This window comes from Mya arenaria, chromosome 14 (assembly GCF_026914265.1).
Source record: "Mya arenaria isolate MELC-2E11 chromosome 14, ASM2691426v1".
Classification (NCBI taxonomy): Eukaryota; Metazoa; Mollusca; class Bivalvia; order Myida; family Myidae; genus Mya; species Mya arenaria.
The window spans coordinates 33,727,763-33,799,851 of NC_069135.1; the positions used below are offsets into that span (position 1 = coordinate 33,727,763).

A 72,089-nucleotide genomic window follows, 5' to 3' on the forward strand; every position below is an offset into this window, starting at 1 on the left:
TTTATATGGTATATGTCTCAGTGTTTGATTATGTTCTATAATTTGTGATTCTTATATTTGGTATTGTGTGTACAACGCCATTGAATATTTATATAGAAATAGGCGTTTAATGAAATAAATCAGTTTCAGTTTCAGTTTCAGTTTCATTGGTCTCCTGTGACTGTTACCAGTATATAATACTGTGAATATTGTCAGTATCTCGCAACAGTGAGTATTGCCAATATCTCCCTTCTGCAACTACTGCCAGATTCTCCCTTCTGCAACTACTGCCAGATTCTCGCTTCTGCAACTACTGCCAGATTCTCCCTTCTGCAACTATTCCCAGATTCTCCCTTCTGCAACTACTGCCAGATTCTCGCTTCTGCAACTACTGCCAGATTCTCGCTTCTGCAACTATTCCCAGATTCTCCCTTCTGCAACTACTGCCAGATTCTTGCTTCTGTAAATATTGCCAGATTCTCGCTTCTATAACTATTGCCAGATTCTCGCTTCTGTACCTACTGCCAGATTCACGCTTCTGTAAATATTGCCAGATTCAGGTTTATGTTACTATTGCCAGATTCTCGCTTCTGTAACTCCTGCCAGATTCTCGCTTCTGTAACAATTGAAAGATTCTCGCTACATCAACTATTGCCAGTATCTGGCTTCTGTAACTATTGCCAGTATCTCGAATCTGTTACTATTGCCAGTAGCTCGCTTCTGTTACGGTTGTCAGTATCTCGATTCTGTAACTATTGCCAGTATCTCTCTTCTGTTTATTTTGCCAGTATATCGCTTCTGTAAATATCGCCAGTATATCTGTAACTTTTGCCAGTTCTAGCTTCTGTAGCTATTGTCAGTAGCTCGCTTCTGTTACTTTTGCCAGTAGCTCGTTTCTGTAACGTTTGCCAGTATATCGCTTCTGTAAATATCGCCAGTATATCTGTTACTTTTGCCAGTTTTAGCTTCTGTAGCTATTGTCAGTAGCTCGCTTCTGTTACTTTTGCCAGTAGCTCGTTTCTGTAACGTTTGCCAGTATTTCGCTTCTGTAACGATTGCCAGTATCTCGATTATGTAACTATTGCCAGTATCTCTCTTCTGTATATTTTGCCAGTATATCGCTTATGTAAATATCGCCAGTATATCTGTAACTTTTGCCAGTTCTAGCTTCTGTAGCTTTTGCCAGTTGCTCGCTTCTGTAACTTTTGCCAGTAGCTCGTTTCTGTAACTTTTGCTAGTAGCTCGCATCTGTAACTATTGCCAGTATCTCGATTATATGACCATTGCCAGTTTACAACTACTGTGTCTATTGCCAGTATTTCGCTACTTTTAATATTGCCGGTGTGTATTTTCTTTGAATAAGCCAGTGTACAACTATTCCGACTATTGCCAGTATCTCCCTTCTGCAATTTTATGACAACAAATAATAACATACCGTGAAATTTACAAATAATTTCTATTACAATTTCTTTTTTTGAGACAATAATAGACGATCACTCAGTGAGTCTTTAATGTAACCGTCTTTTGCAGACACTGACTTCCACCTGCCATGTCTCTGTAACGATCTCTCAGGAATTTTATTATTGATAATTAGCGCATCTGTTCTGTCTCGCGAATCTGTTCAAACTCATAATTATCTTCTCAAATGCCCGTATTAACTATAAGCGCTCATGAATTAACAATGATTAACGAATGTTCACACCTTATGAAATTTCTTTTCAACTGTCATCCCATTTTTTACAACTTGCAAATATTTTAACACCTAGCATTTGTTTGTTTATTTTGGAACACGCGTTCCGGAAAACGTGAGAAATTATTACCTCGAGGGAGCCATAAGGTTTTGTGCATGGTTTGTGTATTTGGGACCAGCTATTGTGCTAGACTCCTCGACTTATGTCGGTTTCGATGCAGCGTCAGTATATTTTATATGAAAATAGAAGGAAAAATGTTTGGGATTAAATCCCGACCACGAGGGACCGCCGGTTCTCGAACGACCGCCTATTCGAACGACAGCAGTTTTACTGTATGATGAATGATTTAATTGAAAGCGATGGTAACCACTAGTAATATCAAACTCGAACATGTAACCATTCGGAATTATAATATAAATATTCCTTCACAACTTTGAAATCCTCAAACTTAAGCTTGTCTTTCTTAACAAATGTGTTTAAAACACTCAAGTCTAGTATCAGTCGCTGTTTCCCTAACAAACTATTTGTCGCTCCTGTACCCACGGATCAGGATGTCTATGACAGTTGCTTGGGGAATCTTGGCGAAATGGTCCACTTCTCTTATTTTGATAAAAAAACATTAATAACATAATTTCCACAATGATGTTTATCTTTTAGGATAATAAGTCTATTATGTGTAACATCATAAGATTAAGTGTGGCAACTTCATTAAATCAATAAACAAAATTATTCTTTATCGGCATAAAACCTGTAAACATGTCCCTTTAAAAATCAAACAAATGAAAATAACCAGGCCCTTTGGTGTACTGAATCAAAACATTGGGTGGGAATTCTCAAGATAGCTATAAACATCATAACATATACTATTAGAAGTAGCATTTTCTGTTGATTTATTTTTTTGGTCTTTTTCAATTTAGATTTTGCGCTGTCCTCTGCTCGACGAATCTTTTTATCGTCGTCACTGTCGCTGGCGACATCATTATTCTCATACTCGAGTATAGTGGCGCAACCAGCCGACGAGGAATCCGCTATTCTGATCAGCTTATTTCTATGTGTTAATATCTTTTGAGCTTCATCAATGAAACTTAATGATTTTGGAGCATTTCGTGACTCAATTTCTATTTTACAATCATCTAAATTATAAATAACTTCAGTGTTGAATTGAAATAGTTTTTTGGTAGCAGGGCTTCTAAGCGACACGAATTATTCTGCAAGTACCTTTTATCTAACAGTTTCTGTTGTCCACTCCGAGTCCTCCTGAATGTCCCTTTTCCGACTCTCAAACTTCTCATTAAACAAGTCTTTTCGCTCTAATACGACTTTTGACTTCAAATTAATTTACGCCATTTACATTCCTACTCCTTGATGAATTTTCAATAGAAAATATTTGGAAATTTCACAGCATTTTATTATTTGTTGTCATAAGTCAGAAACAAACAGTCTCAAAAAACCGTCTCTTGCTGCCAAAGATAAAGCCTCGAATGGCACAAACACGCTGCGGACACCTTATATACTACCCCTGCACGAGAACCCCGTACCTTCCCTCCAATATTCATACGCCGATCGACAATTAACTCAGAAGCAGACGACAATTCGCCAATTTTGAAACGGAAATAATTATATTCTATTTGACTTCCATGATAGTAAGGTCGTATGTGATCCGCCGTTTGGATGCAGAAATCTTGTCGAAACGAAATACAAGCCTTAGAGATCAACAGCAGCGAGTTATGGCATACATAATATTGGTTATGTTAGAAAGATAACATTAACATGGATTAATTGATAAGCATAATCCATAAATTGCCAAGCAGTTTATATGAAATATGTCACTATGTTGCATGGTCGTTCTAGCCTAGATAAAACAGCACATTATAAAGCTTGGATTTTATTAAGGAATAGTTAGTAAAAGTATTTGTTTAAGCAGCGTGTAATAAATTTAAAACATAATTTCTAAAATTCGACGTGTTGATCTATTGCCAGTAATGGCTCGATTGGAGTCCCTAGAACTTTTAAACACCAAGTACAGCTGTCCAGAGAAGAATGAGTGTCACAAAAGTCGTGGTTGATTGATTTGTAAAGTTTGCTTTTTTGAGTAGTGTAGTTTTACATTCACATAGAACATGTGTCAGTTCTTCCTGGTCTCAAGCACAGCTGATCTACACCATAATTTTGCTATGAATCTAAGAGTCTCCCTGAAAACACTTTTTCTTGAAACCGACTATATTATAGAAGGCAAGACTACAGGATGGATGATTCATAACAATATAAAGTCACAGTATTAATTTGACTGAGTTATTAACAATCCTTTTCCATGTCGATTTGAGTGGTAATTGAAATGATGCGGTAAGGTACTCATTAAGTATAAATTTAAAAAAAAATGGTTCTTTGTGAGTATTCTGCATATGTCCGGGATAATACCAAGTTTAACAGAGTTATTGTCTTTCAAATACAATAAATATTTTCTGATGAAAATCTTTTTCGTTATACAATGTTGAGACAAACATAAAATTGTATACAATAACATCAGTTTGCGTTTATCGATCTGGCTACAGAGGTGGTTAGGTCAAGTCCGGGCGAAGATTCAGACATATCAGATCAGACTTGCGAGGAAAAACCTTGCACTTTCTTTGCCACAAAGTGTTGAAATCGATCGACTGGTTTTGTGTCATTTACCGTCATGTTATTCCATAATTCAGAGCCGTAAAGTGTTATCGGGACTATTATATATTGGTATAAGCTGCCGGAAACGAGAGGACCTACTCCATCAGGATGCACACCCTGCCCGACCATTGTCAAGAGGGCATTTCTTGCTTTTTGCTTTTTGAATGCGCTGTGTTATGCGTCCGTGAAGTTTTAAGTTTGAATCCTGTAGTATACCTAGATGAGTAGTGGATATGACTTGTTGGATGATACGCTCACCGTACATGGTAAGGATTTAGGGGACGCTGTGGCGTGGTGAAAATACTATAACATCAGATTTTTTTACATGCATTTCTATGTTCCAACGTTGGCAATACGAGTAGACTATATCGACCATACACTGGAGGTCGTAAGGACAAAAAGCGACTTGTGATATATCGTCTGCAAATTCGGGACTTCCTGACTTCACAGACAGAAGTTGTGCCCGATAACGGCAACTGGAGAGATGTCATAATAAGGCGTCTATAGATACCACGTAGTAGAAAGTGGAAAGTACCCCACCCTGTCTGATGCCACGTACGAAGTCGAAGGCGTCTGACGTTAAGCCTTGACCCACGCGGATAATACATCTGAGGGATTTATACGAGGATTGCAGGGTTTTACCTTTCATACCAAATCTACCTAGTTTAAGTAACAGTGCTTGGTGTCGGACAGTATCGAAGGCAGCCTTTTGATCTAGGCATGCCACGTACGCGTGACTACCATTGTCAAAAGCATGATAAATCATTTCCTGGAGTTAAATGCGTTTGTCAAGCAGCTGAGACCCTTTTGAAACCCGTTTTGTTGGGGACTCAGAAATTGTGACTTGTGAAGTAAAGAATTGGCGTATATTCTGTTCAAAACGTTTTCAAAGATTTTACCAAAAAACAAGGTATAAGAGATATTGGCCTATAGCTTGATGGGTCTCGCTTATCTTTACCTTTGCCGTTGTAAATTGGGACAAATACGCTTGATTTCCATGCGTTTGAAGCTGACTCGTGCTTAATGACAGCAATGAATAAGAATGTGAGCGCTCTAATTGTTGCTGGCCCACCTAGTAATACATGCTCGTTCAGTATACCATCGTGACCAGGACTTTTGTGTTTGGCGAGTGCTTGTGTGGCCTTTTTTTTTCTTCCGGTGTGAAGAGAAGTGTGATAAAATGGAAGAGGTCTCGTTTTTCGCTATTAAGCTTGCGTTACTAATTATTTGTAGTCGGCTGAGTGACCTATATCTAACTGCAGGGATGTAATACTATTTATAGCCAAGAACTCTGTTAGCAGTTTAGACTTGATGGAAGGCTTTTGACCTTGGGCATAGTAACTTGAGAGTTGTGCGTTAAAATCTCCTGCTAGGATGACTGATCCCATCTTTGAATACAGTGCAATTAGGGACTTGGCGTCGCTAAGGACGTCTCTATAATCGTTAATATCGCTATCTGACAGCATGTAAACACAAAATAGATATGTCGGAATGTCTGTGTCTGTCCTAAGTTCGATGCCAGTAACTCTATCGTTTTTGATATTATTGATTTTGTCAACATAGTAAGTTAAATCGCTTCTATACATAATGGCAGTGCCGCCTCTACCGCATTTTAAAATTCCAAAGTGATCTATAGATTCGTCTATCATGTAGAATGCCGAAAAATTGGCATTTATGGAGTTTAAAAATGTACATTGTGTGGCAATAACTTAAGTTCGGTGATAAATGCGATGTCAATATTCTTTTATTTCAAGAAAAGAAGACAGTTAATAGGCCGAGGACATGATACCTCGAACATCCCAAGCAAGTATATTTGGTGTCATTATGACTAAGGTATGTTGTAGGTTCTTCATTTTGTTATAATATTTTCATACTACTAGTACAAATCAATTTAACACACTAGTCCCTAATTGGGTCCCATTTGTCAACTACATCGTAGTCCTCCTTGTTGTAGTGCCACATGCAGTCTCTCGAGGTATCCCTATCTGTTCGCTGTTATTGTCGTCGTCATGGAATCGGAACCGGTAACGTTTACCTGCTGGGCGTCTATAGTGGTCCCAACGTTTGTGGCGTGATTGCCGTTTTTCCTGTTCCCATTCATACTTCCCGAGCCATTTCCGCCAGGTGATAAATGTCTTGCTTAACGACAGTAGAGTCTATGTTGCCAATAAAGTAAGATGATGTCTGTCTGCGCCGAACTGCTATAAAGCGGTTTTGGCTTGATTCGTTTTCGGTTGGTAACGCCAGCGCGTTCACGCTGGAGTTATCGGTATTCCGATATGCGGTCGCCTGTGGCTGAGATGCCTGCTCGTGAGTAGGTGTTGCCCGTTGTTCTGGCCTTTTTGTGACGATTCATGCTCTCGTAGGTCCGGTTCCTGGGTTCTTTTCAATTGGTTAGAATTTTAGGCCGATTTGGTAAGCGTACGCCTACTTTTGACGATACTAATGTACGTCCCGACGCGGCTTTAGGTGATGTCATATAATTTTCCTGTGGTTCTCATGGCTCCGTAGCAAAGATTTGCGCTTTCGCGGGTGACGTCAAGGCATCAAAGTATGTGTTAGATGTTGGCTCTTCCAGAGCGGCATCCGGGAACGTCCTTGGGACTTAAGAATCTACGAGGCGCTTATTCAATATGCTAACCGCAGACTTAAGCTTCGTGACGTCATCTTGCAATATATTTAGACGTCGATAGAGACGCTAATACACTATTTAATGTCTTTAAAATATCCGAAAAGCTGTTGTCATGTTAGCAATATCAGTTTGCATTACCTTACACAGTGGGGAGTCGGTATACTGTTGCCTGGATATATCAGCGATATCGGCTTGAATGTTGCTTTGTATGGCGTAAATATCCGGTTTGTTAAAGTTATCGTCGGCGTCACAGTCAATTATAACTGCTTCCTGTTTGGAGGATATTGCTGATGTGAAAACGTCATTGATTTCTTTCGATCGTTCTTCATTAAGGAAAGCCTGTAGCACATAGCAGTCGCCTGCACACTTTTGTTATTTTGTTAAGTCGATTTACAAGTCTTGTCTCGGGACATCCCGTGACTTCCCTAGCGCGTTCAGCTAGCCTCTCCCGGTACGCATTTATCCTGGTGATGTCGCTTCTGCAATAGCTTAAAATAATGTGTACGAATGAGTTCCGGGTGAGATTCGATAAAAGTTCATCGAGATCTTGGAAGAATCTCTGCGGTAATGGTTGCTGTGAGGATTCTACTACATCATCATAGTCGTGTTCGTCGTCATCAATCTATATATACCGTTTTTGCTCGTCTTGTTCCTTATTCATTTGAATCAAACTATTGTTAACAAATCGCTTTGGATCCGTTTCATCAGGGTCGGAAACACTTCCCATCTTATAAGTTTCTACCTCAAGGGATTACCTCCCTTCGACAGTACGAAAAACGGTAAGCATTGACTGGCTACAATGTAAATATATTACAATTATCGTAAAAAGAGTTTACTACGGAGATGTATTCCTTTGTTGTTCCTTTGTTTTCTAGTTTTTATGTATAACTTTTAATTAGTCTGAATTTAAACTTTCAATTTAATACCACTTGATAGAACTGAGATTTACGTTCATCCACAGAAAATGTACGTCTGCACTGCTCAATAACAAGCTTTTCAAGTTTATCTGAACACTGTCAATAGTCACAGTAACTAGGTACTGGCAATATTTAGATTATCTAGGTACCGGAAATTGTCAAAATACCTAAATACTGGCAATACTCACTGTACCTAAATACTGGCAATATTCACTGTACCTAATTACTGGCAATACTCACTGTACCTAAATACTGGCAGTGGTCACATAACGTAGATAGTGCCAATAAACACAGTACCTTTATATCAGAAATAGTCACAGCACCTCAATATTGGCAATATTTACATAACCTAAATACTGGCAATATTCACTGTACCTAAATACTGGCAATAGTGAACGTACCTAAATACTGGCAATAGTGAACGTACCTACATACAAGTAATGGTGATAGTATGAAAATAGTCACTCTGGCAATAGTCACAGTAGTTATGTTAGACGTACAAAACATAAGTTTCTTTCATTTTGCCATTTTAATTTTGTACGTTAAGCAAATCATGTATGGTTGTTAGTTTATCAACTAAGTTGTCATTATTTATCAAAAACAGACAACAAACCCCTCAAAATTACCCGAATAACGTTTTATTATTAAACCAACATCGAATTTCAAATTTAAAGCTATGACAAATATATTCATTGCAGAGTCTTTTTTACAAAACAACATCCAGGCAACATGCCATGAGTAAACATGCATTGTTGACAGACACATTTCAAAATATAGCCATGGTACAATATAAATTGCATAAGCCAATCGTACAACCGAATAATCTTATATCTTATATATATATATATATATATATATATATATATATATATATATATCATAGCGTTTGTTTTTAATGTAATACTTGATTAATATTTCCCTTAATCTAATGCTTTATACACAAACACAACAAGAGTTCTAATAGCATCCATATTTTCTGATTACAGTAATGCAATAAATTGAAATATATTTGGCTTGTACAATATTACTTCTTCAAAAATGGTTTTCTCAAATCGCCATGCAATTGACAATTAAAAGTAAAATGAAATTCATCTTCTTGTAAATAACATGAAACACAGTGCTCTATAACAATGCGGTATTGCAACTGGCTTGTGCCTTCTACCGGCTTCTACATCTTATCTATGTGCAGATTCTCTTAACAAACATATTTCAAATAAGAGTGAAATTTAAAGCCTGCAAATAAAATCTAAAGATTTGCTTTGTTAGATGAAATAAAAATCCGTTAAAAGTTTTGTATAAAAAAATCCGTAATCGCTGTTTAACTAGAAACATAAAAAAAATAATTAAACATTTCAACTATCTTGATACAACCACCGATGAATAAATCATAAGAATTGAAGTGAGTGTTTCACTTATAAACCCATGATTTCAAATTTGGATTATCGTCTTAATCAAAGCACATCCATCTTTGTCTATGTAATAAAGGAATGATGTTATGTTGCTATTTTTAATAAACAATTTAAACATAACTTAAAGTCTTCATTCTTCATCAAACATCTAATAACGCTTGTAGAACATTTAAATAACAATGTAGGACTATTAAATGCAACACGAAGTTTAATTATGAACAATAGTTAAATTTAAACGAAATGGTAATAGCAAAATATATCCTTGCACATTGGCCTCTATTATAAATCGAGTTGACAATTTAAAGACATTATTTCGTCGGATGCGAGATCTTGAATATTTACGACTCTTCTACCACTGACACAATTGTTATTAGTTCCATTAAAAGCTTCCCGTTCTTTTTTTCGATGCTTGATGAAACAAGCGATGGTCACAGACAATATCACAACTAACACACATGCTATCGGAACAGCTATCACCACCGCAGATACTTGAATAGGTTTGACTGAAATATATCAATTGAACGAGCATTAAAGAAAGGCAAGTGTTAATTATATTATTGTATGATAAATTAGCGCGTTAGGATAGCATCCTGCAACACGTCAATTTCCTTGCAAACACGTATCAGTTTCGTACGCGTAGCATGCTAATACACCGAACGAGACTTTATACAGGCCTTCAGAAAAACGTGCCTTTTTAAAAAGTATAAAATTACCTTCCTTCTTTTTAATTTTATTATAAAGAATGTAGGTTTGTATATTAAGCGAAGAGACTGCTTTGAGCTTGAACACGACATTATCTGAAATTTACATTCCGGAATTGACGTCATGTATCACTCGCATTTACGTGACTACACAACGAGACTTAATACAGGTCGTCAAAAAAACCTGCTTTCTTAAAATAATATAAAATACCTCCCTACATTTTAATATTATTAAGAAAAATGTAGATTTGTATTTTAAGCGAAGAAATTGCTTTGAGCTTGAACACGACATTACCTGGAATTTACATTCCGAAAATGATGTCATATATAACTCGCATTTACGTGACTACACAACTCGTGAAATATAGTTTTTGGTTGACACTCTCTGAACTACATTGCGAACTTACACTACAACAAACTATAATCCTTTGGGTAATAGCTTAACTAATAACTTGAAGATTATCGAAACTCAACATCCGACTATATTACACCATTCTGACCCGTTGTATTTTAAGTATTCGACACACAAATAAGCTATTTTTATCTTACGAGCTATTAATGTTATACTTTGATGTCAACGTAATTTTATTTGGTTTAGCAACGTACGCTTCTGAAGGTAGGGATAGTTATTGTAATTAATCAAAAATACCCCTAGCAAGTTTCAAAACGTTTTTATTCAAACAATCGAAGAAGATATTATAGATTGTAGATTACTTAAATTCATAAATTGTACATACAACATTCGCATTAAGAGGTGAGTATTAGCCCCGCCCCGCGTCTGATTGTTTCTGTTTTAATATATACGCTAATAATCTTCTTGTTGGATAATTGAAATGTAGCATTATGGACAGGTTCACAACCTAACCTTATGTAAAGATTAAATATTTCGGAAAGGTTTTGTTCCTTCCAAGAGGTTCATTGCATTTCATATGAAGAACTTTGGAGATATTTGGTTTATAGCATCCGTTAGAGGTAAAATTTAATGTATACAATCATCCAGTAAGCTTAATAGTGGTACCTACACAAGGTATATAGTTACAAATGATTGTATACATATACTTATCGCAAAATAACCGCTTAGTACCCCCCTATAACTACATAAGAGTTTCTATGATAATTTCACATTGGTTTGACATCGTACTTTGCAGACAGCAGAGATATATGGCATCAATTTGTCAGATGTTGTGACCAAGTGTTTTAGTAAGTCATATCAATTTGCAGGTAAGCTTACAATGAATGACAAACACAAGTATATATTGCGTTTATTGGTGTTTGTAAACTTAATAATTATTACTTTATTAACAACTTATAGTGATTACCTCATCAATGTATGGACATTTTTATGGTTCGATGTTTTTTCTAGATCTTGTACTATTATGTTAATCTTTGTCATACAACTAATTTCAATTGACAATTGTAACAGTCTCTTGTTGAGAAAAAATGTGCAGCTGCCTTAGAGCCCTTTCTTCAACCATTGTCCGGGTTCATGGATACCATGTTGGCTCTGCTGGAAGAGGTCACCATGTCCAAGTCGAATGTCTTGAATATGGTTGATTAGTGACTGCCAATTGGCCGCAACCATGGAGCCGTCCTCTCCCTGGCAGTATGCAGCCTACCAATACTGGTAATTTGTTATGTTTTATCCACTTTCAGACTGTGTTGCACTATTTTTCTTTGGACAGCGCAATGAGTTTCTTTTTCACAGCTGTAAAACAATTAAAGTAAAATATGTAATATAAAAGTGCCTTGGAAAAATGCCAAAAAGTGCCATAAGCTAAATCTTTGTTTTTCATTTTCGATTTCAATACAGTTTTGAATTGATCACATGAATAATAAACTTGTCTTCATATTTTGAAACACTTCTTGCAGTAAGATCATGTGGTACCTAATTGTAAACGTTCATGTCAATTTTGATTTAACTAAGCCAAGCTCTGTCTAAAAATGAACAATAATAATTGCTCATCTTCAGCACTTTTTTCTTACATAATATCTGAAGTAGTTGGGCTAAATCAACAATACAATTTTATTGTTCAATGGATATATAGACTGACAATCTAGGTCATGGCATATGCATATGAGTTCACCCTAGATAGTACATGTATGTTTATACAGCTAAACAAAATATTTGTTTCCTTTTTCAATATGCCACCCATCAAAGAAATGGACAGTCCTAGGTAAATTCTCCCTATTTCACTTCTGTATTTGTATCAATTGCCAAGATTGATTATATTTAATACATCGGAACAATTTATAGGATGCCGAATCATCCTGATATACATACATGTATTCATACAATGTAACTGTTAAACCAATCAAGATATTTTTACAAAATAATCCTGGACATGGATTCAATATATTCTCTTGCAAACTGACATAAAATAAAGAATGAACTATGAAACATAACCTCCTCACCTCTTGCTTGCGCACTAACAGTCTTGCTAGACCTTTGTCAAGGTTTCTTTTCCTCAGTTTGTTGCCAAATAATGTAGCTTTGTCTATCAGTTCTAAATGTTAGAACGAGACTCCAGCTAGTTCTGGTAGTCATCGTGAACATCGGCAACTCAAAATGTTCAGAGCACACAAGCTGTCCATTTGCAGAAACGCTTTTCAAGGGACGGTGCCATCCGGCCCTGGAACACTCAGAACTCGTTATCTGAATTGCACGAATCCATTGTTTTCCAAGTTTCTCCTCTTTGGAAAATGTGTTCAGACTAATAACATTACCCGGCGCATTGCTACAACCCCCACACAATAAACAAATAGTAAAGACAATCAAAATTAAAATTTCTAGGATCTGCTGTTTATCAGCCACAATATTTGTTGCACTTACCAGCTATTGTCATCTCTATTAGCTATATTTTAATATTTATTGACACTAGCAAAATAAATATAATATTCAACGTGCGTATACGCGTTCCAGGCCACCAAATAGGGTGGCATTATTTTCTATGATATTCTTCGAAATGTTATTTCTCTTTTTGAGTACAGTAACCTTTTACTGCATTGCCCTTTTGTCTAACATAGCACAGGAAGGGGGGTGCAAGGTGTAAAGCTATGAAGCTGAATGTAGCAGATTCATTCGTAACAGTGTAGAGTAATACATTTTCGTTTGTTTGTGTATTGTGTTTTTTTGTGGCATTTTTAAGGAGGGATTTGGAGGGGAAGGGGGGGGGCTTGTTTAAAAATATTTAACAAATAAGGTAAAGAACCTAATGTATTTCGAATTACACCTTCAATTTTAGTTTTATTTCTAATTTAACCTGTTCTTTTTTTACATTACATTTTGCAGTATATGCTTTCCAAACCCCGTTGGACTGCAAATAATGACCCTGTTCTTATCTTAGACCTATCATATTTATCATTTCTAAAAATTAAAATAACTAACAAATGGATTAGGTCAAAAAACTATGCACACAAAAGTACATTTACGGTTCAATATATAAAATCGTTTTTTTATATAATTCATGAAGATCGATATTGACAATACTGTTTGAGTGAACTTAGATGTTTTACTAAATGGCGAGAAATGGTATACAGCAGTGTCGTATCCACCTCCCCCGTCCACAGCCTCCTCAGAAAATTATCGCGCAATTGCGAAGTATAATACGGATATTGTCAGCAAGATCGAAGATGAATTTGATTAATTTGCTAATGCGATCTTTGTATGACATAATTTAGTTTAAATGTACATTTATTAAAAAAAGGATTTGACTGGATTAACATAAGTGCATTATAGTACGAAGGAATAGATGGGAAGGTTGGAAAATTATTCGGTCAGTTAAGGGTAGTGTAAAGTAAATGAATATAGAAAAGATAACTTCGATGATTTTGTTCATGAGTGATATTTAGACAATGTTACACGAATATTTACTCTATATATATACCCACGCTTTTATTCCAGATAGAAAAACATCGCAATCACACAAGCCATCGTTCGTTGGATTTTGCAAAGCATTCTGACACATCAATCTATTTCAATTGACATAGCATTTAGTGCGTCATTTAAGATGATGAAGTTGTTGTTGTTGATGATGATGATGATGATGATGATGATGATGATGATGATGATGATGATGATGATGATGCTGATGATGATGATGATGATGATGTTGAGAACACGAATACAGCAATTGATCTTTTAAAACCTCTATGTAAACAATAACAATGGATTAAATAAATTAATAAATGCATTAATGAAGAAAGGTCCATTCCGACTCACCAACCAAAAATTGTGTTTAATAGTTATTAACACAAATGATGGATACATTTTGATATAACAGCTTGCATGTAGTGCTGTCTTATTTGAAAGCGTTTGCATTGGATTGCCACGTGTTTTTAATCAGCATTTTTGTAAACTGACAATTCAGTATCATAGAAAGCATCGTGTTCCATTTATGTGCTTTTTAGCGTCTTGTCAATATAATTCTCGATACTTGTCCGGTTCCGTTAACAATCGCCCTAAGCATGCAGATAAGAACATGGATGAGGTGCAGACGAAGGGAGGGTTTCTTTTTATTTTCTAAGCGAGCAATATTTTGGTTTATGAATATGAATGCGGATACAAATGAAGTGTTTGCGTACAATTATGCTTAAATGTCTTAAATTTGTCCTTTTTCATTTTGTCATTATTTCAGCGAAGATATAAATTTGAAAACACAGTATCATATTGGAAAAGCTGAACTATAATATCATATAATAGGCATGCTATGCAAGGGAGGACACGTGACTGCTTCATACCGATTTCTTCAAATTTACCGCAAGGTTGTATCAATTACAAACAAATTAATATAATTTTGACGTTGATCTTAAAGTGCAAACCTTATTTAATTATTCTAAAACATGCATGAAGGAAGCTATAGAAATATTTTTCAACTATTTAAAAACTGACCAGTAGTTCAAGTTTAAAATATATGCCATTTCCTTTGGGGAAAATCGAAATCAATTATAATTTAGGCATTTCTGTGAATGCTCATTATCAGTAGTTGTTCAAGCATTAATAGTAGAAAGGTGAAGGATGGTCGACACAAAGCCAGCAGTGTAAAGGAACATGAAAACGTTGAATTCAAGATATGAATTACCTGAATAAGTCGATTAACAAAAGCATTAATATATTGATGAATCTAAAATAGATTTTATGTTATCGTATATGATTAATCACTTGATGATATACAGGAACACTGATAATTCATGATTAGCCTATAAAATGACAGGATGAAAGTGATTGGAATGTGCCTTATAAATAAAATACATTTTCACTATCTTAACGAAAAGTTTTTAAGTTGATGTCATTTTATATTGCACAATAACTTATGATGAGGCTCACTATCTTTTCCACTTGCAGCTGTACAAGTAAAATGGCAGTCTGAAAGAAAATTGCAGCAATACTTAATTAACAATCATATTATGTTTTTACATCTGATAACCATGTTGACCTCAACATCCCCTACCACCGATTCAAGCGTTATTCTATCGCCTGTTATCAAGGCATATCAAGGACCCGAAATAAATAATATAATTATTCACAAAGAATGGGGCCATGATTTAAAGAAACAGCAACAAAATGTGTATCCTTGCAACATGTAATCATACACATTCTTACACAAACTTCATTAAAAGTTCACCCTTTAAGATTGTATCTCGATGAGTTGTATAGTGTTTCTTAAGAGGGGATTTTCTCATATAACATCATATCAGTTTTGAGGGTCGCTTCAATTAATGATTTTTGTCGTAAATTGAATTATCATTAATCTATAAAATCATCCCAAATGATATCACATTGATTATTTTTATTTCCTCAACTTGGTGTACATTCTAATACTAGCTAATTTTTAAATCATACAAATATGTAGCAAAATGGTGAAACACATAGATAATTTCAATTTACTACTAAAACCGAAATAGACCTTTATTGAATCGCGCCCTATCTCCCTAATGGAAGAAAAACCTTAGTCTTTACGACATATATCAAAATCTTAACTAATGGTATAGATATGAAAGGGATCTCAACATACCGTTTATATGTATGTCAGCTGATGCGTTGTATGGCTGATGTTCGTTCTTTGCAAGGCATGTATATGTACCAGAATAGTTCTTATTGTGAACAATAACACTTTCTCCCATAAAAACGTACAACGAATCGACAGTGCTATTTAGTTGGTTCCCATCCTGTTCCCAGGTGACGTTTGGGTGTGGAAAACCGGCAACGTTACATTTAAGTGTCAGTGGAAATTGACTGGTGCATTCAATGTTGAGTATTCTTGGTGCAGCTGATATGCAAACAGAAAATAGTAATCATTCTGCTGCTATTAATAAAGGTATTGCCTACGGCATCGGGCCCATACGAACAGCACAGACAGTATGGAGGCACCATTCAAGGTTTCATGAATAAGGAAAACCAAAGTATTCGAACATATCCTAATTTTATAGAACAGTTGGTTAAAAAAAATACCGCAAAGTGTTATATACAACTTAATTGATCCTGTTTAAATCTGGTTTCAAAACAATCAGACATTAATATCCATATTCGTCCACCTTCAGACGAATCAAAAAGCTTATATTTATTTTATGGCTCAGTTTTCCGTCTAAGCACTTTTTTAATTAAATACGTGTTGGCATAAACGTTTTGAGACTAGGTTTGCAGAATCAAATACGATGAATTATTTTTCTTTTTAAGTGTGTTGTTTTAGTAGTCCATAATTTCTTTACTTTTTAGAACATATTCTTACTTATTTAGATATTGATTTGAGATATACAGAGCCAATGAGCAGTTTTGTTTCAGTTTGATTTCTCCATTAGATAGACGCTCTTATTTATTCTAAATAAAGCCATTGTATTAAAATGTTTGGCTACCTCAATTTATATATTAGAGTATTTTTTAAGCATAATTTGTAATTAATTTTATTTGGTTGAAAAATGTAGTTACAAATGTCAAAAAAAATGTAATTGTGGATTAAACAACTAATGCACTTGTAAGAATTTATTTAAAAAATCAGCACTTTCTGAAATAGACTTATTACAGCAGATATGCCGAAAAATTTCAACACTGATACACCAATCAATATATTGATTAATATACAAATGAGTTTACATGAATCTTTATAATTTTGATTTGCGTGTATATTAGTATGAAATGGTATAATTTAACAAATAATCCTTGCCATAAATATATTACCATTGAGATAGACCGACGTGAGGAACATTGTTTGCTCATTGCCCAAATGACATATGGTTGATAATATTGTTACAATAGGTTAAGCCCGGAATTATAGATATTCTGGGTTTCCCAAGCTAATCCTCCGGTACACACAATTTTTTACCGTAAATATACACACTTTACTTCAAAAACAATAGAGTCAATGGTCTAATATATAAGTTTAATAGCATGAAATTCACCTTTCATTTGTACCGGCATTTTATGTGAATTCCGGGCTTTTTTGTAAACACATTTTACTCCTATAAGTAAATAGTACTGGATAAAAAATACTGTACATTGAGAGGGAATTATCTGGAATGCATTCTTTCGAATGACATTTTCAAAACAAACAATTAAGCTCAATGATAATTTTTCAAAACTCGCTTTTTTGCTGCTCGCCAAGGGCGATTACTGCGCAGGAATTTTAGAAACATAAAGGATATTGTAATAGTACCGTGTAACCTTCCTCTATTTGGGAGAACGTTGGTATTTAAAATAAAAAATTCCCTAAAAAACGATAGTCAGGGGTATAATAATTTAAGGTTTCGTTATCAATTAAAGCGTATTGTTTTATAAAACACATTGAACTTTACATTTTATCGTACAACGTGGAAAACATCGAAAGCATTGTTCTACAATTTATGAACTTGTCCCTTAGTTGGAGCAATATCTTGAGTAATATCAAATATAATCACAATTATAATTGATAACAGATTTCAGGAATAAGGTAGTTGACTATTTCGAAGTTGGCTTTATATAAAATTTGGTTAAAAATATCGTAAACTGCTATATTCAATTCTATCAATCCCGTTTTTTTAAATCTGGTTTCAAACCAATAAAACATTTCATTATCGCATTCGTCTAGCTTCATACCAATCAAAATGCTTATTATTTGGCTCAGGTGTTTCGCATTTGCTCAGTTTTCCGTCTAAGCACTGTTTAATTAAATCTTGGATTAACAGTTCTGAGACTAGCTCGGCGGATTCAAATACGACAAATTAGTTTTGTTTTGGATATAAACTTCTTGTGTAGTAATCGAACATATTTAACTGTGAATCAGCTATAGTATAGGCGGGTGTTGTTTATATGTTTAAGTAGAACAGTTCTGCTTTATTTAAAAAAAAAAAAAAAGTCTTATTGATTTAAATAATGATTTTACATACACAAAGCCAATGAAGAATTTTGTGTCAGTTTGATATTCTCCATTAGATATACGCCTTTATTTATTCTAAATAAAGCCAATGAATTAAAAATAAAGAAGTGATTTGTAGGTTTCATTTGAATTCAATTGTATTGGTGAGATGAATAGAATACAAATCGGGCAAACATTGTAGTTTTAAATGTTATTGTGGATTACAAAACAGATACACTGGTTAGAATACATTCCAGAAATAAACACTCACTGAAATATTACTATTACAGCAGATGTTCCCCAAATTTTCGACACTGACGCACACATTACTTTATTTGCCATGAGTGGTATCCATTATTGAAGTCGTCTATATAAAACCTTATTGATGGATTGATATAGAAATGAGTTTACATGGATCTTCATAATATTTATTTGCTTGTATATTAGTGTGAAATCGTATAATTAAACAAATTATTACGGCCATAAATACATTACCATTGAGATAGACCGACGTGAGGAACATTGTTTGCTCAATTTCAGTCTGAGGATAGAACTTGGCTGAACAATTGTACGATCCGATGTCCGAAAGAGCTTAAATAAATCAAGGAATTGTGAATGAATTTCGGTATTGAAAAACATATGCCGTACTGTAGTACAACACATTTTATCGAGGAAAATGCACAGCGATGTATGAAACATAAATAATTGGCGTAAAAGGATAAAACAAGTTTTATATTTATTTTTTTACTACCAGACGAGTCCCTGTTGTAATCATTATAGTATGTACATAGCGTTTCAGACACACATATTTTATTATCATTGCATTAATATACATATTCCAATATCTTACTTGGCTTTTCGATACGTAGTTTCCCATTGTTTGATATGTTGTACCGATCGCCGTGGAGCCTAGCACCATTCTGCCTGTACCAGTAAAAATCGATAGAAATTTCAGGACTAAGCCCTTCCAAACCACATCCTAGCTCTACCTCAGTTGCGTTGTCTTGGTAAAGAGCATTTGCTTGAGTAACTGAAAAATAATGTATCAACATATAAACATATTATAATAATACTATGAAAAATACAGGGACAAGTCCAGTAGTCGTGAATTCATAAAATAATCCCAGTTTAGGGACACAAAGCAAGGAAACAAACGACTTTAAGACTACCATTTGATAAATAATTTAATTTTAGTAGTTGTGGTCCTAATGTCAGTTCACTTTACCTTAAATGCATATTGATATAACAAGGAAACAAACGACAATGAACTATTGACACACACACATCAACATCACATACGCAAATGCAAACACCGAAAACAAACTAACACCATATGCAAAAATACATTCATATAGAAGAACTGAAATTATTAATGGAATTCATATATGAGTTTTATACTGATAGTCCATATCGTTTGCCGTTAAAAGAACTTGGCGATCACTTCGAGTAAAAGAAGCTATACGGCATTCTGTAATATGTGTTGACGAGCACTATTCTGTGCAGGTCTGTTCATGATTAAGACAATTATTTTCATTGGCAACATGTTAAGGTAAAACACAATTGAAAGAACTATGAGCAATGCATTAATATAAGAGTAATACATCTAATGCATTGCCACCCGTGGAAGTCCGAAATAGATACTTAAACATTTCAAGGATGGAAGTAGAATAATGCACATGAGCTTATGTCAACACAACTATTTCGTGTGAATCAACATGTCCTTTTAGATTGGCAAAATCTAAGCCAGGTTGTGTGTATATGTTGGTTAAGTAGATCATTGACGTTTATGTCCTCGTCATGTGAACAATAATTTTAAGATTTGCTTTTGTTTTGAAATAAATGTTTGTGTTATTTATTTTCAAATATCATTATATAAAAAGCCCAGGGTTGGTTTTCCGGATTCACTACGTATTACCATACACTTTTACATGTGATGTACATAGACATAATTTGTGTTCTATCAGTTAGTAACACGAGTTTAATTCAACTATATTTCTCATTACAACTTGTGATCTTTTTATATATCTAATAGCTGTAGTAATGAAATCCATCAGTGCTCACAAACAGTTATGATAACTCCTTCAATTGTTTATCTTTCTCCTGTCTACAACAAGGGACATATGCATCAACATAATATTCAGCATTTACATATCTTTCATTTTATTGAAATTCTTCTTAATACGGGTATTTTTGTTATAAATGTATAAAAAGAGTTAATAGTATATATGGTTCTTTTTCACATTGTGCCTGTCTGTTTAACTATCTAATGAAATGGTGATCACTCTCGATTGGCAAAAAGTGAACATATTAATTATATTTGTTTATTTAAATATATTTATTTAATATTTGACTCTGTTATTCTATCAAAAACGTTTAAATTTTAACTGCTTTAGTGTAAAGCTGCAACATGTAATGAAAAGTTTGGTTCTTATCCCTAACATACTCCACTTATGGTTATAAATGTGTTTTTGTAGTGATGCATGTATGACATGTACACACAGGTTAATGAAATAGAACATTTGCATTGTAAATTGTAAATGCCATTGTAATTGTTAAAGGGGTCTTAATGAAATTGCATAATAATATCGTAAATTTTGCCAATTATTGTTGTTTGAAAAATATATAAAAACATCATATGTTCCGTGCGCTCAAACAAATTGCCTTGACTGCGCCTAAACAGACTGTTAACACTGAAACATGTTTTTTTAGCAAAACAGGCTGTTTTCACTGGGAAGGTGTTTGGAAACGTGTTTTGGAGCCAAAATGAACTGCTATCTTTGAAAAAACTCTTGGCCCTAAACAAACTATCTAGGCTGGATAAGATGCCAAAAGCAACTGTACCGATCAGAATTTCTTAGGCCCCAAACACACTGAATTGACTGAAAAAGTTAAGGCGCCAAAAGAAACTGCCCTGACTGAAACAATGTTTGGGGTTTCATAAAAGAAACTGCAAATTGAAATCATGTTAAGTTGCTCACCAAAATGCGACAAAAAGATCAGCAATGCTATATTCATGTATATGGTAATATAGGGTGATACATATAATTCGTCATCACGCTTATTCATGATACTGATACTGATACTGAAACTGATACTGCCTACACCGAAAAACTGAAATAATGAATACATTAGAAACCACAGGGAGGAGCTGTTTCAGATTGCTATTAACACCAGTTGACTCTGATCAGGGATATTAATACAATCGTTTACCCTTGTAATTAAATACTATCACAGATATGGGTAGGGCAAATAACCCCTCTTATGGAAACAATGAACCAGCATTAAACCATTTGGCGTAGGGTTATTTTTTGTACTAGCAAGTATCGTCTTACTGACCTTGAAATACAATGACGTTGATTGAGATTTCAAAGTTTCCAGCCTTGCAGACAAATGTTCCATTGTCAGTTAAAGTCGTGCTGTCTTTAATGAGTGTCTTTATTACTTTTGTCCCTAGCCCTGTATTTATTATTGTGGTCTTGGATGTTATCTGAAAAATAAGATTCTGATTCAATTGTAATCCTTGCATTATTAATTGAAGACACTTATTGAACCTTCCAAACGTATTGGTAAAGGATCGGTAAAGTTTCACAATCATTTGGAATTTTGTTTCCTTGAAAATTGAATACTTTTAATACTGTGCAATTTTGAAGGCAAGTTAGTATTAACTTGTATATTTCCTTAGTGTATATATCATTCATGTCAATCTATAATACATAAAAGATGGGTTCTGTTCATACAATGTAATCATCCTCGTTGTCTAATGTTACAATTTTCCCATTTTTAGCGAAGTATGCACTCCCTTGCGCCGTGACATTGTATTCGTGGATACATTCCAACTGTAGCTTATCTCCTTCCGCTTTCACCAGGTAGGACAAAGCCGGGTTAAGTCTTAGGTGCTCCCCTAAAATACAAGATGAAGGATCTCATGAAAATGACGACAACGTAGAAATCCCGTGTCCAAGTAATGTGAATTGAAAAAAAGACTATACAAATACATAATCATAAATTTGCTATGTATAAACTTGAATGTATTTAATATGAGTCATCCAAACAATTAAACAATGTGAATTTTATTTCCGTTTTAACATTTATCAAGAGAGGGGAAAATATTGACTGAAACTATCATATTTCTGCAAGATGCGATCTCGATACAAGTTGACATGTTTATTTACTTGACTTGGTTAATGATAGACACTTAAAGCTACACTCTCACAGATTAGCCGTTTTGACAACTTTTTGGCATGGAATGAGCCAATTTTTTGCGTAAATATCGGAAACACGGTGATAGAAAACTGGTGACAAATGATCCGATCGCAGATTTTCATATTTCCGTTCGAAAATTAATGTTACTAACACTTTAAAAACATGCATAAAGCATCAATTTCTGAACATAAATAAAAAAAAAGTTGACAAAACATTCAATCTGTGAGAGTGCAGCTTTAAGAGACATATTATTGTAAACTTGTAAACTTGTAAACGTGTATTTCCCAAAAACTAACTTGACTTGTCTAATAAAACCAGTGTTTGAGTGCTAATACATATGCACTTATCACTGCTGTCAGAAACAGTGTTAATGCCATAAATAAAAAAAACAACAACAAATTTGAACGTTTTTTGTTCTTTGATTACAAAAACGTAAAAATATCGTTTAGTTTGTCTTTAATTAGAGTTCAAAAACGTGGACTACATCATATTTGATATATATTGTACTTGAAACATGGAAAATATGTAGGAAATAAGGAAATCCTACTATGGAAGTAATTAAATGTGAAAATCCTGTTATTTAAGTATTTGACTAAGAAATAAGGATTTCCTTGTATTGAAGAAATTTAACTATGAAGATTTTTGAGAAGATAAACAATTATTCCTTCATGAAATGCGTCGTTAAATAACTAAAGCACTTCAGTCTAAATATCGTCCTACCATTTATATTGTTATTTGTTTAAAAAAAAATGTATCCGTGATGTATACGATATAAGAAATGAGTCATCTTCTTCGTCGTACTCAAAATTTAATCATGCATATTTTGAAACTTGTTATGTCTCATAATTCGTATTCACGGATATGGATATTTTAACATGTTTCATGATGTTTCATTTATAATGCTCAATGGGGTTTATTGTAATTTCATTGTATTATTAAGTGATATGATACAAAAACACACAGTTAAGGTGAACGATACATAGTATTTTTTCGAAATGACAAATTCTGATCCTGTTGTATTCACCTTTTAGCAAACTATATAGTGTGTATTCCCTATTTAGACTGATAGACCTTTAAGGATGAGTCAGGTGACATTAGTAATTGCCAGACAATACTATTGATCGTCAGGAACATGGTAACTACATTGACAAATAACACGATTACATGAGAAAGTATGCGGAGAATACAGCATACATATGGTTATATTGTACCCCTGAAAACAACACTGAAACAGACTCGCACTGGATCAAAAAATAGTTGTATAAGGCTCCATATTAGTATGTAAAACAATGAATAGATTTATGGCAGCCATTTATCAGTTACTAAAATATTTAAGGTACGTTTTCCTTTAAAGCGTCGTAAATAAAATTGAGCCTTTATTTGACTTTTAATAGCTCAAATACGATAAAACATTTAGTACAAAAGAGAGACAATATAACAAATACCTAAACAAATTCTTCATTTCAATGATATTCACTTAAATTATATGTTAAAATTGTCATTACCTAGCCCAAAGATTAACTAATGTATGGTATCATGAAACTGCTTACCTCTGCTTACTGATGTTAATACATTCAAAAGAAGCACAGCCATGTAAGACACAACTATCTTTCTATCCATTATTTAGAGAGAACTGAGCGTTACAAGGAACAAATCAATGTGTCCGCTCAGTCACATGTGTTTCAGGTTTATGTAGCGTTGAGTCATGCGGTGTATAGAAAACACGATGCATGTGGCAATTACAATATTTTATGATCGGCTTTAAGAAATGAAATGTGCCTTAAATGGGTTGTTCGGTACATTGTGATAATTACATCAAGTAAAATCAAATAAATAAGGAATAAAAGATTGAATTATGGTTATATAATAACTTTAAGAATGAAACAGATTAGCAGCAGCAGCAGCAACGACAACAATAGCAACAACAACAGCAACAATAAAGTGCAAAAGATATTTGCTGACGTATGTATTTGGTCAGAAGATAAACATCCCAAATCATTTTCTTCCACCATTTAGCTTTTTGCAATTATAATATATTGACATTTATAACACTAAGACAATTGTGGAAAATAAATATTTAACTAGTTTTACTTGTTGGAAATATAGCGGCGGGATAAAATACCACACAGCGAGTGGATTTTGCAGAGGTTTGTATTTCATGGTTTCGTAAACATGACTTATTTCCAGGGATTGAGACCAACCACTTTGCTCTAGTGTCGAGATGCATACCATAAAATTAAATTGGTTGCTTGTCAAATGAATAATTGATATATCAACCTATGATGAATAATAATAACGTAGTGGAACGAGTAAAAGAGAAGCTGGGAACACTACTTGTATGGGTATATATATATGTACGTGTAGACTTCCTATTGTGAACTACATTATCCGGGTATGTGCACGTTGTAGACTTTTAAAATGGCATATAGAATGAAAGAGATGTATGCGAGAATAAGAATAAGTTAAATCGAAATTCCGCAAACGAGCTTAATACTCAACTGCAACATGTATATGTCTGTGTAGCAACATATACACGTACATGTACATGAACACTTAAACGTGCAGAAACACGTGTACAAGAACAGGTAAAAAGGTTTTACAAAAGATAAAATTCATATTTAACCTGATGTCAAATTTGAACTGAAAGTATACAATGAGTCCACTTTTGGCTTTTTTCAGTAATTCATAAATGTTCACACAAATAATCTTGCACAGTATTATGAAGGGGGGGGGGGGATTGAACAAATATACGAAATGTACACTATTTTATTTAAAGGATGGGTGAAATGAGGGTTTGTTTGAAATTATATGAATCTCACAAATTTCAATGAAGAAAGTTACAAAACAAAGCTCGCAGGAAGATGGCTGACGGTCAAAGATGTCAGGCCTTTCTCGTACAACCATCAACCTTAAAGCACAAAAACAGCACACAAACAACTACAGTATCGAGGATTCCCATAATATTATAGGTACATTTTGAAATGTCTATCGAGTATACTGATTTGCATCTTAAATGGTAAAAAAATAAAGTTTATCGCTTTCTCTTAAACAGAAATTCGACAAACATGACTTAAATTTATCAATATTAAAATATTTTTAAATATCATTATTCTATGATTTATTCTATTTAAAAGCCTATGAATAAGATCATTTGAAACAACACTTTTACTTTCTTCTTAACCACTTTCTTAAAACACTAAATAATATGTCTTGATTCATATGAAATAACTAAAAGAACATATTTTACATGTTCATCACATTTAATGTCAAAATACTGAAACCATTTTTACTAGATGAATAATTTCCTTTTGTTATCAAATTAAATAAATACAGGCACGTATTATTCATGTGTAGACAAAAAGACATTCTACGAAAAGATTATCAATAGTTTCAGGTTTATTACAGAACGTACACTGAGTTGGAAGGGAATGATTAAACCTTTATACGACTGTTAACATATATGGAGTTTAAGACAAGTAAATCTGCAAATCGGATCCATTGCTCTATAAAAAATGAAATGAGTTTTTAAAATTTAAATATGGACATTCTTTAACATATTTTGGTTTAATTTGTCTAGTAACAAAGGAAATATATAACTGTTTTGCAGTTAAGATATTAGGCAAAAAGGGAGCTAATTCTCTTAAATCTGTTAAATGTGTGTCATTATGAGGGATGAAATTGGAAGCAAGTGAAAGTTTATAGTAAGGCATCTGTTTACCAATCCATTACGTTGTAGAATAGTTACAAGAAATATTGTCATCATTGAATTATCTACAAATATTGGACAAATAAAATGATTGATTTTTTGACGGAACACAAGGAACTTTTAAATCACCCTGACTTAAGGGTAAATATAGGGTTTTCCTTGAAATGTGTTCGAATGTACTGTTCCTTTTATATCTGAAACACGATCTTTGAAACAAAGTTCGATAATATAGAGGCATATCTTGCGCAAACATTTAGTAAAGTATTTTAGAAACTACATTATTTTATTAACTATTTAAGATGGTAAGTTTTTCTTTAAAAGACATACAACGAGAAAAGCTAAAATTCAACGTATTTCTAAATTTATCAAATCTACTACAGCTGTCATCATATGTCAAATTATATTCAAGCTTGTACCCAAGTAATTTACAATTCACTACTTTCATGAGAATCAACATGAGATTTTATCGCCAGTAACCTGCTATTTGGCAGCTATTTGTACATACTTAGAAAATATTGTAATGTACAAATACAACACATTTTGATTGGTTCTCTAATGACTAAACTTTAAGAACTTGTATACATTTAAGTTATCAAAATATGCACAATAACCTTTCTTTCAATGATACATTCAATAGTTAGAGGGACGTAATTGTGTTCAATAAATATGATATGCTTACATTGATACATTCCCTTGAAACAACTATTATATTGTATGGAACCAATTAAACACTACAATTGAGTGGTTATATTAAAACTGGTTAAATACTGATTTTGAATCTGTAGTAGACTCCACATCATAGGAAGCAACATAACATTTTATCGCATAAAAAGCAGTGAACCCTTGCATTATTATTGAACATACATTATCGCAACAGTAAATGCCTTAACTCGCAAAATATCCCCTCTTACTACACTGTAAGTTAAAGCAATATTTTTCCACCGAAAAAAACTGTATTCGTATGTGCGACTGATGAATAATGCTCTCGGCTTTTTAACAGTTCCAGGAGGACTTCTAGCAAAACCTCGTGCGTTTGCAAAAATAGACGTATGCACATAAAATAAATAAAATTCCTCTAATACAGTTATGAAAATATATGATATAAACATCAAATTCTTCAAAAAAATAAAAGCACTTGGCGGAACATTATAACGCTCATCTTAAAACCACAATGTTTACAAATTAATTAGATTAGTTACTGCTGAAACCAACGCTAACTTCAATATTTATTTCTGTCAAAACCGCAAAACTGTTTGATATGTACAACATCGTGCCACTCACGAGTGTAGTCATTTTTGCGTTAAGGTCACCCACAGTATTCCACTTCCCCCCATGTATACTATTATTACGTATTATAGTACTTTGTAATGATAGTATACATTAGGGAAATAATTCGTGGAATGTTGGGTTGCTACATGAGTTTTGTGATAATTTATAATGTTTAAAAAAAAATTGGGTCTTGGAATATTTTTAATGTGGGGAGGGGTGGTGGGTGGGGGGCTGGCCGTTTACTACATCCATATGTATGCTTGGTCCTGTCAGCAAAACTGCCGCCTCTTACATTAATTAGCGTGCACATGTATGCTACAGCACTATTGCAATGACTTATACTTCGTGTTGAGTCTAATCTGATGATAATGGTCATCCACAATCATGATGTCGGCAAACAAAGGGAAGGTTATGATGGTTACAAGTATAATAAAGTATATTATGCTATATTTTAGGTATTTGGTTTTAATCATTCCTTATTAAAATGTGTTTTTTTGTAAAAGTTTGTTGCTGGTTTCTGTTTCTCTCATGCGTAACAGAAAATGTATATTTATAAATACAATTAGTGGACTAAAACATTTAATGGAATATTAGTCAACTAAAATATTCCATTGAAAAAGATTCAGTAGTACAAACAAATACTTGAATGTTAAACAGAACCAAACAATCTTATTTTGAAATGCGAATCATTTACATTTATAAGCCTGAACAGGGTTTTCCCACATATCTATTTTTAACTTTGGCTAAACATGTCTATCATTAAGTTTAAGGTCGAACTCGTATACAGAATGAATATGAGCAAAACACAAAAATATTATATTAAATGAATTGATTGTGGATCATAATGTGTTTGTTAACTGTTGTGAGTGGACTATATTCGGTATTATATTTGATGATATTTGGTAAGATTTTATTTAGTAAATTACATGACAGCTTTATAAAATCAATAAGTATACAAATAATTAATAGTAGTTATATACTGCATATTCAATTATTGCTGTGAATATAGTTACAGAAGAACACCTTAAGTTTATATATATATATATTTATGTTAGTTAGGGTAAAATAATTTGATAACTTTGGTTATGCAAAACAAAATGTATTCATTTTAACCAGCATTTGAATGCCAATACGGAAAATTGATACCTTTATCCCCTAATCATCGATATCTAAGAAGCACTCCGATTGGCCACCATGTCTGACATCTCAAATTTATATCCCTTAAATTCCGATGCTATATCTTGGATATGCGGGCATTAGACAGGTCCCATGCATAATACAATCAATTATGTTTATAACACGGCTGATTGTTTGGGCAAGGGGGCCACAGCGACTGTGCTCCTTGCACGATCGAGGGTATGTCTTATTTCAAGTGATATTGATTTATTTGCGCTTGAACTTTATTCCTTGCTTTAGTCATGGATAGATATGGAGGTAAAATTCGGGAAGTGAAAAAAGTATATTCGACCGTGTTTCTTTGAAAATGTATCTTTAAGGAGTATCGTTTATGGTCTTGGTGTGTTAGGGGAATGATGAACGTTTTGACAAATGAACCACTGAATACGGTTTATTGAGAAACCAAAAGCGGATATCAAATAACATTCCATCCCATTAGGAAGTAGCATTTAAAGTTGTGGTTATCTTCAGAGATTGGCTGTTCTTTTCAACTGAACTACTTTAAAACAGTTATCCTAAAAATCCAAGGACTATGATACAAAACGAAAAAAATTTAGTTAAATTTTAACAAACTAGAAAATTTAGTGCTTTTGCTCCTAATTTAACGTTTAAGCCACGAAGTCACTTCTTATGTTTTCATTTCAAAATAATGACAAAGCCATTTGTTGAAACTTTTCCGTGCGCTCCAATTTATATGTCACTGTTTTAAATAAAGCTTATTATTTTCAGTCGGATGGTCATCAAGTGGCCGTCAAGGTTTCCTTGGACAGCTCCCCACACAAATCTACCAGAGGAATGTGATGAGGCTCATAGCGTGTGAAACAGTCGTTAGTGTACTGTATAAATATATATGTGTATACATTATACATTTTGCATGTGAACGTGACAACTGTTAATTATAATTAAAAACAAATATAAAGTTAAATGAAGACTAAGAGTCGGTTACTTCTTCCCAAAGACATACTTTCGCAACAATAGCTAGTGTCTATTATGGATGCGAAGTTTTGAAAGTCGATAGTATATGGAATTCGATTTAATCCTTACTGCAACTCACTTTTATTGTATTACCAGATAAGTGATTGACTAAATAATGTGTCAAAAGAAAATGCACCAAAAGCTTACTCGAGGTTTTCTAGCACAGTGAATTCAGCCGTGCTGGAAAACTTTATCTGGCACCCCATGCTAGATGAGTCAAACGCTGTGACGCAATATGGTTTTATTTATTTTATCATACACATTATAATTCTATATATGATTTCCTTAAACATTAATTTTACAAAACAATAGCTTCTATGTCAACGTTTTCACAAACAAGTAATTTAAGGAATGCTAAAAAAATGATATTAATCATGTGTGTGCGGTCATGATATAACAATCCGACACTCGGTCACGCTGCGTAGATTATAACTCGTCACGCCTCAGTACCTGGCAACGCAAGTGTCCTCGGGTTAAATTTATATCCGGATCGGATACAAATGGCATATATTCTTCTTCTTTACCGCATGCTTTACACCAACAATTTATTGACCATTTGTTACGTTTCAGTCGTTTGCAGGAATTCAGGCGGTGTCCAGTACATGTTCAAAGCATTACCAGTATAGAAGTCTGCATCCGCACGAGTTCATTCACAGAATAGAACGGTTGGTGTCTTATGTAAATGTGTATGTTTCTAAATCCCATCATGTAAGGCATGTAAATATATATCGATTTGTGTATCAAGAGCTGTAATATAAAGATGATTGCGCAGATCTATTTCTGTCCTTACTATATCATAGTATGTCTTCAAACTTATTAGTGGATTAAACTGATGCATACGTGTACACTAAGAGTAAACCTTTTAAGCGTTCATGGACTTTTGACATAATCATTATGTACACACGCTTGACGATGGCTAAACGAATGCATTTTGTATGTTCCTGTGGCAAGTCTTGTGATTATTAAACGAAGTTTCTTATTGTAACAAAATATGGGCACAAACTTGTTTTGTTACTTATCATTTCGGTATTGCAATTAAAGCCATCAAAGCCGTTCAGATATTCAAATAATTAAAACAATCGTAAGCTTCACTACCGGCTTAAACATATAATTCAATTTTATTATGCACATTTTGTCCGGCATCATTCGGAATGACTACTTGTGATAACTCATATCAAACCTTTCAACAAAAGATTTTTATCGCAAAGAATGTACTTTGCAATAAGTGTTGTTTTTTTTATAACTAATGCATATGCGTTAACAAGGATTTCATTTTGTTTTGCAATTGTGCTTTTTTATCAAGGACAAATATAGTGCCTAACCGACCAATGGTCGGGAAATATACCATTTTAACTAAAGCAAATGATTTACAACTGAAAGATAAAGAAAACGCTACAGAATGTAGCCTTAGTATGATGGCTTTTATAGAAATAACTATTTAGACTAAAACAAAATAACTATTTAGACTAAAACAAAAGACCAGCCAAGTACTGGCATTCCCGTGTGGCTGTCGTGTTTAATCATGTATCCGGGAATGTTTACGTTGATGTCATAGACTTATTTGAATAGATTAAGTATGTTATTTCTTATGTTTTTTATTTCATTTTCACCAGGACACGCGTACCTAAAACGGTGACAAACGACAACGTAGGATTCTTTCACTACGGAATCAACTTTAAAAGTTTCATACAAGTTAGTAGAATCCCGTGGAAAGAGACGCAAATACGTGCTAATTCGGAGGAAATGATGGCCTATGCAACTGACAATTCATATGGAGAAACATGTCAAGAAGTTTCAGACAACAAACAGTAAAAACATTCGATAGCATAAGTAGTCATGAATTTGATGGAGAATATGCCTCATTCGATAGATTAGCAGAGGAACAATTGAGTATTGCAAATGAATTGCACCAAGAAAAAAAACAATTGTGTAGGGAAGCTAAGCAACAATTGCATCAAAAGACACACAAACTCAAGAATCAGTTGCAGGAAGAATTAACGCAAGAGTTGAAACTGGAGACACACAAACTAAAGACACAATTGCAGGAAGAAGCAGCCAGACATTTTAAGCAACCTTTTAGAAAGTGTTGCCATCATACATGCTCACGTGTGACTAACCGTCCCGGCATTAAGCGGATATCTTCTCCGAAAAGAGTAAAAGTCCGTCCCAAGTTAACCGTATGTAAAGTTATTGAAACGACAACCATCTCAGAGAGAAGCAAATAAATTGAAAGGCCATATTCGATTTATTAAACCTGTTACCGTGTTTGAGTCTAATGGTAGTATGTTATATAGATGTGTAGTATATTACGTCTCAAACAGAATGTGACATACAACAGGAAATCCCATGTCTATAGTTATTGTGAAAAATTCCATATTGCACTTTATGCCAGATGAGTCAACGGGCAACTTACTTTGTTTACCAGACAGGCCATGAGCACTTATCTATGCTATATCAATAAGGCGAAAAGAACACATATTATTTACAATGATTATAATCATTTTGAAAAAGCACCCCTTTTTGCATATTTTTTTATGCATCATGACATTTGTCAACACCCTCAAACTTGCGTTTTGGTGAAATGTGTACGTTTTCCACCATTGCAAAACTTGACATACTAGACAAATCATTTAATTCCGTTGCCGATGGAATAATCTTACCCTTAGACAATTGATATGCTTAAAATGTTTTATAGTAGAATATAATTCAGTATAGGGGATAGAGTGTAAAATATGTAACACTGAATTATGCTAGATATTAGTTTTTTGATATTCTGGTCGATTTGATTATAATGATGAAATTTAAACTGTCAGTCATTTGATTTTATGAAAATTTTGTCAATTCAAGTTATCTTTAAAACTTTCTTTGGCCGATTAGAAACGTTCCGGCATGTGACATACCTTTCTTCAAAAAAATTATATATGTAATCATCTGGAAGAAAAATTTGGCTTATGCATGTCGTTTTTATTTTTTATATTGATTTCTTTATTTGTTCCCAGTTTTAGCACAATGATGATTTTTATGATGAAACTCTATGATCACACAGTCTTAAACATTTTATTTTATAAGGCAGACTGTATGTGATGCTCATAGTTTCAACCAATAACTGTATCTTTGAAAAGTTTTTGCATTTTGTACTCTGAATTGTATCTACAGATAGAGTTGGGATCCCATATCATAGAAGTACTTGAGGTTTACCTATTACTTTATTATGATTTGTTTTTTTATTAAGTTTCCTCAAGTTAATGCATTCTTTGATAAGATTTACCTTGAACGATTTTACTTTATTCCGGATTGTTGGGATAAGAGTGAGGTATGTGCACGTAAACTGGTTTAAGCCCCCAGTAAATAACGTTTTACTGACCGTTCCAAGGCGGTACCTAACAATCCTTGAAAAACATACATAGTTTTTTTTCAATACATATCAATGATTTCATAATCATTTGACACAAATCCTCTCCCCATCGACCTTAAGGGTTAGTGATTGTGCTTCTGTTCACAGCCAACTCGTATCTTAGATATTATCATGGTACAGTAGAAGTACACCTGGAGTGGAATATTTTATTTGCAATAAACTCTTTATATCCAAACCTGTACTTTGTCGGGGAGAACAAGTCTAATGATAGCTCTGTTATTATAGCCATGATTGTCCTGAAAATTATCCCACTCTGTACCAGAAAATCCAGTGTACAAAAGTTTGTTTTCAATATTGTTTCCAAGTGAGTAAATTGATATTAAATTTTGTTTCACGCTTTATTTCCAATAAAACCTTTTTCTTAGATTTCGGAATTAAGAACGAAATATTTGGAATGATCTTTATTTATCAAGATAAATTGGTAAAATACTTTCATGAGAATCAACATCAGAGTTGTCGCTAGTTACGTTTTGTTGTTCTTTCAGCATTTTTGTCATACTTAGAAAATATTTTAATGTACGAACACAACACGTTTTAATTAGTATTCTAATGGCACATAGTTTAAGAACTTTATACCCTTAATTATCAAACTTTGAACACTTTTCTATTAATGAAACAATTAATAATTAAAGGGATGTTATTGTGTTCAACAAATATGATATGCTTACATTGATACATTCCCGTGGCATAACTTTAATACTGTATGTAACCAGTTAAACACTACAATTGAATATATATATATTCAGAATGATTTTTTTACCTAACCGCTTTCACAGAATGTGTAGTTAAACACTAAAAATAGTAAAAATCTTCAATTAATTATTCAAAACAAGGCAAGTTTCATTATCAAACTAGTATTGTTCCTGTTTTACTATATCAGTGCTATTCATTTGTCTAAAATGTGGCGTCCAGATATCAAGCTTATCTACACTTCCTTATGATTCATGAACGGTCGCTTCCCTATGTGATTGCCCTAATTCAAATAAAGGGTCATGATTCGCGAAGTATATGTCCCAGCACTACTGACAATGCTATCAACTGACCAACTATATTTGCCAATATACGGAACGGAACATGTCCGTGCTAGTGTATGCATTTAAATGTATGTGAAATAGTATTGATACCTTAGCAATCTACGGTCTGATATTATACTCTCACCAAGCAACGAATCAAGCATAACACCCAAATATCCGATTCTTTGAACGGTTACCTACACTGAGTTCATAACATTGGATGCACACTCCAATTACAATGAGTTAGTTTGTATGTGTGGTCTTAGTTCTTTAGTCGGAAATCTTACGCAAAGTCAAAACCGTCATCAATAAATATAGAAACCAGAAACTTGTTACAGACAATCGTCTATTGCTGCTGACGTGGTTACCTCACCCATCGCTTTCCTTTATGTTGCCTTTCTCAGCCCTAACATTTTCGTTAAATCCAATTATTTTTAATTTATAAGCCATCGCCGTTCTTTCGATTCTGGTCGCCGCTTCTTCGATTCTGGTCGCCGTTCTTTCGATTCTGGTTGCCGTTCCTTCGATTCTGGTCGCCGTTCCTTCGATTCTGATCGCCGTTCCTTCGATTCTGGTCGTCGTTCCTTCGATTCTGGTCGCCGTTCCTTCGATTATGGTCGCCATTGTGTTCAATCCCGTCGCCGTTTCTACCCCTCGTGTTTTGTTTTTACCGTTCTATTAATCGTAACAAGTGTTAAGACTATTTTGGTATTTTGCTTCAATTGATCGCCATACTACGTAAATCCTTTTCACTGTGTTATTGAGTAAGTTCCATTCTAAATTATGAATAAAAACTTTATAATATTTATAAAAAAACCTCAGATTGATGCATTACTTTCTTTGAGTTACTTTTAAACTTTTATTTTTCATTCATTTTTTTTGCATGGGGATTTTATATTTACATCAACTGATAAAAGAAAGAACAATCAGGAATTAATCAAATGTTGTTCTCTGGTGATTATCTCTGATAAGCATATGTCTGTAAAAAAGAAAGCTTATAGTATTATAAACAGGTAGTTTTATTGTATATTATAATCATAACTAAATCAAAATAAAATAACATAGCGCTTTGACTGAATTGTACAGATAATAAACATTAAAGTAGTGCAAGGATAGTTTGGTCGATTGTTGTTTTTTTCTCAAATGGTTCAATGGCGATTCCGGAGTTTGTTGAAATCTTAGAAGAACCATAACTTGCAAGTAAAGTAATCAAAGTTATATCAGCTAATATATTTCAGTTGATGAAATCATGAATGTAATGGAGGTTAAGATACATCCCATATTCGGATAATAATAATATACGTGAGTGATAAAAATGGTTTGAAAGATTAATTAGAGCACTTTTTGCTTTTGCTTAAAATTGCCAAATTAAGATTGAACTGAATTAAAAATCAAGAGAAATAAACTGATAAACTATATTAAACGGAATTATATAAAATTTTATATACATGCAGAGATATATGTCTGAACAAACTGAATAAAATATAAAATATACCAGCGCTCTATATTGCATGTATTACATTATACAACAATATTTGTAAATTTTCACAGACTTTTTTTATCTCATTGTTCACAATATTCATGAGAAAAGCTACAGAAACAAGCTCAGTAGCTCACAAGCCGCTTTTAAATAATTTGCAGTTGTAATTAATATATAAATACATGTAATGACAGTGGAGGGTTTCAGAGTTTTAGGTTTTAAAAAATCGAAAAAAAAAATGATTAAGATGATTTTTTTCTAAGAAGATTTAAGAACACGGCTCCAGGAATATGATCATACCTCTTTTTTAATTTTCGGAACACAGACGAACTAAAATGGTCCATTCATAGTAAAAATATAAATTAAGCATCATTCCCTTTATAGACAGTTTAGTCACTCATTCTCCGATTTAGTATTGTTGAAATTGGCATTTGAGAATGCATAATATTCCATTTAGAAAAAGCACAAAATCAATCTATCTTATGCAAATATACTATTTAAATATTGCTGATCACCGTGCCTCTATTTTATGTTTAAAAATATATAAAAAAGTTCAAGTAACTATAATGGTAAGTTAAATGTTTCCATCACTATTAAGACTGTCATTGCTAGACAAAGTTATCATTTGATAAATAGCAAAATTTCTGTAGCTTTTTGCATATATAATGATTGCGTCAGCTACATGCTGTCTAAATGATGTCAAAATAAAGTATAAAAGTACATGTATAACGTATATTTATTAATCATCAAATCGTTTGTAACTTTCTGTTTGATTTCTTTGTGGAGTTTACGTGGTCTCAGCAGCTGTATTTCAATGTTATCTGAAAAGTAATCTAAAAATCATTAAAATAGAGTTCCAATCAATGTCAAGTATACCACTTTTAACATAATAATATGCCTAAAATGATATGTTAACAGTCAGAATGGTATTATATTTGACACATTGTACAAATATTGGATACTCTGGTTTGTCAGGACAAGCTACACCACGACGGGCAATCATTGGAGCCATAACATTTTGTTATGTGTTGAAATGCTCCAACGCGTCTTCCGTCTTAGTGCCAATGAGTGGAAAATGGATGTAAACAGTGAGTATGGTTTCTTATATTTCATTTTTGAGGTTTATAAGAGTAAATTAAAACAAAAAAGGTGAATGTAGTTCCACATAGGATTGACTATGAGTTGTTCTAAATGTTCTAAAAGTTCTGAATAAAATTTAAAATATGATCTTCTAGAACTTCCATAACTTGCTAGAAGGTTAGTGTTGACAACGTTAAAATCTGGATTTTTGTGAGAATTGTTATCGTACCTTAGGTTTAAGCAATTTCTTTATATGTGTGTGGCTATTTTTTTGAAAAAAGTTGCCACGTTATAAATTTAAGGTGCATTTGTTATACTTGGTGCACTATGCTCGATTTTCTGAATGCTGTGGTGCCAATGAAAGGTTGTGGTGCTCATGAAATGTAATATAGTAGGAAACGAATTGTGAAAAAACTGTAGCATTTTCATAACATGAAAATTAACAATTAACTGAATTAATATCCTTTTCGATCTTTTTAAAGTATGACGAATTAACCACACTGCTTCGCGAACTTTAAGGTTCATTTGGTGTCAAAAATGTTATGGCTCACATGATTGCCGTGTACATGTAACATGCATGATTAAAGTCCCAAAAAGTACTATTTATTACAAATATTGTTCTAAAATCGAAAAAGGACGGTAACTCAACAATTTTCAGATAAATTTTAATTATGGAAGAGCTTATAAAATACTACATTTTCTAATCTAGCTTTTTTGTTTCAGTTCGGACATCTTATTCAATTTTCAAATTAGATTGAGGAACTGCCTTCTCGGACGGATATCTGTATATATAATAGTAGTAGAGTATATATACATATATCCGATTTTAACATCTTTTTAACACCTTCAATATTTCAATATGAAATAGCAAAACTAGTTCAACTTACCTATTTCTCTCACGCTTCTAACTTTGGAGGACGCACACCATCTGTCGGAACTGGCGTCTCATCCTTTCCCTCTTATTCACATCGGTCTTGATGTCCGACAGTTTATTTTTGCATTCATCCGGATTGTTTAAGAATGCCCTCTTAGAGTAAAGTATGTTTTATCTCATTTTTACCTTATAATTTAAGTCTAATTTGACAATATTCAATGGGGAGTAGGTGCCACGTGCTATTTCGTCGCCCAAATCCCCAATCCCTATTCTGATTCTGCAAGTGATCTAGTAATGATTATATGTAGGAAAGTATTTGGTTTGCTAAAATCGTGCAAAGATTATGCAAGTTATGCAAGTTAATAAAATATCGTGAATATTACAAGGATATTTTGTAAAAACAATTCGGGAATATTGTGAATAAGACCATTTAAACAACTCCATGCTCGAAATTCAACTTTAACACGGACTTAGATCAATGTTGCGATCTGTCATAGTCAAAGTTTATAAATAGCCATGTACAAAAAAATAATTACCGCTTCTAAATCCATTTCCTTGCTTGGTCTGTATATGTACGTCCAGGATAAGTTGCTGTCAATATTATGAGTTACAGCAAAATATTCATTCTTTAACGCGTCCTGCTCTGCCTTAGACCAATTCTCTACCACGTTAATTCCATCGACTACACCATTTTATTTGTTTCTACAGACGACGTTTGTGGACAAATTACACTTATTCGGAAGTGACTTCTCAGTTCTATATGCTTTTTTTTTCGTGTGTTTTAACACAATACCGTGAATCAAAGCATGGTTATACCATCTTATACCATTTGCTACTTTCCATCTTAATCGATTTTGAAAATGAATGGTTTGTGATTAATAAAACTTTCTGAAAATGCAGGATCGAATTGACCTACTTTAGCTTGTTTATTTTTTTTCCTCGCATGGTATGTACTCCTACACCGGATGTTGTCACTTTATCGAATAGATAGTGGTTACGTTTGGCCAATTTTATAATATTTACGACACATGGTGTTATAGTCTTAATAAGCGCATATGTCGTGTGCAATTTGGGCCTTTAAGAATAAAATAAATGGTAAATTTGTTTAGAAATCTCTTACTCTCAAGGGTCAAGTCGGGGTTTTCCAAACAGCCAAAATATATGTTGTTTTACCATTTGTGCCTTCCAACAATAGAATTGTGACATTTAATACGCTTTCAATTGTTAAAAAACTGAATTTTGTAGAGTTTGAAATGTTCGGTAAGAGCTTTGGAAAGGCATTGGGGTTATGAACGAATAAAGTTCTTTCTTTCATGATTTAATGTGAAAAATCGTGTCTATTGATGACATTTTTTTATTTTATTTTGATCATTAAAGAAAGCTAAATGTGCACAATAAAGTTTGATGCAAATATGAATAAATATACATACATAAATTTAACTGGGGTAGTTGTGGCTACGTAGCTATAAATTAAATAAAAAAAGACAATATTAATATGTTAATCTAAATCATCTGCTTTTTTGTGTTTATCCTTAAAGTCAAATGAGTCCAACATGAAAATGCAATCTGATAAAAACATATGCATCAACCTTTAGTGTACGCCTTTGAGACAGCAATTTAAAGATTCACTTAAAGTAGTTTATTTATGTCTTTGGTGTTGTTGCAGGTACACAAAGATGTTAAAACGCCAACAGCTATAAATTGACAAAAATAATCAAGGCTATTCTAGGCAAATTTTATTCAATTTGAAGTTAGTATCTTTTCAGTACTCTAACAATCGGATCCGATTCAGAGAGAGGACTAGATCTAGCGAGGTCAGTGCGGCGTTCCAGCGTCATACAGTAGACTTTCGCATATCCTTCCGTTCTGACGTGCCTATACGTTACAGATACTACCTATATGGCAAAGACGAACGAACGACACAGACTCAATCTATTTATCATACAATGTGAAATTTGCTACCAATAACAAACCATATTCCTAGTTGTGTCTTTTTGTTATGATTTGATGTCTGGAACAATTTTGATTAGTGAATTATTGTTTTACTCACGGTAACGTGAGTAAATGAAGTTTTATAAACACAAAAAAATAGAAAAGGGTTGTCTGAAAGGGCAATTTACACCATTTCAGAAGTCATTTCTAAGTCTTACATGCCCTTTGTTCTTTAATTTAACACATGATAGTGAATCAAAGAATTGTTATACCATCTCAGACCACAGGCTATTTTCCATCCAAGGTTTTCAAGCGGAATGGTTTGTTATTAAAAAGTTATTTCTGAACATGATGAACATTTACTTGATATACTTTCTATGTCCCATTTTTACCGTATTGTTTGTACTCGTACGGCGGATTTGGTCACTTTATTGAATGCAAATTGTTTTTTTCAAACTGTTTTATTTTTCTTATAAAAAACGTAACATTTTTCTAAAGTTGTTTAATGTACACAGGTGAAACATTCTTCCAATACATGATGTTGGTAGTCGCAAAACAATGATCCGTTTTATTTCAGGTGCATTTGGTGAATTTACCATAGAATATATAGGAAAGTTATTTAAAAGTCTCAAACATTCTTTACACTTAGTCTGGTTCTACATCCAAACGGAAGGTACCGAATCGTTTACGCCTATGCAAATATTTTACACTTACGCAATCCTTAATCCTTAACTAAATGCTAATCAGTTAAGAACCAGAGACAAAATGCTTTACAAATTCATGAATGATTGTAATATGTGCGCTGTTAACATGCTTAACACTTGGTTAGGTTCTATAGAAACTTTTGTATCATATGACGGCTGTGCTACGTCAACTCTTGACTATATTTGTATGCCATTAGAAATAGTTGATTGTGTTGTGCATTGTGAAGTTGCGGATGATAGTTGTTTGAAAATGTGAAGACACAAACCTATATTATGTTCTTAATGTTTTGAAAATGTTGATTTGCACTTCGATGAAACTGATGATGAATTTTGTAATCGTATTAATTGGAAAAAGGTAAATTTAGACCACAGGCAGTTATATGAAATGCGTTAATGAATGATTTGGGGTTATTAGATAAAACATTGCTAGATTCAAATGGCGTAGATATGATTTATGATTTATTATGTAAAGTAATTAGTGCAAATGCAAGGAAAACATTGCCTTTTAAGAAGTTTCGGTCATTCCTAAAACCATATTGAGATGGGGAACTGTCCATTCTACATAAAGTTATGCAGCGGTCACGTGATGCATGGTGTAGGGCTGGGCGGCGCCGTGACACAACAGACCTTATATATGTGAAATATAGAACTGAGAAAGCGTTGTTTCGAAAGAGACTCAGATTTTATGTGGAACAATATTTACTTCGTTTAAACAGTAAACTAGAACTTTCAGCTGAAACGGACTCGGTTTACTTTTGGAGAACTGTTAATGCTAGAAAGAAACAATCGAAGCTGAAGAAAGGGGATGGACTGAAATTCAATGGCGTTGTCTATAAAAATCGGGAAGGCATTGTCGAATAGTGGGGATACTACTTGAAATCTCTTGATATGCCTTCCGAACAATATGATTTCGATAGTGAATGGAAACAAACTGTTGAAAGGAGTGTTGATCGGGCTTTAAAAAGACTCGTATTTGACCCGGAAGTCACGGTTTCACCGGAAGTGGTTGCCGATTGTATTAGAACTCTACCGAAGTGGGAGGCCTGCGGGCCCGATGAAATAAGTCATGAACACTTGTTATACGCTCAAGACACAATAGCTAAACCCCTTTCGGTATTGTAAACCGCTATGTTGAGACTTGGTTACATTCCTGATTAAATGAAAAAGGGGCACATAATTACATTGCACAAAGGTGGAAATAAACGGACAGATGACCCAAATAACTACAGGGCAATAACTCTGCCATCCAGTATACTAAAGATATATGAATGCGTCTTACTGGAGCGGTGTAAAGAAACAATTATTGAAAAACAGAATAGACTTCAAGGCGGTTTTCAAAAGCAGCTAGGATGTATTATGTCTAGTTTCTCATTAAGAGAGTGTTTACATTTTGCCAAAGAGTTCTCATCCCCCGTTTATCTTTGTTTCCTTGACGCCTGGTAGGCCTTCGACAGGGTGAGGCACGACGGCCTCTTTTTTAAACTGCTGATGTTGAACCATTATGAAAACATTTCAGAACCGACCGTTGACGGACGCACGATACTAGCACTACGAAACGTGTACACGGGCGTTACGAGTCGTGTGAGGTACCATGGGTTATACTCAGTGGAATTTCCGGTACTACAGGGGACCCGTCAGGGAGGTAAGAGTTTGCCTCTACTGTATCTGGCCTATATTGAGGGCTTGGTTGATGAATTGGCACGCAGTAGAATTGGGTTGTGCATTTATGACATCATTACGAGCGCACTTACAGTAGCCGATGACATGGTACTTGTCATCTATTCGAAAAATGGCATTGACAATATGCTACAATTATTCTAGAAAGTGGAGATACCTGTGTAACAAAAAAAATGTGCAGTTTATGTATTCAATAAACAATGCTTTCCAACAAATAGTATACAGCCTTCATTCTTACTAGGACAAGATCCAATACCAAGGTGTGTCAATTATACGCATTTAGGCATAGAGTGTAATGAATTACTCTCGGTACAAGAATGTATTAAGAACGCGTGCATCAAGTTACGTGGGGTGTATATGAACATTTGCAGTAGTGGCTTCGACCCGGACATCATCAGCGCAAAGACATTCAGAGTAATATACATCTCAGTTGTTTAACCAAAAGCTCTTTATGGCTGCGAGCTCTGGGAAAGCTATTCTAAACAGGATATCAAGAGACTCGAAACTTTTGTGTCAGCTATGCAGACTACCCTGTCGATACTTATCAAAAAACATTTTAAATAACAGGCTTATTTGATTTATGCACTATGATAAACAAACCGTGGGTTTCATTCTGGATATATTTCGATTACTACAGAAATATGGCCTAGTTGAATATTTAACGAAGTACATTGATACTGGAAAGTTTGCATCAAAATAAGCATGGGCAATACTATTGAATCGAAACGTAAAACGCATGAGCTACGATGAAAGAACTATCCAAATACCAAGCTGTTATAAATGTTATATCCTTTAATAGCTGTTCGCCACCTTGGAACATTGCAAAAACAAAACCAAGGCTTTGTTCTGTTTGTAAATTAATCTTGAATGAACCAGGACTGTTTATTTCACGCCAATATAGTCAGATAATGTTATGTAAATCCTGTCAATTGTTGACTGATAATATGTGTGTTCATCTTCTTCTTTTTTGTCACGAGGAAGAAAATTATCGTTAATTTCTTTGGGTCACGATATACGACCATTGTGGTCCCGAGACTTTTAAGGCGATTATGACAATGACTTGTTCTGACCAATGTGCTCACGTTTTTTGCTGTCAGTACAGAAAATGCTAACGGCTGCTTAATTAATTATCCAGTTACGATCGCTGTACTTAAAATGTTGCGCAAAACTTAAATGCATATGTTTGTTATTGCTGTTGTTTGTAAATTATGTAAAGCTGTTTGCTATAGTCTGGCTTAAAATCTTTTTTTTCTGTTTGAAATTATCGCAGAATTTAGAATTTTATTTGTGTATTCAGTGTGTTAATTGTATGATAATATACTGATAGTTTTCCATTCTCGGTGTGTTAAACTTGCTAAACGATATGGTATGTATTTATCAACGTATGTTTACTGTCTATTATGTTGTATATAATTGTATATAAGTTCGGCTCTTCCATTTTGGTGGAATAAAAGAATCTATCTATCTATCTTACGTTAAGTAAAACATGTTAGTGGAAAGGTACGCACAACAAGATGACTAAAGCATGGCAACAAATTGTTGAAATTCGCTTGGACTATTAACAAGATCAATCAACACCAAATGATTGTTGTGTAAGTTTTAATGGATACTTTGACGGCCTGATGATTCGCACGTTTTTTTTATTCGTAGGTCTTACTCGTGATCAAGAGATTGTTAACATTTCTCTTTAATTTACAAAATCGTTTACTCGTCATAACAGGAAGTTAAAAGCGGATGTATGCAAATCGATAAAAGCTGCAATTATTGACTGCAATAATTCAAACTTTTTTCAAATCACAATATGTGTATTACCAGAATGTAATTTATTCATATAGTTCTAAGTTGCCTTCTCTTTTTATTGTAGCCATAATGTAATTGCAAAATAAGATCAACACTACATACAATTCAAGCAACTTGATATGTTTGAAGTCAGCTTTTCTAAAGATATTATCTAAACAATGAGTACGACATAGCAGAATATTATAAGATATTAGAAAACATATTGCACTTGTATATGTAAACTTTCTGGCACAATGACCACAACAATTGATCAATGTTGAAGTTTGTTTACCTTATATTTAACTAAAGTAGAAATGTTGCATCAAACACGCATACAGGGAACACCAGAACACTAATGTATTCATCACTGCTAAGCAACAGGACTTACTTATCAGTTTGAAATAATCTTCAACACATATTTGTAAAGTTTCATTCGTGAGGATTGTTGGACGGTGTCGAGCATATTCAAGAATCCTGTTTTCAAGAGGGTGTCCCGCGATTTCTATTTTAACATATGGACACTCGCTTAAATGACTTTCATTTACATGGAATGACCGCCAATTACCAATTTTTGTGTTGAAAGCATAGATAATTTCAGTGTAAACTTGACTAGAATTTACAAGAGAAATGTTGGAGACATTGACTTCCTTACCCATTGAGATCGTTTTAAACTTGATGTTATTTACGAATGTATTGGTGTTTGCAAGTATGTCGTAAACAGTGCACAGCTGTGAAGTAAATATAACTAATTCTACCGAAGCGCTGTTTTCGTCTGGCCTATCAATAAAGAGTGAAACAAATGGGCATGGATGATCAGCGTCAACGTCTTTAGTATAAAACTTAAAATGTCTCTTTAAAAAGCGAACCATTCGGGCTCCAAATGTATTCGGATCAGAAATGATACCAGTCGTTACAACCTTTAGCTCAATTTCGATCGCATAATTGGAAAGTGTCCTTGCAAAGTCTTCACACACTCCAAACACAGGAACATAGAACGTGGGACAATGAAGCTGAGTACAAACATCCTGGAAAATATATAACATCAGAGAAGTAACAATATGAAAGTATAGAGAATAAGTTATTAAATTTTGTCTTATAGCTCTAACGTTCTTTTACTTATCAAAAGGAATACTTATCACTCTATTTTCGTTTTCTTATCCCTTACCATGGGTGTTTTAAGTTACGCCGTCTACAGATTGAAGTGAAGTATCAGGACCATTTTTTCTTTAACAAGAACGATACTATCTTCCAAATTATGTTGTCAAGAACTCATCTTAAATCATTATTGAAAATAATTATAATAATAATTATAAATAATCTTTTCCGGTTATCTTGTCATGCGTAGAAGCTCAGAGCAGTATAATTTGTTCAAACAGTAATTAGCGACGGGACCATATGTTTTTGTGCCAATTTTATGCCGAGCACAGTGTGTAAACATGAAAGCATGTTTATACACCAAACGTGACGAGATACATCGTATCAAATAATTTATGTGAGTTTGTACATTTGTAAAATGTCTGTTCTCATTTGCAGAAAGAATAAGTATATACGTTTTTTATTACCTGTGACGTGTCATATATTTCTCCAACGCCGCATGGCCTTAAACCTTGGTCTTCGTCAATCATGCTCAACAAAAACACTAATCCTGCCGGATCCCTTTTTAAGATATGACTATACTCAAGACATATTCCTTCAACATCATGATCATCATCATCATCTTCAGCAGCAGTAGCAGCAGCACCATCAGTATTATTCCCAAAACAGCTAAGACAATGGGGTGTTTTGTATATAATATCATGAGCGTGAGCATGGGGAAACTTGCTGTAGGTTGTGCACAGTTCTTGATTATTGGATACGTTAGGCATTTTCAAATTCATACAATTGCTGGATATCAACTTCGACCCCGTACATTCGTATTTAATCACATCTTCATACAGGACAAGGGGTGGCGTCGAATTGATAATGCATGATTCCAAAATAGTTTTTCTCATTTCCTGAATACTACTAATCGTTGTTCCTAACAATATATCGCACTTTATTACATTTAATTGCCAATCAACAACATCTTGAACGCCATTGCAGAGTGCACACTTCCTGTTCACAAATATGCGACCGTCAATTTTCCATGAAACCGGGATATAATCATTAAGGTCCGTCATGTCCATGCATGAAATATTTCCGATATAGTCTACTGAGCAGTTTGTGATGAAAACAAAACGCTCATCTCTTGTTTGTGCCGTAACATTTCTAGGAAAGTTGTATAACTCATTTTGGGAGTTGCAAAAATGAATTTGTTTCTGAGCGGGAACATTATTTCCTCGGCCGTAATCGTAGCAACACTTGCCAAACAGTGAACAATCTTCTGAACATAGACAATTTTCACAACATGATCTATATTTTGCATCTGTTTTTATATTCTGAAACAAATAACGTAATACTGCATAACGGCTATGGTGGGAAATGGTTTCTTAAATGTAGCAACATAATATCAAATGTAAATGAGTTTTGTATATTATACTTAACATTTTATGATTGACCTGTAATCTTTATGTAATATCAAATATCAAATGGCACACACTTTGACTATAAGACAGGATTCAAAATGCATTCTTTAAAATACGCATTATTGACAGGAAACGCACGCCCCTATAAGTGAATACGTACAAAAGAAAGTTAAAATATGTTAAAACCAAACATAAAAATGCGTCATCATATCTTACAAGAAGTGTGCTACGAACACAAATTTTGTGCCTCGTATTACCAAATCAAAATTGTGTTTAACATTGTGCAATTATTTGTCTGAAGAAGACAAGAAGTAGCAATGCATTTTATTATGGTGCGTTATTTAAAGGAAAAAGTGATGTCATATCGAAAATAACAACAAATGCTAGTGCAACCCACTTAGAATAATTTCTTAGAATTAAATTGACCTTGCCATTATTTCACTCCGAAATATCCCGGTGGCGGGATATACATTTGGTGTTGTACGTTCATCGTTCGTTTTAATTAAACTAATTGTAACAACTGGACATAAAATTAATAGCATTTATCCGTCCAGAGCCATTACTATGTAACCAACTGACAAATATAAATTAAACTTCAATATAGTAAGTTTAACAGTAGCGAGCTGTTACAGACGCAAGATTCGTCTAGATCTGGTCAGTATCACCAATTATATTGACATAGAAGTAAGGTTACACATACTACAATGTATCCGAGCTTTTGGAGTGTAACATAAGAACAGAAATTACTTCAATATATGCATGAAATTATTCGAATGATTCGTTTCAATTGGGTCAGTTTCACAAGAGTTATTTAATTCTTGGAGAAGACCAAGGCTCAGATGGGTCTGATATAAACATTGGTCACAAATATAAACGGCCAATTCAGGGGCTGATTTCTCGAAACTTCTTAATCCTAACAGACTTAAGTAGCTTTTTTTTCAGAATTTCTTATTTTGACCTGATTTTGACACATAAAACCGAGTTTTTCGTGATAATCGGATGGATAACTTCAATTTACTATTAAAATACATTCAAAAAAATAATATTTAAAAAAATATGGAAGAACAAAAATAGTGAGCTTAGCTTAATCATGTTATAACAAACTAAAGTAGTTTCGAGAAATCGGCTTCAGGTGAAGACTCATTTCTAATCATTATTATTGTGTACACAATTTTAATTTAAATGGAAGATACGCTACTGAAAGCTTAGCCTTCAAAAATTTAAAATATATGAGAATCTAAGAAAACAATGAATGGTGAAAATAAGAAGAGAGATATAGGCAAAGATTTCCAGCCATTATTTTTATTTTGAGATTAGAGCTTTATAAGTTTATATAAATGCACATAGCTTGTTCCTATTAATCAATACAATCAGAAAATCATAAATTAATGAAATCATTAAACTCAACGTTATGTTTTGGAGCGACAACTATCAAGCATTACTATGCACTACAAAAATGCAAGCTAACAACAGAGAATCGCATACGTTCTAAGATTTGACCACAATCATAATCATGTAAATTGTTCACAAAAGTACTCTTTATGTAGATAATAATAACATTATTGTTGTTCTTCGATGACGAATCATTCAGCGGGGAAATTCAATTATCGAACTTTGCACATTGTTTCCTGTTGGTGGGAGCTTTCTGCAGTTTTAAAAGACCTTTTCATTCGCCAAACGGCCGCCACATTTCACCATCAAGTTAGTAACAGTATATTAGCTATATATTGACTGACAGATGCTGTACAGTACCTTTACAGGACCAGACGTGCAGAAAGTGTTGTATGGACAGACATCCGAGATATTAAATAGCAGCCATACCCCTGGAACGTTTGCCGTTAGCAAGATGTAACAAAGCACCAGTGAGGATACCATCTTGTCTCTGTATACCTGAAGTTATAGCAGCAGTATCAGTAACCGTATTAGCTGCAGTTAAAAGACTAGTGGTTTGAAATTGACAATTGAAATGAAAGTACCTATAAAAGGGAAATACTCGCATTTGATATTAAAAAACAAACTGGTATATGTACGTGATCACAGTATATTATCAGAGTCTCGAAGATACCCATTTGGCAGAGGTCATTGTGAAGGCATACAACATGTCAAATCGGACTTGTAACTCGGGTTAAGGAATTACGTGACTTTAATTGGCTTGTCACACGGGGCACCACGGGTAAAAACCGATTAAAACACACAGGTAAATGACGTTTATTTATCAATACTTTTTTGAAAATATTTCTCTTCCTGTAAAAGACTGCTATTTTCTGCTTCAACGAGTGTACATTTTTTAGATATACTTGTCAGGGCGGTTTATCAACCCGCACCGTACTATTTTGAATGTAAACAAAAGTCTGTCATCTTGGATGTGAAAGGGAATTTTTTAACTATTTATCAGTTTATAGTATAAACTTAAAGCATTTTTTTTTATGAACATGCTCCACTTTTTGACATCTTTTGGTATTTCGGTCGAATAGAACAAAAGTTACATGTGCATTGATAATTGAATCCACGTGAAATGACCACGACTTTAAAAGGTAAAGTGTAGTGAATTTTGCTTTTGCTCACTGTGTTTTTGTCCAAGAAAGAAATTTTCCCGTATAACCAAATGACTTTGTCGTCGTCTTTTACAGTCTGACAAGACGTATAGACCAGCACCAATTGCCAGTTAGATGTCGTATATTATTATATACAAATATATCAAATTCAAACATTTAGTAGCATTTGTTAAAGATACTCTTTTAAATCATGTGTAAATATTGGATTTTTAATGTGGAATTGATAATATAACAGTAATCGTTCAAGGTTCCGCATTGCAGAAAATAAGAAGCATATGTGGCCCATGTGGCTAGTCACTTTTCAGAAGACGATCACTACAAATTCACATCCGTGTGTTACACCAGAAGGCGTTGCATTATGCAGGCTGCGGACATGGTTCCGTGAATGAACGGGCCAAGCAGACACGGTGAAAATGAAATTGTATTAAGTTCTTAATGCCATCTAACGTTTTCACAAAAGAAAACATACATTTAGATTATTCAAGGGTTGATATTCGAGATATGTATCCACAAAACATTGATATTTCATTGACTCTAAAATATGTCGTGGCTGATTTTTCAAGTGATTCATAATATTATATACTAACAACACTGGGGTTAATACGTCCGTGGGCGCATTATTTCGTCAAATACTAAAACCAATTATGTCGATCTGCCGATGAAGGATTCCGATTTACGGTTATAAAAGTCTGCAAGTCTAGCGGCCTACAGCTTAAAATGCAAACAATTAATATTACCTATTCTTCGATATTGAAAAGCACTAATCGGTAAATATACAGTTTTGGCCACTCAAACGATTTTTTGGATTTTTATTGCCTGTGGTTGTAAAATTGTAAAACATTATATCCCGTTTGTCGCACCACACCCATTCAGGCTTTCAGTACTTTCATTTAAGTTGGAGGTGGCCACTGAACAAAATCCAGGCATGATGGTCATTCAAAACAATGATCGACCGGGCTTGATTTCGTATTGAACACCTGATTATTTTGGTATTGATTTTTAACCCTAGATTGCATGCAACCCATGTACTGTTAGCATTGAATTACATATTATGAATGAAAGTTGAAAATCCTGCTAATTTTTCCGGTTGATAATAGCTCAAAGCGGCTTATGTTGTCGAATTTTGGTCACACGACGCCCTTTGCATAAACGAACCCCACGAAAACTGCCGCTTAAACTTACCTATTGAAGTAGATACAACGACATATAGCATATTCAGGGCTTCGTATTTTACTTAGCAAAGGACATAGGCCGATAATAGTTGGCCGGTGACCTGTTTAAGAGCCTTCCATAGTCTTGAAGTGGTTCGGAAGGCCAAAAATTACAATATATAAAACGTTCATGTTTTATTTAGTTTTGAGGAATAATTCATTCAGGAGTATAACATATATCCCTTTTGACATGTTCTGTGGTAAAAAGGAGTTGACCAGATACTACGAAACAATTTATTAGATCTTAGATCTGAGAGCATTTTTATTTTGCGGAAAGTCTGTTGACAATAAAAGTATGTTTTTTTATGTCAAATTGTCCAAGACTACCGAATTAACAAAGTCTTCCGGCTTCTTGATTATATATTTTGAAATTGAAAGATAATCAATGAAATAGTATAAATTATTTTATTAAATTCATATTTTGGTTACAAAAAAACATGTTTCTCTATTAAAATAGCTGCAATTTCATTGGCTGTCGAAAGTGCATTTTTTTCGTCTTTGTCGTCCATTTTGATGGTTAAAAATATAGTTGTCGTAAAATCAAGGTACAACAGTAATGTCAATATATATAATGTAGTTTAAGTATCTTATAGGCTAGTTATTCTTAATATGTTTTAAACGAGGCACACCATTTTCAAAACAGTCGGTCAAACGGAAAACAAATGGCTGCCCTTTCAAATAATTTCCATCATAGTTCTCATATTAGCTCTGTATTAAATAAAAATGCAACAATAGTAATTAGATAAAAAAAATAAGATGAGACATAAACACTTATTTTGAAATGTTTACAATAAAAAAACAAAAATCAAGCTGCTATCTTTTTGGCCGCTGGGCCACTTTCATCATGTATATAAATAATTCTTACCTTTTCTTTACATCAACGGATTCATAATTTCAATGAAATCATTTCTTATTTGTTTGAAATCAAACTGTTTTACAATGTTATTCCATAGGTCATATTTATATCGTATCGATTGCGTCATTAACACTGCTGGTGGTCACAGCTATTTTGTAAGGTCTTGCATTACTGTGAATAAATATTATTATTTTGCAAATACTGGAATTATGTGTGATTAAAATTTTTTTTGTGCCAGACAGAAAGGCACCTTCAACAGTCAATTGCTAGCAGATATTGTAATATTTCGTTTGTTATTTTTGAAATTTGACGAGGTGTTTGTCTTTTAAATACGTAATACGAACTTCCCGGAAATTCACCCAACACTTAACAGAACAATTGATGATTTTACCCCATCGACGCCATAAAACTTGTCAACAATCTAGCTTGGTCTTCACACTAGCTGGAAAATCTTCCAGCAAATCAGACTGGTGTCTGACAGTGATGGATAACTAAATACCCATGTATAATGACACACACTCTGAAACACACTCTGAAACCAAGAAAAATGTTTTTATCCAATGATTATTTTCATTCGTTTTTCTTACAATTTTCACTAGTTTGAATGGACATAAGCTCACACTAGTCAAAACGTTTATGAGTAATTGCAAAATTATTATATAAGCCTCATCAAAGCGAGCATAAACTTACCAAAATTAAAGAATTTTTTTTAATAAACTGATAAAGTAATTTCAAGTACTCAACGAACGGATGCAAACACCTGCAAACGACTGACTCGAGCAGGAGCGAACACAAAATATACGGTAAAATCATTCAAAGACAACCATCTAACAACGCAAGGTTTGAAACTATGTATTCATATAGACTTATAATGAAAGTATCATTGTACAAACCAGCAGTTAAAACACAAGGCAAATGTAATAAAACAATACAAACATATACATCCTGTCGAATATCTGTAATAAATAGTTTTATAACCACGAGCCTATCTTAGAAGCTAGGGTTTTTGGAAAATTCAATAAACGTCGGATGAATTCAGGGATTCATATTATTGGTTTATCATTGTTCCACAGACCAGCTGAAGACCAAAATGCCAACTAACCTCACTGACAGACTCTGACGAGACCAATGCAACCGGAGCCACAGATCTTAAATTCCTTTTCCAATCAACACAGATATAACAAATTTTGATGTCTTCTCCTTAAAAGAAATGTACAGAAATAGAAAGTATCGATCTAAACTAACGTGAAGAGCTTTTAGTGGTCAAGCAAATTACTAGTATAGCGGTTGTTAACGGTGATGAGGGCGCTATCAACTATACATTTACACACAAGCCAGTATTATTTTGGTTCAAAGTACAAGATTCTAAGAACACCCGAGTAAACCCTTTGTTTTGTTAATCTTTCGATTTTTGCGAAGATAGATTAAAGTACTAGGCATCCAGGACATCAGTGTTTGCCATTTGGCTCGTTTGGGACTTTTGTGGAGTTTTGTGCTGTTGTTCAATGATTCTTGATTGTGAATTTCTTCATTCTGTGTTTTATGTCTTTGGCGTTTACCTCGTGTCATTAAATGAGATTTATTTTTAACTTTTTCGCAACTGAGCTTGTTTCTGTAGTTTTTTTATATACATGTTAAGTCCGGTTAATCCTAATGTAACGCATTTGTTTCAGTTTTAACAGCGTTTTATGATGTTTTAGGCTTAATATTAAATTGTATTGTCAGTGTTTAAACCATTATTCAGTTGCATAAATACTTGTTTATTTGGAAGAATGTATTTTTATTATTAATATGGTTTTATATTATTTATTACATTATATAATTGATGAACATTATTCATAATAGCTTTTACAACGATGATCACTTGTATGAAATGTTATCTTTACTTTGTATAACATACTTCGAAATGACGAGCTGCTTTGTAGCATTAGTCTAAATACACTGCTAAGCATCTGTTTGAGCATTGTCAGTTGCTTTTGTGACATAATATGTCGATTGCTACAGCTGTGTCAATTGTAACATTATTCGTCTTAACAATCGCGACCTTTAGGCGCTGTGTTTGAAACGCGATTACTTGTTTATCATACCTATAATTGGATTTTCTTAGATCGCGTTTACGTCTTAAATTTTAAAATAAAATGTTTGAATAAATCATATTCTTTTGATCGCGGTAATGTAAGACCATATGGCGCCATAGATTCGCTATAAATATGACTGTGAGTGACTAAGTCTATTCACATTTTGGAGCAGTAAGTTTTGCGACGAAAAAGTAATGGTTAAATTTAAATGTTGACTCGGTTGATGTTAAAAAGGTAAGAAATATTTATGCACGTGAAATAAGTGGCCAAGCGACCGTGAAGGTGGCTGCCCAGTTATTGTTTATATAGTAAATTCAAAATAATGATTTCGACGCCTTCATAGCGAACGTGTCATTATAACTGACGTTGTTTTGCAAATTTGAAATGAACACTGCTGATAGTGATTTTGCGTTTTTATTGATAACGCAGCTTACTGCATGCTCTTACTATAACTGCATGTTATTTGCCGCGTTGTTTTAATCTCTTCTTTTGATAAAAAACAATATTTTGATATGTTTCCAAATATCAGTTTTGCGGCGTTACATAAGCTGCCTGGCGGCCCTTTTGCCGGTTTTCAAGGGTCACACATCGCCTCATTCAGGGAGTACCTGCTAGCTAATGTAGGTTCATGAGCTTAGTTTACTAAATGTCGCGTTCTGGGCCTATGTTGGCCGTTTTCTTCAACATGTCTTGTTGATGGTTGTTATCATTTCCCCTCGTTCTGGCATCACACGCCAACAATAGTCGGCTCTAGTGCTTTGTTTACTCCAATACGGGACCATGTATATTCTGTGTTTCGTTGTTAATCATCTTTTCAAGGCGGCAAGTATCAGTTGTCTTCGTTTCTGCAAAGGGCGGTGTGTGATCCAAGGTCAAGCCGGTCTGAGTTGCAATCAACCTGAAAAGGTTTCAGTTTCAATCGGCAAGTAGATAGATAAAAATGGCCATGCTGAATGCAAAGATTTAAATAAATTAATGTGAAAACATTTATAAAAATATATTATATATAATATATCAGTCAACCATATCACTTGCGAATGACATCAACAAATGCATGTCTTTATTTTGTTCAGTGGCAAGTTATAATTTAAAATAAATGAAATCAATATTCGAAAAGTTTTACATGGTTCAAACGCACCGGCGGAAGTTGGAGGCGTTCAAACACAGTTAGAACAAACAAAACAAACGAATAAAGCAAACCTTAAGAAGAAATGTTGCAATTCAACTGAATACAACAAATATGATCCGAACATTTTAACAGACAGATTTTGCCGGAATTGACATCAGATTAGACAAATATTTGACTATTATAAATTTGAAACTAACACCCTGTTAAAGACAAATGCATCCCTTGTTTGTAATTAAATTACTCCATACTTAGCTATGACAAAAATCATATGTTTTGACTATAGTTGCATTGCAAATATACGAGGGATGATTACGTACACTGCCTCTATATCATTAATAGTAAAAGACATGCATTAATAAACGCAAACTGTCGCTTTGAGCCCGCATCGTGGTCTGTTCGACGACGTCAACGACGTCGCCTATCCTAAAGGTGCTCGAGATACGTCTGGTGTGAACTCACTTCTTCTCAAAAAAGGCACCGGACCATTGTAAACAGCCTGCGTGTCTCTTTGGCTATTTGTTAAAGATGACATCCCGATAGTACTCTGCCGGGTGCTGGTGTATCAATTCGTTTGCAGCCGTCTGTAGCTCCCGTAAACTTGCAAATTGGTGACCTATTAGGTATGACTTCAACTCCGGGAAAACAGCAAAGTCGAACGGGGCCAGGTCAGGTGAGTACGCCGGATGTGGAAGAACCTCCAGTCCTAGGACGCTAATCACAAGCTGAGTCGTTGCTGCATTATGAGTTGGGGCATTATCCTGATGAAGGGTGAAACGATCAACCGGGATGTCAATCCTCTTCTTTCTATGCGCTCGGATTAAATCACGGTCGAGTACATGCTCGCAATGTAAAAAAAAACGTTTTAAGAGTCATTAATGTCACATTATAGCTAGGAGTGTGCTAATTACTTCGTAGTTATATTAATAACAGGTGTTTGGCATCTACAAGATAAATATAATTATCTTTATCATAATTTCACAATTTGTGCAAAATGGATTAATTTTATTGATCATATATTGACTATGTTTATAATATGTTTTATGCAAATTATTATTAATTGAACTTCTTCTGGATGTATATTATTGTAATTTATTTAAATGAATATTACCTTCAAATAATACTCCGCGTTAACTTCCTCCCAGCAAGCACCGTGTGACACAGGATCATTCCCCCACAATCCGCAAACATCATGTACGTTTGTTTACCAGCGGAACGTAAAACTCGGGCTTTCTCAGGTGTCGATGACCCAGCTCTCTTCCATACAGCCGACTGAGCATTGGTCTCTGGGTCTCTCAGATATAGCCTGGTCTCGTTAGTCATGATGACGTAGTTCAGAAAGTCTTTGCTCTTTCTGATACGCCGTAGAAACTTCCCCGACTACTTCACGCGCCTGTCTCTCTCGATGTCGTTCAGGATGCGTGACACCCACCATTATTTTGAAAATGATATAAATAAATGCTTGCGGTTTCCTTACATGGAACAATTGATAATGTTTTAGTGTTTATCACAATTATTTGCAACGTTTGAATATTCCCCAATCGATTCAGTATAATTAGAGTATTATTATACCGCTGTAAATTAAAAAAATCACTGTACAAGAGAAGTGAATACTGCCAAATTCCTTCAGCGTGTTTATGTTGGTGATCAAAATGCTCTGTGCGCTTCCATAGCTAAAATGGGCAGCCTCTGACAACTCCCGTACAGTCATTCTGCAGTCCGCTTTCAGTTTCTCTTCTATTGACGTCACGGCTGACGGTCCGATTGTTGACTTCCGTCCAAGAAATAAATCATCTTCACAGGACGGTCAGCCATCAGAAAAGCGTCGATGCCACTTGAAAACCAGCGCACGGCAAACGCAGTTTTCTCCTCGTGTCACATTTAGCAGCTTAAACGTTTCGGATGGTGTTTACCCTATTTCTCTGCAAAATATAATGTTTGTACGTTCTTGTGACGACATATTTAAATTCATAGCATGCGTGACTGTCATAGAGCAGACGTTGTTTATTTCAAAATTCAACGGCCGATTGACGTCATTATTTCAAATAACGTCGCGCAATCGTCGTCAAACAGAATCGCGGATTTTTATTAGAATTTCTACAGCTGAGATTTGAAGTTTTTAATTTAGCATGCGTACGAAAAAAACGTTACTTGGACCGGTAGGTCGTTATTATGGTTGCATAATATCAAGCTGTTTCGCACTTTGCTGTGTCATGCTATTCTAATCAAGACAGTCAAAAAGGTTTAAACTTCCAAGCGTCACCATAAAGACGCACCGTATTGTACACTTAAAACAACATCAGCAGATAGACCCTGGTAACAGCGGTACTAAACTGCCTATGCGTATTAAATATTTTACGTATTGACTAAATGTAAATCGCCACTGCGCCTTCCCGGAACAAACGTCCTGATCCTCGGGTTCATGTTGGGTTATATATTCATGGATGATGGAAAGCTGAACTTGGATTCGGTACGTCATGGTCGACAACATGAAGCCGTGCAGACGATGGGGCAAGGTATGGGCATAATGGCAATGGTTTCTGGTGGCTCGACTGAAATAAACATCACAGACGCGAGCAAACAAGACACATTAAATTAAAAAGTTACATATGTTATGTTGAAGTTAAAATGACCGGGCTATTCCTCGTTTCAAGTATACCGAAATATATTAACAACTATGGATAACATTAGGCTCTATACACACAAATGATGAACTGAAAACACACACATATATATAGTTTATTATAATCATGTTAATGGGGTGGGCTGGGCAGGGATTTGAGAAAAAATGTACGGGCTACCATCTCGGAAGTTGTAGAAGAAAAGGGAAGTAACAAGGTAAACGTTGACGTCATCGGATAGATTCTAAAGTGATAGATTGGTTACGGTAGTATAGACTTTATGGTAAAAGGAACTGTGCACCGCGGTAACGCTGGTTACATTTGGCTGTAATCAGAATTATCGACGGACGCCAGTATAAAAAGACGGGACCCGCGTACACTTAGCAGCATGTGTGCGCGGGAACTGCTTTTGGGGTACCAAAGCTTAAAAGTCAACAAAACCTGTTATGTCCACAGATTTATTTAATTTAATTTTGAAAGATGGCATTAAACTTGCACGGCTAATGTTAAAAGCGGGAGACGCGGTGGTTGAAAACCTGTCGTCCCTAGCAAGTCCAAGGGTCATCATTATAGACCCTTCCAAGCGTCACCATATTGTACCCTTAAAACACCATCAGCAGATAGATCCTGGTAACAGCGGTTCTAAACTGCCTAGGCGTATCAAATATTTTACGTATTGACTAAATGTAAATCGACCACCGCGCCAATTGAAACTGCGCGAAGCAAAAGTTCACCGCCAAAAAAATAAAAAAATACGAAACGAGAAGAATTGATACCCCAATAATTTAACTCCTTATTTTTTATTCGTTTTTTGTAGGGCGATTTACAAAATGTCCCGTGCACGCCATGAATTATAAAAGAACGGTTCGCTCAGCTGCGAACACCATTTGATTTATTCCAGAATATAGCGACCTGAGTGCTACTCCAAAAATATCACCATATTAAGTATGTATACCTCCTGGGACCACACCACACGAGCCCTGAACTGGGCTAGCAACTTGTTATTGGGGGGTAAACACTTTGGCCACTGTTAGTAAAACACTCGAGGCCAGCCGTGATGTCATTAAGGAAAAGACTGTTACCTAGTTCGGAAAGATGTACCCCATCAGAAAACAGACGAGAAGCGCCTAGCTTTATGTCACTATATTTGATGTACCTTCCCCCATGTTCAAAACAAGACATGCTGCAAAGCAATTTATTTTTTTTCTTGCCTGGTCCATGGCAGATAAATTTGAACTATTGCGCCATGACATTCAAGGCAATAGCTGAGACCAAATAATAATAGTGCCGGGCATGTTCAGATGGATGAATTTAACTATAGCCCGGATCAAATTACATATTTGAACGGATTTTGTTTCACCGATATCATTTGCTCCACAGTGAATCAATATTACATTTGAGGGAGACCTTATCTTTAACAAAGTCCTGAGTTTGCCCCGGCACTTTGTTACCCCAAGAGCACTATAGCCTTGCCACCATATTTCTCGGTTTTGAAACTCCAAATTTGAACCCTCGGGACTTTTGCGGCTAGCCAAGAACGCCTGTTTGGTTATTGATGAACCAAACATCCAAACTGAAATAAATTGAAAACATAATTGCATTCATGAGTGACCCTGGTGTACAGCGGCCAACGAGCATGTTTATAATATTCTAGGAACGGAAACCATATTCGGGCGTATGTAGGTGCGGACAGAGTCAGAGCGCCACCTCCCGGCAAGCTTAATTTCATCCAAAGGAAGCCCTTTTGGGGCTGCGGAAGTTGCAGTCCCAATTTGAAAGCTATTTGAGCTAAAGCAGGCGAAAAAATAAGGCCTAACTGCAAGAGAGATTTTTTAAGCACTGCCGAGAATTGTTACCTGGTGACTGGGTAGCCATTGAAATGACACAATAGGGGGCTCTCGAATTTGGACGAATACTTAGATATTTGGTAATTGATGTCACGGGGCAAATTGGACCACTAGAAGCCTGTAGTTTGATCCACTGTGACGCCCATACTGGTCTGTTTTTGAAAAGCGTAGCCTTATTTGAGCAACTTCCATACAACCAGAGACGTCGGCCGCCGAATTTATTTTGTCTGGTGAATTTCCTTTTGTGACGGTTCCCCGACACGTAAAAACCAAGAAAAGGCGACGATATAGCCAGTGGAGAAAAGTGTTTGTTCATAAGCATTTCTACAAATAACTGGAAGTACACCTAACACGGAACATAGAATCTGAGGCGTGATAGGTAAGCGAGGGTCCTTGCAGATGCACTGCCTTTTCATACCGTTTAGTAACTTTAAAACTATAAAACTGGACGTTGGCTCGAATACGCCTAAGAGTTTACATTGGTAACTAATGGAAGCTGTGTATAAGCGGGCCGTGTTGTGGGAACGGCTCTGAAATGATAAAAAAGAAATGAACAGAACTATGTGGTTTACGGGAGGGGGCCAGTCTTCCATAAGCTGATGCGCGCACAGGAACTGTGAGAATGCACTAATGCCTTGCGTGTATGACAATCTTGTATTTATGGAACTGAAGACATTTAACAATCTATCAGCTTCGTCGAGTAAATCACTGACAAGAACGCCTGGGGGATTGGATCTGGGCATTGGTTTGCCTCTGGCGCCGCTTGCCTGAACTTGTCTCAGCGCTTACGAGAAATAGAATCACATATTACATTAAGTTTGGTGGATATGTGGCGAGCTTTGAACGTGATGTTGTTTGATAGTATACACAATATAAGAGGCCTGAGGAGGTGCATTACTGGTTTCGATTTAGCCGTTTGCTTATTAAGAATATGCACCAGTCCAAGATTGTCTGACCACATGACCACAAGTTTTTTATTCGCAATGTGTTCACTCAATAAATAAACAGCCAATAAGACCGGGACTAGCTCTAGGAAAGCCAAATCTTTTAACAAATGTGTGTTTTTCCATGACGCAGGTCATTGAAAGAAAGTCCATCGACCTCACATGTAGCAGGCTGCGCCTAAGCCTACTGCCCCTGCGCTATCAGTCCACCATTGCAAAGATTCACTCGAATGCCAAATTGATTCTGGGATTCTGACCTTACCATTAAAATTTGAGAGGAATTTAAGTCATAGCAATAGATTTTCCTTTCATGCGACTGTTAGACGGATATAAAAGCGTTTTTAACATTGGACATTGCGTCGTAACACCGGCGGATAAAGGCACGCGCACCACGCACTGCCTGAGAGGCAAAATTTAATTTCCCTGCCAAGGACTGTTATTCCCGCAATTGAACTTTTTTCTTTCTAAGCATCGAGTTATTGTTATTATCCACTTTTTCCTGGGGAATACATATTGTCATAGTGGAGGAATCTATTAATAGGCCAAGAAATACTAAACAAGTTGTTGGCCCTACAGATTTTTCTTCGGCAATAGGGACGCCGAGCGTATTACAAATCAAATGAAAATTACCCAAGAGTTCCGTGCAATGGTCAGAATTGGCAGGTCCAGCTAAAATAAAGTCATCCAAATAGTGATCAATTGTATTTAAGCCAGAAGCATAGGATACTGCCCAATGTAAAAAAACGAATAAAGAAGGTGCGTAGCTGCAGTCGAAACATAAACATTTGTCGTAGTAATGGTTGTCCCCGAGTTTCATACCAAGCAAGTGGAAGTCGGCTGGATGAATTATCATTAATCTAAATGCTGATTTTAAGTCACGCTTTGCCATCAATACCCCTTCCTCAAGATTTAATATCATGTCCGCTACGGTGTCAATCGAAGTAGTATATTTAACCGAAAAAAGACTATGGTCAATCCCATCGTTTACGCTTTTACCCTCGGGGTAAGACTAGTGTGTTATTAAGCGGAATCCCCCATTAGACTTGGCGGTTCCTTGAAAGGACCGGCCATACGGGATAATGCAATTTATTTGTTTATTATGCAAAGGGTTTCCGAAAAATAAGTTTTAGTCAATAGGTTTTTGCATTCGATTCCTAACCTTGGGCCGATATAAGTCAGCCTAAATCCTTCTGTAAACCCATCTAAAAGCATTTTAGCAACAGACTTATTTGGATACCGATCCAAGAGCTTCTTAAGTTCTGAAAGGACCATTGGGCCATTGGGCCATTGGGGAACTTCCCAGGTCCCACAGGGCGTTGTCCGCGCAGCGGGGACGCGGACCATTCACCGAAGCGGCGACCTGACGCGGATGTTGTACTACCGGAAGGACGGGTGACGGACGGACAGAGCCTATAGGGATGCGAAGTGAAGCATTTTAGACACACATGAGCAAATTCGCATCTAGGTCGGAAGCAAGTTGCTGTGTTAAAGTCATAACATTGCCTCACTAGTTGGTTGGGGACACCATTATCGAAATTGAGAGATGAAAAGAAGCCACAATTCTTGGTCTACTTACGCCCAAGAGCGGGCGGGATTCATGGCTTGACGATACCGAAACTGCTCGTCGTATTTCAACCAACCATATTTACTTCTTTTTGATGTTGTTCTTATTAAACTGGCGTATTTAAGAAGATCCTGAGTTTTTTTCGGGATGGCCCGCCAAGTAAACACTAGAGTAAATCAAGAATGCATCAGTCCAGACTTCGATAGAGTTAATTTTGCGCTTAGAGGTAGGCTTAATTGCAAATTCGCCAGAAGGGGTCAATACAATGTGATTGGTAGGCGAATCATTCAGTTCAGGAGTAACAAGCTGACCAAGGACAACAATCTGACTAGCAATAATTTTTGACTTCGTATTTACATTTACCAATATACCAAGTGATGCGGATAGCATAGGCACAGAACTAAAAAGCATGTCAAAATTACCGGTTTGTGGCACTGAGCTCGGTTGCTGACCAATCAACCCTAACCCTATTAGCGACTCTGCTTGGCCGGGTGCCGAGAGTAGGAGCTGCTCTGCTGCCGGTGCAGATACTACATGTACTTGACCGGGTGCCGCGAGTAGTGGCGGCTCCTCTTCCGGTACTGTGCTTGGATGGCTTGTAGTGCAGTAGACCGGAAGGTTGGTGACAGGCGCCGCTGGCACGGGTTTTGCGCGGCCCCGCGACTTCCTCGATGCTGCCACCGATTGGGCTGCCGCTGGGTACGGGCGCGTTCTGCCGGCCACATGGCTTCCAGGAGGGGCCCGTTTCCGCAAATTCACACGATGCATTGAAAAGTATATGAAAAGAATCGAGGACTTATTAATCTTAAACCCAGTTTTGGAAACAGTTATGTGACAAAAAGGGAAAATAGGGACCTATCTAAATCCGTTGTTATCGCCGAATAAAAGACTAAATTGCGCTCAATCAGCTCTCATTAATGAAATATAAGGTGTTTAAACAAGTGATGAGACACTTATTTTAAAACACAGGGGCGCTAAAGCCGTTATAAAATTAAAAACAAATTTGAGGAAAAAATGTACGGGCTACCTTCTCGGAAGTTGTAGAAGAATAGGGAAGTAACAGTGTAAACGCGGACGTCATCGGATAGATTCTAGAGATGATAGACTGTTTACGGTAGTATAGACTTGTATGGTAAAAGGAACTGTGTGCCGCGATAACGCTGGTTACATTAAGCTGTCACCAGAATTATGTTACCTTTTGGTTCGTCAACATTAAGGCTGTAACTGAAACCACAATTCATTATTTATATACCTTCATTGAATATAAGAAAATGGTTGTAATTGAATACAATCTACAATTGGTTTAAAATCTGTTTCCACCACAACATACTACTTAATCAGATCATAATCTCGCGCATTATTGTACAAACGGGAATCATAAATAATCTTGTTGTCACAGATGTAAAAATAAAGATACATTTTATCCGAACATCTGATATTTGCATGCCCGGTTTGACATTTAATAGACCTTTAAATTTCCCCCCTTGCCAAATAAACTATCTATCAGGGCTCTTATGACATCATGTTATGTATTTGATGATAGACATTTATTGCAAACTTAGTTTATGCGTTTGCAAGGAGTTAATTTAAGAACAATATAACAAATCCTTTTCTATGCTCTTAATTCTTCTATTAATTTTTACACTCGTGCATAAACTCCGCTATAAATAAGAACAAAAAACGGAGTAAGTTTTATATAATAAATAACAGTTCTTATGTAACATAGATGGCGGAGTAATGCTAGTAAACAATAACAAACGGAGCAATCTTTAAAAAACTCAAAGACGGAGCAACCCTAACGTAATAACTACTTGTATTACATTAACTGACATATATAATTTTATTCTAATCAAAACTTATTATTCAATAAAATAAACCTCGCTATTTGCGACAACATTGTCACAACTTAACTGTTCAATGCAATGTCCCAGATTCTTGAATAATCAAGGTCCAAATCCAGTTCATACGGCAATATCCATTACTGATTTTCTGTACAAACAACATAAATTAAAGTGCGTGTTTGAGAATAGGTAGATAGATAGATAAAATACGACAGTAAACTATCAAATGTTTCGGTCCAATCTGTCATTTACACAATAAAATATACTTTAAGTGTAATCTGCGAGTTTCTTAAATAATGTTGTTCGTGATCTTTGTATGAGTATAAGCTTGTTCTTTGACTACGCATGCGACTGGTTTATTTATTACAATACTATAATTTCCATTTTTCCATTTCATATCACGACGACTAAAACTGCTTCTACTACAGTTTCTGTTTCTATAACTACAGGTATCTCGGTACAAGATGTTGTCCACAATACTGCTATGTTGCGTGATATTAACGGCAAACTTTCGTGGCGCAATGCTGTTATTGAATGTCTCGGAAATCTGTCCCTACAACACTTTCTGCACGTCCGGTCCTGTGAAGGTACTTTGTAATATATGTCAGTCAATACAAGCCAAAAACTCTCATCATCTGCATATGTCGTTTGTTGATAACTTACTAGCTAGGGAGAGTCAGAGCCGGGTCTGGTATAATACATAAATATATGTATATTTGTATTTAAATTTTGATCGGAAAAGGTAGCGATAGCCGCAAAATGAAAAGAAGCTTTAAAAATACGGAAATAGTCCAGTCAAAAGGAAACATAGTGCATCGAATACGCCTTACAGTTCATGTTCATTGTAGCTGTAATAATTGCCTCGCTGAATAATTCATCGTCGAAGAAAAGACCATTGGAAATCAACATAAAAAACTGTATAATTATAAATTGCGTAAAAACTTTAGTATGCGATTTGGTGTTGTTAGCCTATATGTTCTGTATTTAATTGATATATATTTACTTTTTACTACATGGCGTACTTATATACATCATCAACAGTTGTGTTCGCTATACGAATGGAAGTTTGAGTAAAATAATGTTTGAATGATTTAATTTAAATAACACGTTTACTTTCACAACAATGGTTATACACAAATCGTGTACGTTTCAGTTACGTCTGTCAATCAGTCCTAATGATCACATTCGGGTAATGTTTTCCAAATTACTTAATCAGCCTCGATCATGCGCATGCCCAATTAAACTGAAGTTACACACATTTCATTAAGTTTCAGTATTTTCTGTCCTTATGAATCACTTAAGCCTTGCAACTTAAAAATGCAATCTCATTCAAAAAAAACAAGACCACAATTAATACATTAGTTTTACTTTTCCTTAAAGTACGAAAGAATTTTGAAAAAAGAAAATGGTTCTTATGAAGGATACCGTTTTAGTTTGAAAGAAAGGATCACGGTATTTCTAACTAATTAAAGGATGGTTGATAGATAATAATTTATACGGACATACCGGTTAGTTTATGTCTATGCCTTTTCATCCATTAAATAAAAAGTTGTTATAAATTATTATTATTTTCCATCAATGAATAATTTTGAAGTGAAAAGTAAATCACTCTTAATATATGGTTGATATACATGTGTCTATGTGTACTATTTCAAATATGAGTGTCACTGAATAACTCATCTAATTGTCCGGATTGTAACTGCACTAACATTTCCAGATTTTATAATTCATGTTTGTCAAATGATTACTAATTTTCTAATCAAAACTTCTTGGAATTTCTCGACATATTATATGTTGCATTGTCCCTTTTGTACTTAATACAAAACAAGCAATAGCTAAGATAGAATGGTCATCTCAGTTCAGTTTTGTTTGTACAATATACACTTTTTGTTTGTGAGATATGTCTTGTTAAATGTAATTCTAAATAAACTGTTAGTTTACTTGTTTACTGTGCGTTAGTGCCGTACGTAATCACGTATAAGCGCATGCATTTTTTCTAAACAATGCGCCTTATAAGCATGCAAGTAGCAAATACAACATATGTAATATAGGCATGACTTTAAAAATGTATCAAAACGTTTTTACGGAAGAGCAAAATAATTGGTTATGGATAAAGGTAAATACGTACAACACTTATGCACAATATGCTATTTGCATACCAATAATGTGCAACTTAAATTGTTATAATACTTTTAAGGTTAATTAATCCAATATTTAGTTTAGACTTGTAAAGACGTTGCTAGAGATAAGTTACCGTTCTTCCCCAAAAGTATTTATGTTTTGTTTCATTTGTTGCAGAATATGACGGCAAACGCAATGTTTAGACCATGTTGTGAAGGCTGCTTATGTACAGAAGATTGTTCACTGTTTGGCAAGTGTTGCTACGATTATATTCCAGGACTTAATTTCATTTTCCAGAAACAAATTCATTTTTGCCACTCTCAAGATGAGTTATATAACATTCCAAGAAATACAACGTTAATGGCATTATGCGACAAAAAGGGTTTTGTTTTCATCACAAACTGTTCAGATGACTATATCGGAAATATTTCATGCATGGACATGAAGGACCTTAATGATTATATCCCGGTTTCATGGAAAGTTGACGGTCGCATATTTGTGAACAGGAAATGTGCACTCTGTAATGGCGTTCACGATGTTGTTGAATGGGAATTGAATATATTTTGGTGCAGCAATGTGTTAGAGAAAACATTTAGTAGTACTGAGGAGATGAGAAAAGCTGTTATCGAATCATGCACTATTAATTCGACGCCACCTCGTGTTTTGTATGAAGATATTCTTAAATACGAATGTTTGGAATTGACGCCGACATACAGCAATTGTACGAATTTGGAAATGCCTAACGACTACAACGATCAAAAACTGTGCACAAACTACAGCAAGTTTTCCTATGCTCACGCTAATACTGTTATATACAAAACACAAAACTGCCTTCAATGTTTGGAGAGTAATGATTATAATGTTGGTGCTCTACATGATGATGATAATGGTACATGTCTTGACTACCGTGAGGAATTTAAGAGTGGTGTGATATCATTTGTGTTGATTTTGAACACGAATATGGAAGAACAAAGTGTAAGACCATGCGGCGTTGGAGAAATATATGATCCATCACAGGTAATAAAAAACTTATTTACTTATTCTGCAGATGGCCAAAAGCAATTTGCATTTTGTTTACACACAGAACTTGTCGATTTGAATCGTTATAAAAGCTTCAACAATAGCATTCAACTTTATAACTTGCTCTTCCGATACGTTTTATGGTTTGGACACTGTTTTCTGCAAGAATGTAATATACTGCAATACGATTTTACACAGAACATAATGTACCCGAAAAGACACCAGTCAAGTTATTTCTTGACAACATTATTTATCAGGTGTAATCATTAAAAACATTTGTTTTAGAGAGTATGTTCCTGACCTTATACTACAATCTGTAGACGGTAGCACTCAACAGAAGGAAGAGTGATGTGAGGTTTTCAATGCGTTTTTTTTCCTTTACAGAATTATGTAAAAGAACGTTAGAGATGTAAATTAGAATGCAACTATATTGTTACTTTATAATTAATATATTTTCCAGGATGTCTGTACTCAGCTCCATTGTCCCACCTTCTACGTTCCTGCGTTTGGAGTGTGTGAAGACTTTGCAAGAACACTTTCCAATTATGCGGTCGAAATTGACCTTAACGTTGTAACGACTGGTATCATTTCTGATCCGAATACATTTGGAGCCCGAATGGTTCGCTTTTTAAAGAAACATTTCAAGTTTTATACTATAGACGTTGACGCTGATCATCCATGCCCATTTATTTCACTCTATATTTTAAGGCCAGACATGAGAAGCGCTTCGGTAGAATTATCCATATTTACTTCACATGAGTGCACCGTTTACGACATACTTAAAAACACCAAAACATTCCTAAATTACTTCAAGTATAAAACGATTTCAATGGGAAACGAAGTCACTATCTCCAACATTTCTCTCATTAAATCTCGAGATGACCTTGAACTTGTCTATGTTTTTAGCCTATACGTTGGTCGTTTGAGCTTATTCCATATAAATGAAACTCATTTAAGCGAGTGCCCATATGTTAAAATAGGTATCGCAGGTCATCCTTTAGAAATCAGGATTCTTGAATATTCTCGACATCACGCAACAATTATCGTTAATAACACGTTACAAGTATGTGTTGAAGACTATTTCAAACTGATAAGTAAATCCTGTTGCTCAGCAATGATGAATATGTTAGTGTTCTGGTGTTCAGTTTATGCGTGTTTGATGCCATATTTCTGCTTTGGTTAAAAAAAATACCAAAAACCTCAATATTCTTTTGAAGATTAATACCTGCGGTGTCTCTAGTTTTTCATATAAATATAAAATATATAGTACAAGTCATTCATGTTTCGTAGTATCTAATGCAATTCTCTGCCGTCATTCTAATTGTTGACAATAATATTCAAAACATGTCGCTAGAAATTAAATTTATTTTGTACTTATTTTTCAATGACATTAATAAAACAATAAAAAGAAAAATACAAGTACGGGTTGTAATACTTATAGATACATTCTGGATATAAACATTTTAAATCTTAACAAACTATGAATAAGTGTTGTCCTAATTACATTCCTATTGAAAACTATCCATACGGTATCGGTAGATATCAGTACTGTCAAAAATATCTGTCGGAAAGTGAGATTTTATGTGATATGAACAATGTTGTTGTTTTTTCTAAACGGACACATACAGAGTGAGCGTGCCGCTTCAGTCGAAATCATAGATTGACAAAATAATACAGCATACACATATTAACGACCAGGATCGTAGTTCGACAATGAAATGTGCATCACAATTTGTTGACCTGGGGTGCGTTTCAGAGACGATCGTTAAGGCGATCGTTAGCTGATTTGGGTAGTACGACCAAAATTACCGATCGGCACCGTTTCAGAGACGCAACGTGCACCGGCTTTATCGTTAATTTTGCTCGTAAACCTACGACCGGTAAGAGGCACTCGTTAACTTAACGATCAAGATAGCGGATGAAGATTTTCTCCATATCAAAGTATATTTTTACTTTTTATCAACATTTGAGAGTTTTATAATGCGTGAAGCATGTTCGCTGGTGTGGAATTTTCCAACTATGTCTAAAAATAGCTGAAAACAGTACGAAAATGTTCTATTTCCGCCGTTCTGTCAAAAAAGGATTTTAACTGTAGAAGATGTAAGCTTTTTGTTATATTTAGTTAATGTGCTGATATTGTGTACATCTAAAACATGGAATATGATGTAGAATTTAATTTGGTTTCATTGCTGTTTAATATGTCATGTAAAACATTTTCTTGAAATTCTTCTATTTCGGATAGTTTTTAATTCGGATAAATAAATGCCTGTACATATTTTGTTGTAATATTACCGGTCTTTGTGGCATGTAGTCAGTGAATTATTAAACCGTGTTACCATTTTATCATGTCATAATATAACATAATTATTTTTCTTATTTTTACACATCTAAAACTTATGCTAAATATGTAAATATACTGTACAGTAATGTAAACAACACTGTCACAACAAATAAGTTGATTATTGGCACTTTAATACCATGGACACTATCAGGTGACAATATAATCATTTTGTTTCACCTTTACTTGTAATTAAAACTTGTTTTAATAAGGTATCATATGGTTTATGTAGAACTTTGTAGTATATGTACATCACATATGTGAGTTTTCAACTGACAAAGGTTAAATCTTGTCCTTTTCAGTCATACCATTTGATGCCAAGTGTACAATAAAAACTGAAATGAAAATTGACATCAGAAGTGTCATGGTCTTGGTGGAAAATGCTGTGTTCTTCATTGACATCTTGTTTAATAATGGTATGGAAAAGGGAATTAAATTCTAATGTTGGTTTTATGAATAATAATGGAGGTATATTCAACATATGAACACATTGTCATAAGGACTAATGTAGAAACTAAACTGCAAAACCATATTATGTACCTGCAGTTAATGCACAGGCTATGTACAGATGCTTATTGATATTCTATGTTTTCATTTTTTTAGTTGTTTTGCTTGTTAAATATTTGTTTTAGTTAATTATTTCAGGCTGATGATAGAAAACTATCAGGAATGCTTCAAGCTGGCAATGGAGGGAAATGTAAAAGTAGGTAGGAAATGATAAAATGCAATAGGATATAAACCAATTTTATGAATAATACAATAAGATAAATTTTTATATTGATACAATGTTGGGCAGCTTACTTTGAGCAGTTAACTTGTATAACATAATTGTTATTTACATTATATGAACATTAAACAAGAAATAAAATGTGACCAGAATGGTGTTTTTCATGTTTTCTTAAATACCCTTTTTTTAAAAAACAATTATTTTCATAAAATATGCAAACTATTTCAGTTGAAAAATGGGAATGTAAATTATGTGTTAGTTGTAGTTTAACCATTAAAAGGCGTTTTCATAAATGTATTATATTGTGTTGTATTAAATAATATATTATAACTTTTTGTCTTTTCAGGACACTGTGAAATCACAAGGTTTCAAACATCTAGAATATGCTCACAGTCAGTCTTCAAGATACTCACCTTAATGGTTCCAGTGTGTTTTAGGAGACTTTGTCAGAACAGTACTTTATACCTACATACAGTGGAGATACCAAGACCTAGCAGATAACTACATATATATTGACACAGAACATGAAATTCATTGCATATCCAAACACAGTGACATAAAAAACATAAGACTTTAAACTGTTAAATAGGCAGTGAGGCATTTGTGTGTAATCTTCATTATTTGAAATGAAATTTCTTATATTTACTTAAATTTGACTTTGAATTTAAAAGCCATTACATTAGCATTAGATTTTCTAAATATATATATAGTTTTATACAGTTTCAACTATGATGTATATCCAGTTGTTCATGTTTCCTTTAAAGATTAAAACACTTTTGAATTATATAGGAAAATTAAAATGAAACATTTATTCAATCTTATGATAATATAAAAAACACACACTACCATGGTTGATCATGTAAACCTTCATACTATCTTTTTATAGAAATTAAGTGAATCTTTTGATATTTCTGAATACATTTATTTTTACTTTGACTGGCTCATGTTTAAACACAGAATGCTACATAAAGTGTATACCATAACATGATTGAAATATATAATAGATAATATTTGCATGAAACTCTGAACACTTAACCACTATGGCAATCTGCACCAGTGAAGATACTTTTTGTTGAATAATGTGTTTTGATGAGACGAGCTTGTAAAATAGCTGTATTTCTTTTAGTCATTTTGTGTATTTGAAGCATGTCTGCAAATGTAGATTTTAGTATGTATTTTGAATGGATCTGAAATACTGTTTATTTAACTGTTATTACAACGATTGACACAATAAATATGGATTTATGAATTGTCTTCATACAAAAAATCCAACCAGTCAAAATTGTATTTTCGAACTGTTTCCCAATACAATAACTCTCAGTCACAGTTTTGGTACATAAACGTATGAACTTTACTTGTTATCTGAACTAAGGCCGGTTGTTGATGATGGAATCAGTCATCATCATCACTCTCATCATCATCATATTCATCCACCACACCCACCACCACCACCAACTTCACCACCTTCATCATCATCATCCACATCATCAATCATCAGCAACATCTACGCATCATTATCTCGTCATGATCATTGTCGTTATCGTCACATCGTAATTAGTATCATCTTCTTAGTCGTCGTCGTCGCATTATCATTATAATAATCATAATATTCGTCTTCGTCGTTGCTGCATTATCACCATCGTCGGCATCGCATCATCATTATAGTTTCGTTGTCACATTTTTATCATTAAATCATCATTGTCGTTGTCGTCGCATCATCGTGACCATCATCATCAGCACAACGCTGCACGTTTGCTTTTACTTTACAAAACATTCATAATACGCATACTATTATATTTCACTTATCAAAGACGAATTTAAAGTAAAATCACCAGCCTGAAAAACAACGTATTTTGTTGTTGTCCAATTTTTATTATAATTACACAAATTTTAAAGGGAGCGTCGGAACCCGCCACTTCCTCCATCACAAAAAATCCCGGATGATGATGTACTTAAGATACAATTGTAACATAAATAGCAGATGGTTAATCAGTATAGAGACCACGAGTTTGTATCATTTGTGTCAATTATTAAAAAAAGGATAGTTACATTAATTGATTTCCTTCAAGAAATTATCATTATTATTATTATTATTAATATCATTATTATTATTATTATTATTATTATTATTATTATTATTATTATTATTATTATTATTATTATTAAAATTATCACTAGTAAAAAAAACAGGTGCGCTCATCAGATTAATATGACGTAACGTCATTTCACTTCAGACTGGGTCACTCGCTTTAACGCTGTGCTTTATCGTTATCTTTTACGTACGACCGCAGAGTTTACGAGACGTTTCTGAAACGCCTTTATGATTATCGTTAAGTTGGTCGTTATTATGATCGTAAATTTACGATAATGGCAGATCGTAAAATCTATCTGAAACGCACCACTGGTTTATATATCTCAATGATCGTAAATAGGCAAAAAAAATCAATAAATAAACAAAATGTATATATTGTAGACCTTAGTCGTAGATCGTTGATCGCCAATACATATATTTTTTTAGATATTGTGGACCTGGGGTGCGTTTATTCTAGATTACATGTTTATTCATGTTTGGGTTAATAGTAGAGTAAAACAATAAAAGAGTTGAACACATGTGCCAATGACATTTACTAATGCCAGGAGTTGTGTGCAAAACATTTAGATAAAACAACACGGAAAACTATTTTGAATAAGTCCATTTTAATTTTTAATGAACTTGTTATTTCACTATAAATGAGATTTGTTGTTGTAACCAAGGAATACTCTTTAAAATAAAAAATGAACAATCATGAAGTATAGATGCCCTGTGAACGCATGATACACAAAATGGCGGAGTTGGGAGAAGATGAAAATATCCGATACATAATTATGGATTTCTTTGTTACTATCATTGGTACATAAAGTTAAGTCACAGGCTAGATTTATTATTTTGCTATGTGATTTGTATGTACTGATGTGGTAATTTGCTGCAAGATTTTAATTTGAAATGGATTTGGTGAACATCCCATGGTAAATAGCCCGTTCCGAAAATATCCGGACTTAGCATGGATTGGGTAACACACAACTAGGACCCCGCATGGTAATGTTATTAAAACTCAAATCTAGGTCTAGTTTGGTTTTTAGTTTTTCAGGAATTGTTTGT

At 34.4% G+C, this 72,089-nt stretch overlaps 1 protein-coding gene across 1 annotated transcript; it reads right to left on the bottom strand.

Annotated features, from left to right (window-relative positions):
- Window positions 1-8,770: 8,770 nt before the first annotated feature.
- On the bottom strand, window positions 8,771-24,137 carry LOC128216031 (hemicentin-2-like). The gene is made up of 8 exons (XM_052922625.1): window positions 24,068-24,137; window positions 22,052-22,215; window positions 21,651-21,801; window positions 19,165-19,344; window positions 18,810-18,905; window positions 16,002-16,256; window positions 15,314-15,352; window positions 8,771-9,792 (listed from the first exon to the last, which is right to left on the bottom strand). Exons 1-8 carry the CDS (start codon window positions 24,135-24,137, stop codon window positions 9,569-9,571), a joined length of 1,179 nt encoding a protein of 392 aa, XP_052778585.1. The 3' UTR covers window positions 8,771-9,568.
- Between the last annotated feature and the right edge of the window lie 47,952 nt (window positions 24,138-72,089).

Coding starts and splice junctions, on each gene's coding strand:
- LOC128216031 (XM_052922625.1), bottom strand. CDS start 24,137: ATGGATAGAAAGATAGTTGTGTCTTACATGGCTGTGCTTCTTTTGAAT. Junction 21,802..22,051: donor ACAACGAGGATGATTACATT/GTATGAACAGAA, acceptor CTTATTTTTCAG/ATAACATCCAAGACCACAAT. Junction 16,257..18,809: donor CACGTCGGTCTATCTCAATG/GTAATGTATTTA, acceptor TTTGCATATCAG/CTGCACCAAGAATACTCAAC.